The sequence below is a fragment of the Cyprinus carpio genome, unplaced genomic scaffold, assembly GCF_018340385.1.
Source record: "Cyprinus carpio isolate SPL01 unplaced genomic scaffold, ASM1834038v1 S000006646, whole genome shotgun sequence".
Lineage (NCBI taxonomy): Eukaryota > Metazoa > Chordata > Actinopteri > Cypriniformes > Cyprinidae > Cyprinus > Cyprinus carpio.
The window spans coordinates 925,551-997,639 of record NW_024879272.1 but is presented as its reverse complement, the minus strand read 5'-3'; the positions used below and the strand labels follow the sequence as shown (position 1 = coordinate 997,639).

Below are 72,089 nucleotides of genomic sequence, written 5' to 3'. Positions count from 1 at the left end.
ACCCAATGCAGTCGCTGTGATTTTGTTAATTTCTACCCTGGCCTTGGCTGTAAGAGTCCTGTCGTGTGTGTTATTCAAATCTCCTTGACGATTGGTTTGGGGAAGCCAGTAGCTGCTTTTCATTTGAGGCACTCGTGTCTTTTTACAGCTGCATTGCTTGTCCTGTTTCCAGAAACTATTTTTTTTTATTATTTTCTTTTTGTTCCCAAATAATACTTTGGGTTTCTAATATTATTTTCTTGTTTTCAAATATTCTTTTTTTCTCTTTCTTGTTTTTTTCAATATTGTTGCTTTGGTGGTTTTTCATTGATTTTGTCTACCTGCCTTAGTTGCATTCTCTGCTATTCTTTTTGATATTTGAATTGTTTTACAGCAAAGTCCTAATTGCGTGACTTCCTTTCTGTCTTCATATTCTTATATTTTGTTGAATTTGTCTGTTTCCATCTATTTGTTTATTTTTGTGGTAGGTTTTTATTGTTGTTTTGTTTCTTTTTGATTATTTTGTGATTTATTTTCTGGCCACATGCTCTTCTCCAGCGGCTGTGTTTATTCCATATATTTAGATATCTGTTAAATTTTGATTTTCTTTTGTATTCATTTATATATTGTATTCATTTATATATTGTATTCATTTATATTGTTACTGTGACCTCCCCGCGAGGTGACTGTAGATTTTATATTTGCAAAAGTATATATATAATATTTTTGTCTTGGCAGGGTCTGGGCACCAGGGCAGAGGACCAGCTTATTTTAGGTGGTGGCACCTCTGTCACAGTGTGCAGTGATTTCTCACAGTGTGTTGTGGTGTGTCTCCAAGTGTGTGTGTGTGTGTGTGTGCACACCGTGATTCACTTATAGGTGGTGTGGTCTGGTCAGTCGCTGTCCTGTGGTAAGCTCCAGCCCCTTTGACTTTTGGCATTGTATCAAATTTCTCTTGGTGGCCCATTGGGCTGAATAACCAAATGTTCCATTGCCTATTTTATAGTGGTTTTAAACTGTCAATAAAAAGATTATTTTTATATGGTTACCTCTGTCTCTGACTCGTATGTAATTGGTGATACGAACCTGTGTTTGCCCTTTTAAAAGGTGGGTTGATTAAAATCTTTGGGTGAAATTCCCATCGTGGCGTAGTCTGGTTATATTTATCATTGTAAGTCACTCCCCCGTGACGTAACATTTTCAGTCTCCACCGACCCTCACGCCACAGTGAGAAAGAAATCACTCCCGTAGCTAGTTCCACTGCCACTGAATCTAGATGGAGTTCCTGACTGGAGGCTGTTTATGTAATATATGAGGAGTTTAGGAGCTTGTTTTACAGCTGATTGTAACAGTTTCTCCTTGTTTGATGGATTTTATCGCTGGATTCTGAGTCACAGTCACTTGTCCCCAGATCTCTGAAATAAGACACTTTAGTCATTTAGTGGTTCATAGACTGTACATAAGATGTGATTGTTTATTTTGAAACATAATTAATTACAAAATATTTACCCTGAATGCAGAGCATCACAGTCCAGATTGTTGTTGTTATGTCTTGTGTGATGATGAAGATTGTGTTCTGTTCTGCTCTCAGTCATGAAGTGTCAAACTCACAGCACTATAAACACTCTCAGAGCACTGAAGCATGTGCTGACAATGCAAAGAAGTGGGCAGGATTTACAGCTTGTGCTGCTATCGTCGTGCTCCTAATCAAGCAACCAATAAATCAGTTTTAATTAATATATTTTTATAATAAGTGTAATATATGTAAAAACAAAAAAAACAAAAACAAAAAAAAACACAACAACAACAACAACAAAAACTTGATTGATAGATTTATTTTAGAAAATTTAGAATATTATGATATTTCGAATCTTATAACATTATCATCAACAGCAGCAACAACAACATCAAAATAGTTATGGTTCTTCAATGTTAGAATTAACAGACAAGATAAATATATAGATTCAATGATTCAATGTTAATTCCTACACTGAAACAAAGACATGTTGCTATCTGGGAAATCATTTCACATGGCCTTTTTATCATCACTATATGAAGATCAACAAAATCATTTCATATGAGTTCAGCGGCGAGGCCAGAAATCTCCAAGTGGATGAACATTGGTGAAATAGTGTGGACCTCTATCTGTGTCTCCTTTTAAGTGATGTTTCATAAACAAATTTCAGGAGGAGCATGCACGGATAATTAACACGGCCAGTTCATCATTAGTGATTACACCGTTTACCAATCAGCTCAAGAGGAAACACCTATAAATAATCAAGTACGTCTTACCTTTGTTATCTCTCGACTTTCAGCATTTGGTTCGCTCTGTTGCCATCTTATCACAGACCCAATTTTCCGTCCAACGAAGAGATCTATACTGGGGATTTTTTCCGCATTTGCCGGCCCCGTGATAACTCCTACCCCGCCAAACACGGCCGCCGAGCACCAGGCGTTATCACGACAGCTGCTCTTCTCGACCAGCCACACGCTGTGGCCAATAGACTGTGCAAAGCCCCGAGCTTGCCTCGCTCCACACCACCATTCTTCCGCTCAAAGACCCGGCTCTCCTCGAGCGCTGGATCGCGGCAGCAGCAGGCATTCAACGAGCCTGGGTAGCACCCCAGATCTCATGGCAGCAAAGCCTCACTCGCTTCCTGCCGTGGCTCAGCCTTTCACCGTGGCTTTTCCGGCTGCAGCACAGTTTGAGGCTGCCTCAACTAGCGGCGCAGACCGTGTGTTGCAATTTAATAAATTTTTAGAGTTGTCATCCACACTGAAATGTTTGAAGGCATTACATTTGCCTTACTGTGCATGTATAGACCTCACCGAAATGATACAGACATAAGTTTCATGCAATTCTTCTGGCAGGATCAATTTATTTATGAAAATATTTCACCATTTACTGGCGCGCTCACTCAGAATTGATCTAAAACGCAACTGCCCGAGTGTTTTCCACAGGACAGCAATTGTGATTACATTTTCTGTTGTCTTTTTAGGACTGCAATATGAAAAGAGTACAAAGTAAATATCTTTAGAAACAGCGTGAAAGTGAATAGCACATAACTGCAAATTAACGTTACTGCTATAAACATGTCTGTTGGTACAATGTGCAGTGTTTCCCACAGCCTTACACTCTATTTGTGGCGGCACTCCCCCGCCCCCATATATACATATATATGCAAATTCATTTACTGCCAGCAGGAGGTGCTTTAAGAGCGGGAGAGATACAGGATTCTCCGGTGACGGCTGCAAAACAGCGCTCACAAACGCTGCCTTATCAAGCATTACATGCAAAATGAAATCGAAAATGAAATCGAAAATTTCTTAAATACAGTCAGTTTCCTTCTGAAATACAGTGATATAAAAACACCTGCATCGGTTCATTGATTTTGAAACGTGCAGTGCTCATGTTTATTCAATGAAGTCAAAGCCTTTTGGAAAATCTATTTGTGGTGGTCAGTTTTGATATTGTGGCAGCCCGCCACAAATAAATCAATGTGTGGGAAACCCTGATGTGTTACAAAACTAAACATGCTTCATCGTTTGCAAAAGCCTCTTATTCCACAGTCCATACTACAACGTGAAAACAGCATTCTAAAATTTATCCGCTCTGGAGAGTGTTTAAAAAGGCTGGAAGGCCAAAACGAGAGGAAAAGATGCTTTTCAATAGGAACATATTAATGTGGACAAGGCTTGAGGAATTGTCAAATCAGGCAACCAATTGCTAAACCGGCAACACAGTAGGCTACCCAGACATTTTTAGCTTGCCCCGTCAAATGTTACTAACCCTTCTACTTTCCCACAGCCAACAACTACAGCAGCCGAAGCAAGTAGCAAATCTGCTTCTACTTGCATCACCGGCCCGCACATCCCAGTATTTCCATCCTGTTACTTCTAACCCCCTTTTTTCTTTTCAGTGTCCTCCGGCTCACGTCCTCTGCTAGCAGTGCAGGCTACACAAGTTCTTCAAGACATCACATACCCCAACCCTTCCCCAAGGCCTACAGCTACAACAGCTGAAGCAAACGTGAGGCTGCCTCCATTTGTAAACATGCCCACATCTCTTTTTCTGTTCAGTGGCCTCCAGCTCCCGTAGGAAATGCTAACGTGAGGCTGCCTCCGCTAGCAATGCAGGCTGCACACAGGGTCTTCAGGATTCTCTTCCTGTGGCCTACAGCACGTGAAGCAAGTGCGAAGCTGCTTCCACTTGCAACACAGACCCTCACATCTCAGACCTTCCTCCTTCTGCTGCTTACCCCTTTTTCCTTTTCAGTGGCCTCCAGCTCCCGTAGCAGACACTAGCGTGAGCATGCCTCCGATAGTGGTGCAGACCCATCCACACCCCTTTTCCGACAACCTCCCTCCCCTACTCATGGCCTGCAGCCCCACAGTCTAACCCCAGTGTGAGGCCGCCTCCATTAATGGCGCAGACCCCGATGTCCGACATTCACCCTCTTTCCCCCTCACTTCTTCCACTTCGGGAGTTGTCCCAAGCGTTAGCACGCCTCCGCAAATGTGAGCATGTCTCCGAAGGCAGCTCCAGCAGCTCCAGCAGCTATCTTTCCTCCTCCTCTCATGCTCCCCTTCCTTCTCTATGTTCTGCCCTACCCATCCCTCCGAACACCCTTGGCTAAGGCCCCGATGCCTGCCATTCCCCTCTCTTTTTTCCCTCTCTCTTCACCCTCTTTCCCCCTCTCAAGTGTGAGCATGCCTCCACTAATGGCGCAGGCCCCCGATGCCTGTCATTCCCCTCTCTTTTCCCCTCTTTCTTCCACTCCCGGAGCCATCCCAAGCATGAGCATGCCTCCACAAGTGTGAGCACATCTCCGCAGGTGGCTCCAGCAGTTATCTTTCCTCCTCCTCTCATGCTCCCCCCTCCCTCTTCGCTCCCACACCCCACCCATCCCTCTGAACTCTCCTGGCACAGCCCTGAAGCCCACCATCCCCCCCCCCCTCAGCGCTCCCTCCCTCAGCCGTCCCAAGCGTGAGCATGCCTCCACTAATGGTGTAGGTCCCGACGCCCGCCATTTCCCCCCTCTCCCTAGACACCCCCCGCCCTCGGAGCTGTCCCAAGCGCGAGCATGCCTCCGCTAATGGCGTAGGCCCCGATGCCCGCCATTCCCCCTCTCTTTCCTCCCCTTTCTTCCGCCCCTGGAGCCATCCCAAGCAGCGCTAAACTTGACAGGCATTTTTTGATTTAGTCTGTCTTTATCTTGGGTTGGAAATGTCAGTTAATGAATATTTTTCATCTTCGTTGACTAAATTAACACTGATCCCAAGCGTGAGCATGCCCCCGCAAGCAGCTCCGGCAGCTATCCTTCCTCCTCCCCCCTGCATGCTTGCCCCTCCTTCTCTCCATCCTCCACTACGCCCCTACCCATCCCTCCGAACACTCTCGCCTTGGAACCACCCTACGTAGCCAGCAACATCAGGAAACAGGTTTTGTCAAAAGGCAGAGGCCTTCAAGATCTACGTGCGGTCAGACCGATTCCATATCAGAAGCTCACCGAACCCTCATCAGCTGACCCCTTTAATGCCTGTCCATCCCTGTTCACTCAAACTCCTGAACAACCATAGCTAAGCCCCTTTAACATCACCTAATCCATCTATAATGGCCCATCCCCACTCCAGCTGTCCCAGCAGCTCCCAGCTCCCGCAGGAGCCTTACCAAATTCCCACACTGCCGCAGCAGTGCCCGCTCCAACAGGAGCTTTTCCTTATTTCCCCACTGCAGCAGCAGTCTCTGCTCCTGCAGGAACCTTTTCCCTATTTTTCCCACTGCCACAGCAATGCCCTCTCCCACAGGAGCCTTTCCGTTTTCCCCACTGCCACAGCAGTCCCCGCTCCTGCAGGAACCTTTTACCTATTTTTCCCACTGCCACAGCAATGCCCTCTCCCACAGGAGCCTTTCCGTTTTCCCCACTGCCACAGCAGTCCCCGCTCCTGCAGGAGCTTTTCCATATTTCTCCACTGCCGCAGCAGTTCCAGCTCCCACAGGAGCCTTACCTAATTCCCACACTGCTGCAGCAGTGCCCGCTCCAGCAGGAGATTTTCCAGATTTCCCCACTGCCAATGCTGCTCCTGCAGGAGCCTTACCTAATTCCCACACAGTTCCCGATCCTGAAGGAGCCTTACCTAATTCTCACACTGCCACAGCAGTTCCCACAGGAGTTTTCTTTTCAGATGCTGCAGCAATATCTGCTCCTGCAGGAGCTCTTCCTTATTTCCGCACTGCCGCAGCAGTCCCCGCTCCCGCATGAGCTATTTCATTATTTTCCCACTGCCGCAGCAGTTCCTGCTCCAGTAGGAGCCTTTGTCTGTATTTTAATCTGCTGCAGCAGTACTCGCTTCTGCAGAAGCTATTTTCTCTTCAGATGCCTTTTCTGTATTTCTCTGCTCCTTCAGGAGCCTTTTTCTGTTTCTCCCCACTACCGCAGCAGTGTCTGCTCCCACAGGAGCCTTCATCTCTCTCTCTCTCCCACTGCCGCAGCAGTCTCTGCTCCCGCAGGAGCCTCTATCTGTATTTCTCTATTGCCACAGCAGTGTCTGCTCCCGTTGGAGCCTTATTGGTTTCCCCCACTTCCGCAGCAGTGTCTGCTCCTGCAGGAGCCTTATCTGTTTTCCCCACTGCCGCAGCAGGAGCCACTCCCACAGGAGCCTCCATCCATATATCCCCACTGCCGCAGCAATGTCAGCTCCTGCAGGAGCCTTTTCTATCTTCCCTACTGCCGCAATAATCGCATCTTCAGCAGGAGTTGTCATCTCTCTCTTTCAAGTGGATGCTTCCACGGAAGTCAAATTCTCTTCCTAGACACTGCCACAACAATTATATACCAAAGGACGTCCAGCACCCATCTAACATTATGCCCAGCTTTTTGGGGAGTCGTGAATGTGCGTATCCGGCTGCTGTCCTGTTCTATTTGATTTTTGGGGAGCACTTTTGGCTGGGCCGGACTCCGAGCTCAGACCCCTCTCCCGGGATGGGTGGTGGGGGGGTTGGGGGGGTGCCCCGGGCTCGGGAGTCTTGCCGGGCTCGGAGCTCTCTCCCCGGACAGCACGCCAAATACGCATAACCTTTATTTAATTATAAGTAAATGTGAACTCGTGAAATACAGTTTATTTTAATGACCGTATGACATAATCTCTGGAAAATGTGTTACTTGAAGTCATTGTGTTGTTTGTGATCCTACCATCAGCAGCTGCAGAGTCTCTCAGCTGTATCAGTGCAATCACTGTGACTCTGACTGACGGAGGTTTTTGTACGACTCTTTATCACTGTGTGAACACACCACCACTGTGGTAACTCTGAGAGTAATAATCTCCTGTATCTTCAGTCTGGACAATCGGATCACAATAAAATCACAGTCGGATTTCCTTCACTCACATAAAACTGGACGTGTGCTTTTAAATATACATTGTTCTTTTATGAATTGGCTCTGCTCTCGCTCAGATATTGTGTGTACGCTCAAACATTGTCCTTGCATTACTGAATACCAGAAGAGCTTTTTTTTCTAATACGGATGAAGAGAAGGATTTTCTCACTAAATGGAAGCAAGATGATTATAGTCAGCCTTCTCTAGTCATTTATTTTGTTATTTAAAACTTATTTTAGTTAAGTGCTTAAATTGTAATTATGCATTTATTAAATTATTTTATTTAGTGTATTTGTATTTTGTAGTTTTTGTATATATAGTTATACAATAAAAGTGTATCAACCAGGTTCCAGAAATAATCACTGAGGGGAGGCCCATGATGTGTCAGTCTCTGTTTCAAAGAAGTATTTTCTCATCTTGCATGAGACTCAAATGCAGGAGAACAGCTTCATCATCTCCAGCAGGGACAGGACTAGCATTACGATCCATTGCCTTACACTCTTCCCCAATATCAGGACACCTTGGCATTGCACAGACTCTGTTTCACTTCTGCAGTTGCTAATTGTGGCCCCACAGGTGGTGGTTCCAAAAAAAATACATAAATAAATGTGGAAAATTAAGAAAAATGGTAAATAAATTATATTAGAGTAACACTGAACTTAAAACAAGTGAAAGTATTTTTTGAATGCCCTTTATAGTGTCTTATCAGGGACAATTATTATTCCCTGCTCAGCCTTGAATGATTCACTGATTGCTTGATTGTTTTTTCTTGGGAAGTGTTCACTTTTACTGTTCAATATTCAATTATAATCTTAATTAAACTGTCAGACTGATCAGTGACAGCATCAAAGTCCAGTGCTTATTAAAACATTCATGATCAACTGTAACTCATTCTAAAGCACTGAGGCAGGTGTCATTTATTGGAGATGATATCCCACTGTCCTGTGCATTCAATTCTGTGACAAATGAGCTGAAAAAATAAATGCCGAATGAAAGTTGTTTGTGTATAAATGTGTACATTTCATGTGTGTTTTGTTCAGAGAAATGCATTATTCTCTGCTGTTTTTTCTTGAAGTCTGATTAATCAATTTTGAATTTATTTGTTGATTATTTTCATTTTATACTAGGGGCCGTTGAATGCTTGAATCTGATTGGCTGACGAATGTTCTAAGGTGTGCAATTATTTTCTGGGAAATGCATGGCGAACGTAGTTCCATGCAGCTCTCCTGACTGCATTACAGTTCCATATCACTTCGCATAGTAAAGCTGTGATAACAGAAATTACAGGACTAACAGAAACAACAACATGACAGATGATTTTCCAAAAGTAAATACACATTACATTTCTCACTAGCGAAGTAATAACAGCGCTGTTTAGAGACGCTGCTGCAGAACACTGTTGAGGGACGCTCAGAGGTAGCCTAATTCACACAAGCTCTCTCTCTCTCTCTCTCTGTGCACATGCGTGAGTGTGTGGAGCGTGGCTGTGAGAGCGAGTGTGCAGGTGCGTTTGCAAACTTTTTCCTACTTTTGTTCTGTCTTTTACTTAAAATCACACAAGTTAGTTGGTTTTTGAGTGTAAGGACTGTTTGTGAGCGGAGCGCCGTGCCGCTTTCGTTTTCGCGAATGCATGGCGGGTGCCGGCTCGGTGGTTTTAGAGTCACTTACTAGGCGTCACGGTGTGAAAGTAGCAATTGCTACAAGTATAGAAGAATGTTGTTTAGCGGCAGGTAAAGTGGTGGGTTATGACTCTATTCTGTCGGCATCCACAATGAACAATGCCATTTTAATGTTTTTGAGTACAGTGGAAAAAGCTAATGATTTAGTGGAGCGTGGTTTAGTATTAAACGATGCGTTCACTCCCGTGCTTCCCCTTTCAATGCCGTCTAAGAAAGTGACTTTGTCAAATGTGCCACCCTTTGTAAAGGATGATTTCTTAGTAAATATGCTATCTCGTTATGGAAAATTGGTTTCACCAATTAAAAAGATACCACTTGGAAATGTTTCCCCCTTATTGAAACATGTGGTTTCATTTAGGAGATATGCTTTCATGATACTAAATGACAATGGTGAGCTTGATGTGTCTTTTAGTTTTCGTATGGATGATTTTGACTATTCGATCTATGCAACTACTGATAAGATGAGATGTTTTGGCTGTGGTAGGGCAGGTCATCTGGTGCGTTCATGCCCAGACAAAGTAGAAAATGCTGTGAATGATGAAACAGTCAGACCACAAACCTCATCAGAATTAATGCTAGAAACAGGTGTTGATATGCTTCATGTGAATGTTACAAAAGATGCAGAAGAAGAATCAGTTGTGAAGGTGAATGTTGATAAGAGTGTACCAGAGACTGTAAACAGGTCTAAATCCTCCAATTCTGTGGAACCAATGGACAGTCTGGTAGTACAGATGGAAAATGAAATACAAACCAGTAATGTTCAAGAGGGAAAGAAAGCCTCTGTTTTTGTTTCTGATGTGAATCTCACAGAAACAGGAAACTCACAGTCTTTTAACCCTTTAGCGCGTACGATCACACCGGTGTGATCAGTCTTGGCTGGTCCCTGAAGCGTACGATCACACCGGTGTGATTAGAACTTTCAGTGCGTAACGTCATCAACTGCTAAATTTAAATCCGCTTTCGCGCTTTGGCTGGCGCAGAGCCAGATCGGATGCGCTGAGCGCTGGACATATTATCACAAATATTCAGTGTTTTCAACCATATAATGCTATTTTTAGGTTTCAGATATTTAAAAAACACATAAGTACTTGCAAAAACCATACATTTACAGTTTGTAAAATACACGCTGATGTCTATGGAAACGGCAATAATGACCCTAACTAATATAATTTGACTACATGTTTTTTATTGATATCATATACAGATTGTGTAGGTAACTATAAAGTTTACTCTGCCCTTCTCCGAGTTTACCGGAGACCTACTTTAATGTGTTTCGGAAGGAAAGGATGAATTTGCGTGCTGTAAATCCCACAGCTCGGATTCAGCGCGAACTAACATGGCGGCGCCCATCACCCGGTATAGATTAACTAACACGGTCGATATAAAAGTGTTTAAACTACCAAATATATTTACTTGCATATATTTTAGAATCGAATATCAGATATACCATAATATAGTGAGCATGTTTGTGAATATTTTGAATAAAACAGGAAAAACGAAATAAAAGCGATCCATGTGTCATACAGATCTATTTTGGCTTTGTTGTGTCACATGACAAGCATGACGCGTCGCAATGGAAATGGTAAGGCGGCACACTCTAAATAGCAGTCGCCTGAAAAAGAACTCACGCCGGGGTCTCAGCTTGAATATTTTAAACTCACGTGCGAAAGGGTTAAGGTACCCCTGAAAAGGAAGATGACAAAAAATGAAGGGGCTGTGAAGATAGTGAAAAAAGTAGATGTGAGTGAGATGGCGGATGAAGAAGAAGATGAAAGTGATGAATATTCATCTGATTCTAGCAGTGTTTTGTCTCAATCTGAGTGTCATGTTCAGGGTTATGATGTTCAAAGCATTAAGCTCTTTTTGAGAATCACAAAAAATAAACGAAATGTAAATGTTGAGAATTTTTTCCAGAATACTATGTTGTTTGTGGAGAGATCACGGAATTTAAGGGTGAGGGATGTTTTACTGATAGAGAAGTGTACCGACTGAAGAAAATTGTTAGAAAGCTTAGTTTTGAAAATAGTAATAATGAAGAAGTCTAATTTTTTGGTCTCCATGGTCCCAGCTGCTATGCTTGTATTGGGCTTGTTTTTGTTTTTCTTTTCTTTTAATATGAGTAATATTAATATTGCATTCCTGAATGTCAATGGAGCAAGGGATAGCAAAAAAAGAGCGGAGATCTATGAGCTGGTTAAGCAAAAACATTTTGATGCGGTTTTATTGCAAGAGACACATAGTGATGCACAAAATGCAAGCAAATTGGGCAATGGAATGGGATGGGCTTTCTTTTTTGAGTCACAATAACTCACTTAGTGCAGGGGTTGCTGTTCTTTTTTCTAAATATTTTACCCCTGTTTCTTATGAAGTGGAAGAAATTCTAAAAGGCAGAATTTTAAAGATTAGGACTGTGTTTGAAAATGAAGTTCTTGTTTTTTTTTTTTTATATATGCACCAACTGCATCAGCTGAAAGAATTGTTTTTTTTTAGATATTTTATGTTTAGCTTTGCAAAAATGTAGCAGTGATGATTTCTTATTGCTTGGTGGTGATTTTAATTGTACTGAACAAAATCTTGACAGAAATCATCTTGAACCGCATATGCCATCACGTAAAAGGCTAATACAATTAATTAAAACTCATGAGCTTAATGATGTATGGAGGAATTTTCACGGGAATAGCAGACAGTATACATGGTCTCATTTTCGTGATAAAGTTGTGTCTTTGGCAAGATTGGATAAGATATATTGCTTTAGACATCAGATAAATGTTTTTAGAAGCTGTTGTATTATTCCGGTATCTTTTTCTGATCACTGTATGGTTCAGTGTTCATTGTTTTTGAATTCGGTAAAGTCAAAGAGTGCATATTGGCATTTTAACAATGCACTTTTAAGTGATAAAGGTTTTAAAGATGCTTTTGAGTTTTTTTTGGAAAAATTTTAGGAACACAAAATCAACTTTTAACTCAATACAACAGTGGTGGGACTATGGAAAAGTCCAAATTAAACAGTTTAGTCAGCGATATACGAAGAATGTCACTAGAAATATAGAGAGGTCAATGAAAGTTTTAGAGATGGACATTATTAATTTGGAAGAGCGGCTACAATCCACTGGAGATTGGACATTTACGAGGTGTATTTCTGAGAAAAAATCCAAACTAAATAAATTATTGGAGATGAAAGCACAGGGGTCTTTGGTTAGGTCTCGTTTTCAAAGCATTGAAGAAATGGATGTACCATCAAAATTTTTTTTTGGACTTGAGAAAAAGAATGGCCAAAAAAGATTTTTCCATTCATTAAGATCTGAGTCTGGGAGAATGTTAACAGATGCTAATGAAATTCGTAAAAGAATTGTTAGTTTTTATAAGGAGTTATATAAATGTGAGCTGAAAATAGAAGAAAACATTAATTCTTCTTTCTTAGAAAACTTACCTCAAGTCACTACTGAGTTAAATAAGGATCTTAGTGGTGAACTACGTCTAGAAGAGCTTAAAAAAGCACTTCAAAGTATGGAGCCTGGAAAGGCTCCGGGTATAGATGGCCTGCCAGTTGAGTTTTTTAAAACTTTTTGGTCAGTGGTGGGGGAGGATTTGCTTCAGGTTTTAAATGACAGTTTTAAAAATGGACTTTTGCCGTTAAGCTGTCGGAGAGCTATTCTTACCCTTTTACCAAAAAAAGGAGACCTAACAGAGATAAAATGCTGGAGACCAGTTTCATTATTGTGTAGTGACTATAAGGTACTCTCGAAAGCACTTGCTAACAGAATTGAAGGTGTTTTGGACCAGGTGATTCATTCTGATCAGACATATTGTATCCCTAAGAGATCAATTTTTGACAATATTTCACTCGTACGGGATATTTTTGATCTTGCACAAATGAAGGAGATTGATGTTGGCCTGATCTCTTTAGATCAAGAAAAGGCTTTTGATAGGGTTGAACACCGATATTTGTTAAAAACCCTGGAAGCCTATGGCTTCACAAAAGATTTTTATATAATAATATCGAGAGTATTATTAAGGTTAACGGTGGCTTATGTGCTCCTTTTGAGGTGAAAAGAGGAGTGAGACAGGGTTATCCTCTGTCAGGTATGTTATATTCTGTAGCCATTGAACCCCTTTTACACAAGTTAAGAGAAAGCATTAAAGGTTTGATTTTACCATATTCTGGTAAAAAGGTTTCCCTGTCAGCATATGCTGACGATGTAGTGATTTTTATTAGTAATCAAAAGATGTCGACACAGTGGTAAATATTTTAAATGATTTTAAAGAGATATCATCAGCTACAGTAAATTGGGCCAAGAGTGAAGCAATTTTGGTTGGACATTGGTCACAGGGTATTCCAATACTCCCAAATGGTTTACTTTGGTCTAAAGGAGGTTTTAAGTACCTGGGGGTTTTTCTTGGAGATGATTCCATTGTAAAGAAAAACTGGGACAATGTTCTTGAAAAATGTCAAAGGAAGATTAAATAAATGGAAGTGGTTGTTTACGAAAATGTCCTACAGGGGGCGTATTCTTATTATAAACAACCTTGTGGCCTCCTCTTTGTGGCATCGCTTAGCCTGCCTGGATCCTCCTTTAAATCTACTTGTAGAGATTCAGAAAGTCCTGGTAGGTTTCTTTTGGGAAAAATCACATTGGGTATCCCAAAGTGTGCTATTTTTATCCAAGGATGAAGGAGGTCAAGGTCTTATTAATGTGCATAGCAGAATTGCTACTTTTCGTATGCGTTTTATACACAGACTGTTGTATGGATCCTTTGACTCTAACTGGAAAGTTGTTTCATGTGAGATTTTAAAGAGTGTGGGAGGCCTAGGCTTTGATAAAACTCTCTTTTTAATGGATCCTCTGAAAGTAAACACATCAGATGCACCAATTTTTTACAAGAACATTTTTTAAAGTTTGGAATCTGTTTAATATTTTTGTTGAACAGAATCCAAGGACACTTTATTGGTTACTGCAAGAACCATTGATTAATGGGACTCGTTTTGACAATGCAGGAAACGTCTCTTTTCTTTCTGCAAGTGCTGGCAATTTAACCAAAGCTGGAGTAACGACACTTGGACATTTGATAAATACAGCTGGACCTAATCTTGAAGAGACTGCTGTAAAGCTGGGCATTAAATCCATTAGGTTGGTTCAGCAAATTCTAATAAAATGGAAGTCAGCATTGTTAGAGGAGGAATTAAAAATCCTCGCAGACTTTTGTCAAGGATTCTTGAAGCCTAATGAGGAGGACTCCTTTTATACTTTAATTTTGTCTCCTAAACTGGAAGAATGTGATGGCCCTTTTTTGATGAAGAGAGATATATGTTTTTGTGATGATTCTCTGAATGTTAAAGAGGTGTATAAAAGTTGTATGAAGGTTTTTAATAAAAAAGTCTTGAATAACAGATGTGATACTCCATGGCGTAATGTCCTTGGGCTAAGCAAAGAGTGTAAACCAGAATGGAGAGCACTATATAAGCCACCGTTAACCAAGGGGGGGGTGATTTTCAGTGGAGGATTTTACATGGAGTTATAGCTGTAAATGCTTTCATTTCGGTGTTGAATCCGGAAATAAGTCCTGATTGTCCTTTTTGTGGTCAAAGAGAAACCGTGTTTCACACTTTTATGTATTGTTGCAGATTGAAACCTTTATTCCATGTTTTGGAGAATCTTTTGACATCTTTTAATGAGGTATTTTCTATGCAAATGTTTATTTGTGGTTTTAAATATGTAAGAAGAAGGTCTTTTGAATGTCAATTGTTGAATTTTGTTTTGGGTCAGTCAAAAATGGCAATTTACGTAAGCAGGCAGAATAAGGTTGAAAATAAATCTGGACAGGATGTTCTGATGGTTCTTACCAATTTAATTAAGTCAAGAGTGGTCACAGATTTCAATTATTTTAAGGCAATGAATGACTTGTTATCTTTTGAAATGAAGTGGTGTTGTAAAGAAGCACTGTGTTCTGTATGTGAAGGCATGGTAGTCTTTGCATTTTTTTTGCAGTAAGGGTTTTTGTATTAGGAATATGCAGTTTTATATTTATGTACATGTTTTCATTTTTGTGAATATGTAATGTGAATGTTATTTTGTATGTTTTTTTGAAGAGATGTATGAGACTTAACATTTTTGTAATTAAATGGACTTTTCAAATTCAATTCTTTGTTTCTCTGTGTGTCTCTCTCTCTCTCTCTCTCTCTCTCTCTCTCTCTCTCTCTCTCTCTCTCTCTCTCTCTCTCTCTCTAATAGCTTCATTAATAACTGCATTAGAATGCTATCAACCAGCAAAAGAGGCATTGGATGAGATGCAGAAGAAACAATCCTACTCACAATAACTATTTAAGTACAAAAACCGGACAAATCCCTTTAAATATATCGTCTGATTGATGTCTTGAGGTGTGGCAACCGTAGTATAAGTGGAATAATAATAACTCTGCTTCGCACCGTGGCCACATCACCACCTCGGGTGTGCATTATTTTTCTAATAATTCAATGGTTCGTCAATTATTCCTTACTTCAGTTATCATTAATTTGATTAATTAGTTGTTGCTCCCCAAATAATAGCCAGTGTTTAAAAACAAACAACATAAATAACTTTTCAAGTAATAACAGCAACCTAAATTTATTCAGACACCTTAAACCTTTCTCACATTATCAGTTTATTCGCTATAGTTAACAAAATGGTAATAAACTATGGCAAGAACAAATTCATCTTAATAATGTCAGATAACTTTGATAGAAAGGTATGTAATGATTTTGGATGAATAGCTGTTAGCAGTCAACTGTTAAACTGAAGTACACAATAAGATAATACCAAATTAAGCCAACCAATTACTAAGCAATGCTTTTTTTTATTCTTTTTTTTTTCAGTCTATGGTGTAAAAAGCATTAGCAATTAAAAACAAACAAAACAACAAACAAACAAACAACAACAACAAAAACACTTAAGCAAAACATGGTCAGGTCAAAGTGTCTGATTTTTTGGTCTCAAATTTTTATCAGTTTTACTGATAGTCTGATAGTATGAAGACTTTTTGGGTATAATATGTCACAGTTTACTTTCTTTTATTGTTAGGATGATTCTAAGGGCTCATGTATTTGGTGAGTTAGGATGATTCTAAGGGCCCACACACAATTGGGGCCCCCAGAGATCTGTTTTATTAGCGGTAACAGTACAAAGAGTTACAAATTAAACAAAATTATGGCTTATTTCTGCATTTCTGGCAATAAACAAAATTATGGCTTATTTCTGAATTTATGGTTAAGTTTAATCCTACGCAGCTAACCTAGAGTCACTGAGTGAGATCAGATGGTAAACCGTAAAATTAGGGATGTCTTCGAGTTCAACAAAGATGTATAAATCCAGTCTTCAAAAGAGCTAAATATTTGTGGATTGGAAACAAATGGAAAATTGACAAGCTTTTGCTGCAATTCTATGGATGTTTTGCCCGCCAGGCCTTCGAGCCAGTCACGTGCCTGAAAACAATGAATTGTAGCCTCTAAATTTGATAATGCTCAACATCATGAAAGTGACATGACATGACATACAGCCAAGTATGGTGACCCATACTCAGAATTCTTGTGTAGCATTTAACCCATCCAAAGTGCACACACACAGCAGTGAACACACACACACACCATGAACACACACCCAGAGCAGTGGGCAGCCATTTATGCAGTGGGCAGCAGTTGGGGGTTCGGTGCCTTGCTCAAGGGCACCTCAGTCGTGGTATTGCCTGCCCGAGACTCGAACCCACAACCTTAGGGTTTGGAGTCAAACAAGCCCTAATTAGGCCATGACTTCACCCATTGGTTCGAAGTGCTGTCAATGCTTTGTAAAGCATTTTTATCATGCCAGTAAAGCTACTGGAATCTCAATTTACCAGTTGCTGATTGCGATGCAGAATTTTTCAAATAGGATACACATCTCAACCACAGAACATCTCTGTTCATGGTATGAAACACTCAATTCTATGTTTTAAAATATTACCCTGTTCACACTGAGCCAATATTTATTCTGATGACTTTCGTGTGACTGATCACGCTGTATTTTGTATGAATAGCCTAACAAAATGCTTCCCCTGTCCAGATTTAACAATAACTGACACTTCAAATCAACATTTCAATTTCAACTTTTACTAAATGTAGTCCTTAGTAATGTCTAAAAATATATCAGTGAATAACCTGATACAAGTAGCGTGCTTTATGTCTTAAGTTCTCACTGCAGCAAATGGTTTATATGTATTTATATGTATTTATATATACAGTAGGGCTATACAGCCATCTAGAGGATACACCCTGATATTGCAGAAGATAAATGGTGAATAATTTAGAGGTTAATATTTAGTAAAATCCACTTAAAATAATACAACTATAATATATATAAAATTATTGTGGTAATGTTTTGCTCTTTTGGAAAGTGTTGGTTTTGTTTTGTTTGTGTTTTTGAATATGATATGATACTAAGGTGTTTGGAAAACACAATATTTTTCACATATTTTACATCATTACAACACCTTTCTCCCCAGTCTGGCATGAACGGCTCGAATAGCTCCTGTATCAAATGAAGGCCCACCCTCTGAAATATGAAATATGCTGTGATTAGTTAGCTGGGCCAGTGTGTGTTGTGATTGGCAGCACTCGGAGCCTGGTCAGGAAATGTCATGACCCTTACCATAGCCACCTGCTACTATAAAAAAAATAGTCCCGCGCAGACCTCTACTACATGTAAACTAACTCTCATTAGACTAGAGTATTAGTAGACTGTCTGATTAATATCTGATAACTCTTTATTCTGATGGTCTCCCAACAGACATTATAATGACTATAAGTAATTTTGCAATACATGTGTAACTTATTCTAACCCTAACCCTACCAGTCTGCTAACACTCTACTAACACTATAATGAGAGTCAGTAGATCTGTAGGTGCAACGTTACTTAAATAGTCAACACAATGTGTTAGATGGAATATCAAAATAAAGTGAAATGTTCTGAATTAGCAAGCAATGGTGGATGATATAGATGTATCAAATTAACTGATGAAGAGAAAGTCAAGTCTGACCTCTCAAACACAGATATGGATTTGGATTTATTTTATTTTAAAATATAATAAAGGTCAAGTCAGTTTTTCACTGCAATGCTATGGACAGTGGATTATTCATTGATTTATTTTTATTTTATTTTCATTTTTCTATGATAAATGTCAAACTTTTTTTTCAGTCATCATAGTTGTTAAACCAACATTACAGATTTAAATACACAATTAATTAAATATAGGATAATTAATTCACCCCTTCAGAAACCAGTCATCAATTAGTACAGCAGCACTGATTAAGACTTTTACTCATTGCTAGTCTTGCAAATAAACAAGAGTTGAGTGAATTTTACTTTATGGGATTGTTTTGCTTATCCCATAACTTTAACCCTCATTTGGTGTTCAAAACCCTATAACACCTGTGGTGTTCCCGATTTCTCTGTTCAGATGCCGTAGCAGTTCCCACAGGAGTTTTCTTTTCAGATGCTGCAGCAATATCTGCTCCTGCAGGAACTCTTCCATATTTCCGCACTGCCGCAGCAGTCCCCTCTCCCGCATGAGCTATTTCATTATTTTCCCACTGCCGCAGCAGTTCCTGCTCCTGTATTTAAATCTGTCAAAAATGACCGGCCTATAAAAAAAAAGCTTATAAATCACTCATTATACCATATTTTCACCCAGTCTTGGATTCAATCTTTTTGTCAACATGCTCTCTTTCAATTAGGACTGGTTTTATATTTTGATTTGCATCTGAATAATCATAGGACTCATTTATTTGAGATTAGGCATTTCATTTTTTGAGTAATTTTTTTTTTTTTAATTTTTGAATAATTTTGGAAATATTAAATAAAATCTGAAGAAAATTGGTATTGTTGATCACACTAGTCTGCTCTAATGTTTCACCAGGAATTTTGTTTTGAAACTTTTGTTTTGTAAAAAATATGGCACATAGTCACACTTGTGGTGTTCCCGGTCAAAAATGACCGGCCTATAAAAAATAGCTTATAAATCACTCATTATACCATATTTTCACCCAATCTTGGATTCAATCTTTTTGTCAACTTGTTCTCTTTCAATTAGGACTGGTTTTATATTTCTGTTTGCATCTGATTAATCGTGGGCCTCATTTATCTGAGAGTAGGCATCTCATTTTTTGAGTAAAAAACAAATAATTTGTGAGTAAATCAAAAATGGTCACAATGGCCGACCACTGAAAGTGAATGGGAGAGACTGAAAATAACAGAACAATTTAGTTTTTCAGGAGCATGTTCATTATTTTCATGTACACATATGAGCATATGTGCTTGCAAACATTGAGCCCTTGGACCTGTGCATGTATCGATACATTTATACACACGCTACCCAGACACACACACGTTAAAACACACAAACTTTTTTGAGTATTACACACATTCTTTTCCACAGAGAGAAATTTGATCCTACCCTAACCTGCATCTAATATACATTTATCCATCTGACATTACCACACACACACACACACACACACACACACACTGAGTTTGCTGCCCAGGCCACCACAAACTCTCAGATCAACATTGACAATTACACCAACTCTGTCCTGGAGCACATCAACAGGTGTGTGGGCAGAGTGACCATACAAAAAAAAATTCCCCAATCAGAAGCCCTGGATGAACAGAGAGGTTCGCCTCCTGCTCAAAGCAAGAGATGCAGCCTTCAGGTCTGGAGACTGGAAGGCTTACAGCTCAGCCAGAGCCAACCTGAGGAAGGGTATCTGCCAGGCCAAACTCACACATAAACAGAGGATTGAAGAACACTTCAATTCTTCAGACCCCTGGGGTATGTGGCAAGGCATACAAACTATCACAGACTACAAACCACCCAGCACTGTGCCCCGCTCCAGCTCTGCCTCCCTCCCTGACGAGCTCAATCACTTTTATGCCCGTTTTGATCAAAATAATAAGGCGATCTCACTCAAAGCTGAGCATCAACCCAATGAACTGCCCCTCACACTCTCCACCTCAACTGTTTACTCCACTCTGCGTAAGGTGAATGCACCGAAGGCAGCTGGACCTCATGGAATACCTGGTCGTGTGCTTAAAGCCTGTGCGGAGCAACTGGCTGAGGTCTTTACGGACATTTTCAACCTGTCCCTGGCCCAGGCAACTGTCCCCACTAGTTTCAAAACCTCCACCATCATGCCAGTTCCGAAGCACTCCACTGCCTCGGCCCTTAACGACTTCCGTCCTGTCGCACTCACCCTCATCATTGCCAAGTGCTTTAAAAAGGCTAGTTGCATCCCATTTAAAATCCTGTCTCCCTGCTACACTAGACCCATACCAGTTTGCCTATCGCAGCAATAGGTCAACAGAGAACGCCATCTCTACGGCACTTCACTCTTCCCTCACCCACCTGGACAGTCAAAATACACATGTGAGAATGCTGTTCATTGATTTCAGTTCTGCATTTAATACTGCTCAGCCAGCTTGGAATCAACACATCCATCTGCAACTGGATTCTAGATTTTCTGACTAACAGACCTCAGTCTGTTAAGTTAGATAACCTCTCCTCCTCCATCATCATCACCCTGAACACTGGTGTTCCACATGGCTGCGTACTGAGCCCTCTCCTGTACTCCCTATTTACCCATGACTGCGTTCCTGTTTATGGCTCCAACACAATAATCAAATTCGCACATGACACCACGGTGGTAGGTCTGATCAAAGATAATGATGAGTCAGCCTACAGGGTGTGGCTGTGAGGTGTGCCACCAACAATCTGGAACTAAACACCCAGAAGACAAAGGAGATAATTTTGGACTTCAGGCTGACTAGGAGTCATGCACACACACCCATCTACATCAACAGAGCTTTGGTAGAGCATGTGTCGAGTTTCATATTACTTGGCATCCACATCTCTGATGAACTCATCTGGTCCCTAAACACCTCCACCCTGGTCAAAAAGGCTCAGCAGCGTCCCAGGATCCATCTCAGTATGGTACAGCAATTGCTCTACATCTGACCGCAAAGCACTCCAGCGGGTGGTGAAAACTGCTCAACGGATCACCGGCACCCAGTTAACTCCTATTGAGAACATTTATTATAAGCGCTGCCTGGGCAGGGCAAGGAACATCATCAAGGATGCCTCTCACCCTAACCATGGACTTTTCACCCTCATTCCATCCGGCAGGCATTACAGGAGCTTACGCTCTCGCACTAGTAGGCTCAGGAAGAGCTTCTTTCCCGAGGCTGTGACACTTCTGAACTCCACACCACCAATCTAACCTGCACCTGCTTTCTTACTGCACTGGCCACAGTACTTTACATACATGTATTTGCACTACTCATATTTTGCACAGACTACACATTGTTCAAGCTATCACACTGTAAATTATCTAACGTTGTTACTGTACATAGCACAGTAAACTATGTCTATAAAAATAATTATTGCACTACTGATTACTTGTTTTTAACAAAACTATTGCACACTCATCCAACTGTATTTATTACCACTGTTCTTACGTTGCTGCTGTTCATAATGTACATATAACCCTACATTGCTGTTGTTCATAATGTACATATAATCCCTACATTGCATTCCTAGTTATATTCTGTACATACTCTGATTAATACTGTATATAGCAACTCCTATATTCTTGCACTATAACACTATATTCTTGCACTTCTGGTTAGATGTTAACTGCATTTAATTAGCTCTGTACTTGTACTCTGCATAATGAAAATAAAGTTGAATCTAATCTAATCTAATCTAATCTAATCTAATCTAATCTATTAAGGGAACGTATGTGATAATAGAGGTGTTACCAAGATAAAGTGAGTAATATTTAGCTGGTCACGTTATTTCAACATAATGGTCTTCATAAGGAGGCACAGACATTATGAATAAAATAAGTTTTTTTTTTTTGTTTGTTTGTTTGTTTCTAGGTCACCAAAATTACTGGATTCTTTATATCATGAGGGTAGACCATTTTAAAAATATTTGCAAAAAGCACTATGTTCTATATTAGTAAAGTTATGTACTAATATTATCTATTCAGAGTAACCTAGAAAATATAGAAAAATAGAAGTTGATTTTATGCCCACTGTGGTCTTTTTAGCGTTGAATCAATGTTGACATCGCTACATGGGAAATAATTTTTCCCACTTGTAGCCTATAAAGGTCATCAGGACTCATTATTATGTCAAATGAGTCTAGACTTAAAAAAACATCAATGTAAAAAAAAAATCATAGTTACTGATTAATTTGTCATAAGCGGCAGGTTTTTGTGAATCTTGATGACTGGGCTTCATATTGTAACAAAGGAGGCACAGAAGGTGGAGGATCCACATGTAGCAGGTTTAATGATAAAGATAATTCAACATAGGGAAAAACACTAGGGGCAGAAAGCTGAAAACACAAAAACGAGGTACATCCAAAAATGACTGACAACAAAGGACTAAAACACAGGACTATTTATGCACTGAGTGGAACCAATGAACTAATGAGTAACTATGGAAAATAACAAGGGAATGGGTGTGGTCAAATTAGTGTCCATGGCAGCAAACAAGGGAGCGAGCAGCAGGGAACATAAGGGTAACAAGGCGACAACAGAGAAACGTCTTGGGTTACTTGACTGTAACCCTGTTCCCTGAAAAAGCGGGAACGAGATGCTGCGCCCATTAGCGCTATTTAGTGCAGCATCGAGTGTAGCTTTTGATAAGGGAACAGAACTACATATTAAGGGTTCTTGATCACAGACATCAGAAACGCAGACAGGCATCGTGACACATATGAAGAACAGAAGCATCACTATGGCTGCGTTCCAGTCCATTTTTTTATGCCCTTCACTCGCAAACTTCCCTCCATCTCGTTTAAGTACGTCACTGATTATGTTGCATGAGTGCCCACTACTGGCGGAACAAAGACTATAGACTTTGTGCAGGAACCCTTGGATTGGGCTGAATTGGAACATCTTAAGCCCATGATCACTTAGAATCTGCTATGTAGTTGGTTTATTGTTTACATTTTTCCCCTTACAAATTTGTGCAGCATTATATATGTATATAGGTATGATTAGGCTGTTATAAATGTAAAAAAAAAGAAAAAAAAATACATTATAGAGTTGTCTGGGGTGGGGATAAATTAAATGTGATCTGCGATGATGCCATAATCGCATTGCATTGTGGTCTATGGAGCTGAAGTGTACATACAAAGCAGACTTGCTCCCTCTGTCAAAATTGAGGGGTCGAGGGTCTGTCTATGTAAACTTCCCTCGTTCACTTCACGAAGTGGAACACACTTCAAAATGGCAGCGAGGACTCCCCCGAGGGGAAGTGCTTAGGGAAGTTTGCGATTGCGTGCCTTAAAGTGGAGTAGAACGCAGCCTATGAGAAACGCCACAACATCATCCATGATGAAAAGGTCAAAGGTCACCTTAGAGGTCACAGATCATCAAATATATTTCTTTACAAAGTGTTATATCAGCACACAACAAGAGAATGAATAAGACATATAGAGTACTGTAAAGTCAAACTGAATCATGTCTATTGTTTTTTTTTTGTTAACAACTGTTTATTGATTTTTTTTTTCTGTGAACAGTAGTATCAAGCAAAGAAGCAACTGTACAAATTTCGAACCCATCCCAACCCATCCCACCCCCTGGTAGACTTAAGGGTAGAGAAGAAAAAATAATAAATAAATACATAAAGTAAAATAGATAATAATAATAAAAATAAATTAAGTAATATTAATACATAAAATACAATAAAATAATATTTACAAAGATTTTAGAAAAGATGACACAACATTAAAAGATGAATGCCATAAATTAACAGTTTTCACATTAGACCCATGTATACGAAAAGTTGAGAGTTCCATCAAGATAATGTCCAACAAATATACCGCCCAGGTTCGTCTGTCCATTGTGTGAGGAGGATTCCAACGGTTGACTAGCAACGTTTTTTGCTGCAGTGAGAGCAGCTAACAGTAAACCTCTTTGTTGGACGGACAAGGTAAGGTCCCAAAAGTCATTCATGAAAAAATGGCGTGGAGTCAAACAAATCTCAGTACCCAACAAATAAGAAAGGTCCTGTGAGAGCTGAGACCAAAAAGGAGAGAGAGAGGGGCACTCCCAAAAAAAAATGCAAAAATGTGCCTAAAGATCCTTGTGAACAGAGATTGCACTTAGGAGAAGAAGACAGATTCATATGAAAACGTTTCATTGGAGTCAAGTAAACCCTATGCAGCAATTTCCAATGAATCATTTGGTGGTTAGGGTTTTTAGAAGACAGTTTAAACATTCCCCATATCTGATCCGAAAAATAAAACATGTACATCCTCATTAAGATCCTTAGCCCAGACAGTTGTAATAGATAAAGGTTTGTATGAATGCTCAAGAACGAAAAAGGTAGATGACTGAAGCAGAAGAGGGAAATTCCTCAGAGGGAAGGATTAGTTTGCGCAAAGGGTGAATAGGCAATTGAGAGTTCCAGGGCACCCCATATGCCCGTAGGGCCGATCTAATGCGCAAATACATAAAAAAGGAAGTGCCTGGCAGATTATACTGAGTTTTAAGATTCTGGAAGGATTGTAAGCCACTATCATCATAGATATCTCCCAGAGTGTTTACTTTATGATGAGTCCATTGCGGACAATGAAATGGAGTATTGCCTGATAAAAGATTATTGTTGTGGAAAATTGGTGAATGCTTATGCCATATTGTAACTAGTTGTAAACGTCTTTCAACATCCCTCCATGTGGATAGGAGATGGGTTACAATGGGACCAAACCTAGATTTACACTGGCCTAAGCGGAACCCCCGAAAAAACAAGATGCTTCAATTTATATGGATACACAATAGATTCCTCAATTGCTCTCCAAGATACAGAAGCATCTGGGTCAAACCAAACTGATAAAGGGTGGAGGGAAAAGGCTTGAGCATACAGTCTAAAATTAGGGAGAGAAAGACCTCCATGTAATCTATTTCGTTGTAAGGTAGTCAGTTTAATACGAGGACGTTTCCCATTAAACATATATACCGTGAAACACATGCATCAAGTTTGTTCCAGTAGCCAACTGGTGGAGGGAGAGGAATCATCGAAGAAAAGAAATTGATACGTGGGAGAACATTCATTTTAATCACCGATATACGAGCCTGAAGAGAAGTAGGAAGACGAGACCAATTTTCCAAATCTGAGGATATTTTGGATAGAATACTATTATAGTTTTTTGAAAGGATTTCTTGCAGAGAAGGAAAAAACATTTATCCCCAAGTACTTAAAGTTTTGAACCAATGGAATAGATGCCGAAAGGGAAGTGGGATCAAATTTAGAATTGAGGGGAAGTAGACATGACTTACTCCAATTAATTTTAAACCCAGAGAGAGATCCAAAATGGTCAAATAAATTCAATACATGAGGAATAGAATGTGACGGCTTCTCCAAAAACAATAAGATATCATCAGCAAATAAAGAAATATGATGCTGAGTATTCCTTATAATTATGGGAGAAATAGTTTGAGATCGTCGGACCGCTTGAGCTAAGGGTTCCAAGGATAATGCAAATAACAGAGGAGAAAGCGGGCAACCCTGACGAGTACCTCGATGTATAAAGAATGGGTTAGAGCAAACAGAACCTGTGAGAACAGAGGCTGCTGGATTGAAGTACAGAACTTTTATCATGTTTATGAAACTCGATCCTAGACCCAGATGCTGTAGAACCGCCCATAAATAGTTCCATTCTAGCTGGTCGAAAGCTTTCATTGCCTGATAATACTGCACAAGGGGAGGATGAACTATTAGTTGAGTTAATAATATGATATAACCTGTGTAAGTTGTCCGAAGCTGAGCGAGATTTAATGAACCCTGTTTGGTCATGATGAACTAGCCTGTTCATAAATTTCTCTAGACGACGAGATAGTACCTTAGCATACAATTTAACATCAGTCCCTATCAAAGAAAGTGGCCGGTAACTAGAACAAGAAGTCGGATCTTTATCTTTTTTTAACAAGAGAGAAATAACAGCTATATTAATAGATGGGTGAAATGAGCCTTGACTAACTGAAAAATTTATCATATCTAACATAAGGGGGCCTAAATCCGACCAAAAAGTAGAATACAATTCGACTGGAATACCATCTAAACCTGGGGATTTCCCCTTGTTCATAGACCGGATTGCTGACTCCAGCTCCTGAAGAGTAATCGGTTCAGCCAGGTAATCCGAATCCGAATCTGACAGCCTAGGTAGATCAAGATTGGACAAAAAAGATGTAAAAGAATCAGGGTCACCAACAGCAGAAGAAGTATAGAGGTTAGAGTAAAAAGAATGAAAAGAAATATTAATGTCTTTTGGGTCTGTCATAATGAGCCCGGATTGGGATTTCACTGCTGAAATATTAGCAAATTTTTCACTGTTGCGTATTCTTAGAGCTAAAAGGTGGCTTGGTCTACTTCCTTGAAAATAATAATTCTGCCTGCATCTTTGAATCAGGAATTCTGCCCTGGATCTCAGTAATGAATTAAGTTCGGGACCTAACCGCCATAATTTTGCTGAGTGTACTGTCTGAGAAACAACGTTGATTGTCTCTAGTCAGATTCTGGAGCTGTGATTCCAGTTCAGCTATCTTTTTATGTCGTTTTTTTTTCTGAAGGAAAGAGGCATATGAAATTGAGTTATTCCTTATAAATCCTTTAACTGCATTCCAAAGTGTTCGCGGATCATCCACTGAACCTTGGTTAATTTCAATAAACTCAGCAAATTTATTTCTGAATTGACTGCAAAAGTTTTCATCCTGTAACAATTTAGGGTTAAATCGCCATCTAGTTGCATGAGATGGCCGAGGGATCAAAGATAATCTGCACAAATTTCCATCATGATCCGACAAAGATAAGGAACAGATATCGGCATCACGAACAACTGAAGATAAAGAAGTAGAAATGAAAATATAGTCAATTCGCGAATAGGATTTATGAGTGGCAGAAAAGAAAGTGAAAGACTTGGCAGAAGGATTAATTAAACGCCAAACTATCCACCAATGAAGCTGAGGTTACACATTGCCTAAGTTTGTCAGAACAGAAGGCTTAAGAGGGTGATTCCTTTGGTCCAGATCTATCTAGGATATGCGACATTACAGAATTTGTGTCTGCACCCAATACAATTTCAAAATCTGAAAATTTTAAAAGATAGGTAGACAAAACAGAGAAAAAAGTAGGGTCAGGAGTACAAGGGGCATAAACTGAAATAAATACAATATTCCTATTCTCCACTATTGTTTTTATATGTGTTATTCTACCGTCTGTATCACAACCTTTATCTAAAATAGTAATATTTAAAGTCCTCCGCACCAATATTAGAACACCCTTGGTTTTAGTATCGGAAGATGAATGAGATACCACTTCATAAAACTTATTACACCTGTGTACATCCTCCTCTTTCAAATGAGATTCTTGAACTAGCACTATATCAATCTTTCTTGTTCGTCAAAAAATCCAGAAAACCTGTACGTTTGTGTGGTGCATTTAGGCCATTAATATTACAACTTCGAATATTAAGGTCAGTCATAGGTATCAAACAGAATTACTGCATAGTAAGACCAAATACAAATTTGAAAACAAAACCAGTTGAGTCTACCATCAAACCACCCCCCACCCCCATCCTTCCCATCAGCTTTCAAAAAAAACATAAACACATTTCCATGAACTATGGCAGATCAAACCAAGAACAAACCTTGATCTGCCAGCACCCCTTAATATGATCCGTGGCGTCAACAAAAACCTGCACGTTACTAAAGCGCCAACATTGGCCCCAAAGTCACATATTTACTAGATAGTATCTCTGTTGAAAATAACTAAATAAATAAATAAATAAATAAATAAATAAAATAAAAAATATAAAAGAAAACAATAAAGGAAAAAAATAAATAAAGAATGAAAAGAGAAGGAATACAACTAAAACAAAAATATTATACCACCATAATCAGTAAGCGATACTGTATGCTCAATGAGACCTTCTAGTAACTATGAGTTCAGAAGTAAACATTAGAGTGAACAGTGAAAGACACAGTCGCCTAACCATTTAGAGCATCTCCTCTCCAGTTAGATAACAAATGTCCAGCTGGAGTTCACTGAGAGCTGGTGGATGAATGGGATCTGAGAAAAATTCTCGCTTCTTCTGGGGAGTATAACATTTTAGGTTCACCTTGATTGAGGAATGACCTTCAGCGTTGCAGGATAGAGAAGAAAATTCTGGATGCCTGCTTCTCTCATTTCCTTCCCTAACTGGCGCGAATGCACTTCTTCTTTTTGCGGTAACTGGAGAAAAGTCTGGAAAGAAAGACAGCGTTGCTCCGTCGGATGTTTTCACCGGGGCGTGAAGTCTGGCGGCCCGCAAAATGAGCTCCCTGTCCGCGTAGCGCAACAGTTTAAAGATGAAAACCCGTGGTTTAGCGCGATCTGAGGAGAGCCTTGTGTACACGCGATGCGCTCGTTCCACTTCAATCTCTTTGCCCGCCTGAGACGGAAGCCACGTCGGTAGAGATCTTTTCAAAAAGCCCATAGGGTCGTCCTTTTTTCGGACCCTTCAGGCAATCCAACCAGACACAGATTACTGCTCCTATTGCGATCCTGTAAGTCCACCACCTGTTGCTCGTGCGCGGCTACTCGCCTATCATGATCTGCAACAACTTTCTTTTGTTCTCTCATCTCCCCTGTAAGAAGATCCAATTTGGAGCATAGCGACTGAACAACTGACATGTGAGAAGCGAATTCGTTCCGCATCGCTGACAACTCAGTTCTTAGAATGTCCTCAAAGTAGGTATGATGACAAAATTTTCAAACACCCCTAAGATCAAAATGGATCACATGACTAGACAGAGCTGAAAATTCCCTTTACGACGACACCTGGATTGTGAAGATCAGTTGAGGATTGCGAAAGTTATGATATTTTTAATAACGGGGAATATAGTAAAATAGTATACATTAATTACAATTGAAGTCGTGTGACCGAAAATGCTTACTATTCACATATTTTTTCTTGTAACTTCCTCATTTTATCAGATATTTGCATGAAATTTGAATAGAAGGTAGAATTTTGTTAGTTCTTTCAAATGAAATCATGAAAATTTACTATTTTAGCTGGAATGGGCATCAGACCCATGGTACCCTCACTGAAAACAAGTATAATTAATAAGAGTTCATTCATATTCATAAACATTTATTTTCAGAATACAAGAGAAAACAACAATACACATCACTATTAATTGTTAATTCATATTCATACAAGTACACAACAAATATTCATTGTCATTCACAAACAGACAATCAGTTTTTTTTTATTGTTTTTTATTTTATTTTTTTGAACGATGCCTGCAGTGCATCTGAAAGGGCGTTCGCTAATCTACCCGCCACAAATGTGACTACCCAATTTCCGCGATTTAGTTAAATACCTTCTCCTCTATGGATTTCAATGGAATTTCGTCAGTACCAAGATAAAAGCTATGTATTTATGTCCAACTACCTTTCAGTAGTGTCCAAAGCTTAGATGAAGCCCACCGACCGGTTGAAAGCCACGCAAATTTTCCGAAAGTCGGGGTGACCTGAAAACACCTCAGGGCTGAAATCCCGAAGTGTCCAACGCTGCAGGGGTTTGCACTCAACGTAGTTAACGTCGTATTCAGGAAAAACATACTCCCACCAGGCGGCCAGGAGTAGATATTGAATGACACACACATTAACAGTACCACGCAGTTTGGAACACATTTTTGAGGCAGAATGTTCGCCGCGAGTGGTTGCTATGTCATCATACCTACTCAAAGTGCGCAACAGTATTCGCCATCTTATCCACCATATCATCCGTGGTCGGTGGCTTGGATTTCTTCTTAATTGGAGAAGCCGACGGAGACATCTCCTGCTGTTTCCGGTTGAAAGCCATCAGAAATAATATTATTAAAGAAGTTAACTTAAATTAAAACAAAAAAATCGGCAAAAAGGGGCCAAACGTGCGGAGCTCTACTCAAGCGCGACTAGGTTCATGAGCACGTCACGTGACTCCTCCTGAATCATGTCTATTGTAAATAAGATGAATAAACTCTTCAACTGATTACATTGTTTAAATAATTACATTATTTTCAAGGAATAATAATTTTGAAAGGATTTTGTGTGAAATAGTTTTGTTCTTACTTTTTGAAAAGTATTTGTTGTCAACAGCTTGGGTGTTTCTACTATCAGATCTAAAATGTTGAAACATCTATAATAAATGTTTGAAATTATTGTCACCGTAAGAGCTCCAAAATAACTGAATTAGTCATATATTGAATAAACACTTTTTCATAATGTGTCTAATTATGAGTTTTATCAGTTTATCAGAGGTTTATTTTTCCTTCATTTATTTCCACACTGTGTTCATATAACCTCCATCAGCAGCTGCAGTGTCTCTCAGCTGTATCAGTGCAGTCACTGTGACTCTGACTGACGGAGGTTTTTGTACGACTCTTTATCACTGTGTGAACACATAGCTACTACTGATATAGTGTCTACTTTGACAGTAATAATATCCGGTATCTTCAGTCTGGACTCCACTGATGGTCAGAGTGAAATCTGTTCTGGATCCACTGCCACTGAATCTAGATGGAGTGTTTGTCTCTCTTTGGTTTGCATAACGAGTCAAGAGTTTAGGAGCTTCTCCAGGTTTCTGCTGATACCAGGCCATACAAGTATATGGACCTGGACAGCCGTCATACACTGCTGTGTTTGTTTTACAGTTTATAGTGACTGATTCACCAATCTGAACTGTTTTAACAGAGGGAGTCTGAGTCACAGTCACCTGTCCACTGAAACCTAAAAACATAGAGTTAGAAAGAGAAGGGTCTATGTGTAACATTCACTCTTGATAATAATAATATAATATTTTACTTTAAAATTTTCATGTAAACACTTTACCTTGTATGCATATACAGAGAGTCCAGATGAGGATGATGATGTTGTTCATTGTTGTTGTTGTGTCTTGTGTGATGATGAAGATTGTGTTCTGTTCTGCTCTCAGTCATGAAGTGTTAAACTCACAGCACTATAAACACTCTCATGCAAAGTGTCTCTGTATGTAAATGCTCTTCATACACAGCTGTCTCAGACCGCAGATGAATTTCTTTATTGCATGTCCATGTTGTACAAAACATTTCAAGCTTAACAGTTTTTTCAACTGCTTACACAAAATCTTTACTTGTCACACAATTTCTTAAAGCTGACACTCAAACAGCAGAAGCACACACCAAATCTGCAAAACCATAAACTAATTCTCAGCCTTTGACTCAGTTTTCAGTTTTATAAAACACATTTTGCAAAACAAAACATAATTCTAACAGGAAATATTATGGCAAAAGTGTTTGCAAATGTTTGCTTTTGAGATGTGTTTTTGATGTTTTGAATGCAGTGCTTCATTTTGCAAGAGATGCGAGGCATTTTGCATTTTGCATTAAAAAACTGTAATACCTTTTGATAAATATAAACCGCACAAACTGAAATACAGAAAATGTTTGCATTCATATTTTATCACAAATTATATGTTTATATATAGCTTTTTTTGTGATAAAGTACAGTACAGCTTGGTTCGATACAGTTTAATTTCTTCTGGAAAGATCTCTATGTCTTATATATCTAATAGAAGATATATTACAAACATGTATTAAATTCATTTTTAATTGAAAAATAATTTTAGAAATTCTTAAAATGAATGAAAACTGATATGAACTTAAAACATTTTTAAATATATTTTTCAAAGATATTAACACAAATATTGTAACTAATTGTTACAAAATAGCTGTTTCTTGCAGCACAAGTTTGGTAAGATTTTTGTGGTTTCACACTATCCAAAATTTTACCATGATGCTTTCAACAGCTGCAATAATTTTAATTATGTTTGAAATCTTGTGTTTACATCAGTATTTGTTTCCTAAGCTGCTTGTTGTGAGCAGAGAAGTAAAGGCCAGACACTATTAATGTGTTGAGTTGAGGTGTGTTCTCTGATTGTCAGGCTTCATCCCTCCTACAGAGTGCATGAAGAGAGTTCCACAAAGATCAGCAGAACTGATGTGAGAGACAAACAGGAGTTTCTCTTCAGACTGGAGCCGGAGCTGAAGGTGTTGGGGAGCATCAGGTCTCAGGACAGCAGTGCTGGAGTCCTGCAGAAGGACGGTCTGAACATCTGGAGCAGCAGCCTGACTCTCTCATGAGGAGAAGTGAGGAGAGATCAGTGTTCAGAGCAGATCCATTCACTCTCTCCTCTCACTTCTCACTGATGTCTCACATGGAGAACAACAGCACATGAGAGACTCCAATCATTCTCCACACTGAGCTTTACTCGCTCTATCATCTGCTCTGCTTTTTACCAACAGCATCAGAAAAGAGTGCATGTGTGCTTTTACACAGCTGATAAGCTTTAAACTGAGTATTCAAAGAAGTTGTCTCTTTATGTCTTGATTGTTCATCTGTGTGTATTACTGTATCATGAAGCTCCTGTGAGGACGCTGAACATCTGCTGATGGAGCTGCTCTATTCTGAGAGGAACACAATCACTCAAATATGAGTTTGACTGTTTGACTCTTTATTCTCTGAAATGAGTCTAATGGAGACTAATGGAGAGATGAGGTTTGTTCACACTGAGACTCTCAGCAGTCATACTGACCTTCTGAATGATTGAATCAACTGTTGATCTGTGATGAGACTCAGTCAATGATTCATTCTGATGTGTGTCCTTCAGTATCTGTGTCCTTCACAGCTGTTACTGAATCACTCTGACTGCTGTTTCTCTGCATGAACATCTGCAGATTTCTGGGAATATATAGATGGAGTTTTGAATGATAAACTACATTCATCCACGATAATGCTGCATTTGGACTAATTTTAAAAACACATAAAAGACCCAAAAATCAGTAAACAACATTATTGTATAAGTAATGTAAAAACTTTAATATTTTGTTAATTGTATATTTCATTATTTTTAATCTAAATTTAGACATTTAAAGTTTTGTTAACTTTGCCAAACCAAGTTGTATGTATAACATCCTCTTATCAGCAGCTGCAGTGTCTCTCAGCTGTATCAGTGCAGTCACTGTGACTCTGACTGACGGAGGTTTTTGTACGACTCTTTATCACTGTGTGAACACCTTTACTGTTGATCCAGTGTTCACTCATACAGTAATAATCTCCCGTATCTTCAGTCTGGACTCCACTGATGGTCAGAGTGAAATCTTTTCCATAGTTTGATCCACTGCCACTGAATCTAGATGGAGTTCCTGTATAAAGGCTTCTTATATCATAAATCAGAAGTTTAGGAGTTTCTCCAGGTTTCTGCTGATACCAGGCTAAGTTGTCATAGTCTATCCCCTCATCCGTACTGCACTCTGTTGTAACACTCTGACTCTGTTGGACAGTTTTAATTTTAGGCTGAGTCACAGTGAGTCCTCTGGATCCTGAAGAAGAGAAAATAAAGTCAATTATTTAGCATATCTTTTGAAGAATAATAAAAAGATGAACACAACTATAGCATATTATCAATATCCTACCATGAATAAAACGTGCAATGGTCCAGATGAGGATGATGATGTTGTTCATTGTTGTTGTTGTGTCTTGTGTGATGATGAAGATTGTGTTCTGTTCTGCTCTCAGTCATGAAGTGTTAAACTCACAGCACTATAAACACTCTCAGAGCACTGAAGCATGTGCTGACGATGCAAAGAAGTGGGCAGGATTTACAACAGCTTGAGCTGATACAAGACTAATATACTAGAATAGAGTTACAGAATATATTCCATTAGATGAGTTGCCACCGCTGTAATAAGAGCGAGAAACATGAGTCTGTTCATAAAGTATCAGGACTGACTGTACGTCTATCATGAATCCTCATGTGGGCCTGAAATTATAAAATGGACAGAAAACATTCTGTTAAAGATGGTGATAGATTACAGCTTGTTCATGTGAAGTTTTGTTGTTCTTGTGCTCCAATAAGAGCCTAGGATTCACAACCAGCCTTTACAGTATATATTTACAGTATATATGAACATTTGTGTCTTGATTCTTTTGTCTAAAGATGCAGGTTTGATATTATGATTGAGTTGCATATGAAAAACAGAAGCATCTTTATGAGAAAGTTCACAACATCATCATGATAAAAGAGGTCAAAGGTCACCTCAGAAGTCACAGTTCATCAATTACTGCATATTTCAAAGTTCAAAATCAGCACACAGCTAGAGATTGATTGAGATATATAGAATTTAAAGTCAAAGTGAATCATATCTATTTTAAATTATATAATAAACTCTGATTATGAAAATAACTAAAAAAAATTTTGATTTAATAACTAACATTTTGAAAATACTTTGTCTTTCTTCTTACTTTTTGAAAAGTATTTTTTTTAAACTAAATGACTGAGTGTTGAAGTGTTCCTCTCTCTGCTGGAGTTTGTGTTCACTCGAGTGGAATAGAGGTTTTTGTTGTGTGTTTCATTTGATTGTATCACTGTGGTGGACTTTCGGTGGAGGAACTAAACTGGTGTTTGGTAAGTCTGTCTCTTTTAACTGTCTTGTACAACAATATTAAAATGTATAGATTTTAATGTTTAATTTATTTTATTGTCACATTTAGAGCTTTAAAAGAACTGAATTACTCAGCAAACAAATATTGTCCAAACACATTTCCATATTTTTTTACATTTTGAAAAGTGTACAAACTATATTTAATAGTGTAAGAAGATTTTAAGTTCAAGTAAGACAATGTAAGATCTTTATGGTAAGATTTGAGACTATACTGGAATTAAAGCATTCAGTGTCTTTGTACAGTGTCAGCATTCATGTACATCGTTTCATTTTATGAGGTTTCATTTTAATGTATATAGTGATTGTATTTAGTTTGTATATTGTGTATATATCAGCTGTGGTGATGTTGAATAAGATGAATGATGAGATGGTTCTGATTTTGACTGCACTTCTCATGTCTGCTGCTGAAAGTCCTGTTGAAATGCTGTGAATGCTGCAGGGCAGAAGAGTGCTGGAGCTGCAGTGTGTTTTCTCTGTGTTTGCGAATGTGTTGTGTTTGTCTCCTGCAGCTGGTCCCACAGTGAAGCCCTCAGTGTCTCTGCTGCCGCCCTCTTCTCTGCAGATATCTGGAGACTCAGCCGCACTGCTCTGCCTGCTCAGCTCTTACTCTCCACAGGGGGCGCTGGTGAGCTGGACACTGGACGGCTCAGATGTCACTGAGGGGGTTGTGACCAGGGCAGAGAGCGAGCAGGACGGCCGCTACAGCCACAGGAGCGTCCTGACCCTCAGCAAAGCACGCTGGGAAGAGGGAGAGCTGTACGTCTGCAGAGTAACACATGATGGAGCTCCTCATGAGGCCTCGTTCCACAAGAGTCGCTGTTAGTCGCTCGCAGTGCTGCTGTTTCTCCAGTGAGCGCTGCTCTCTCCCGAAGATGAGTGTATCTGAGTGTCCTGTGTCAGGCAGGATTCACATGAGTCTAGTGCTGCAACTGTAGTCATTTACAACTTAATACTGAAAGAGAGCTCTAGTGTCAAAGCACTGGCTGATCTTTCAGTCTGCTGTGTTTGCTGCAACATTCAATAAAGCTTCTCAACAAACTCCATTTGTGTCTGACAACTAACAGATGAAGATGCATGTAGTGTTTATCCAGGTGGTTTTCAGAAGCTCGATCAGTAGCAGTAAATCTAGTCAAATAAAACTCTTAGGGTTTGAACATGGTCTCTGGAGACAGAGATGCTCTATTCTGAGAGGATCACAATCACTTGTTTGAAAAAATTATTTGTGTAATTTATGCATTCAGTTCTTTAATCACACTTGGATAAAAACTGTTCTTAAGCCTGGAAGTCAAGTCAAGTCACCTTTATTTGTATAGCGCTTTAAAAAAAAAAGATTGTGACAAAGCAACTGAACAACATTAATTAGGAAAAGAGTGTGTCAATAATGCATAATGACAGTTAAAGGCAGTTCATCACTGAATTCAGTGATGTCATCATCTCAGTTCAGTTTAAATATTATCTGTGCAATCATTTGCAATCAAGTCAACGATAATTCTGTAAATGAAGTGTCTCCAACTAAGCAAGCCAGAGGCGACAGCGGCAAGGAACCCAATCTCCATCGGTGACAGAATGGAAAAAAAAAAACCTTGGGAGAAACCAGGCTCAGTAGGGGGGCCAGTTCTCCTCTGATCAGACGAAACCAGCAGTTAAATTCCAGGCTGCAGCAAAGTCAGATTGTGCAGAGAAACATCTGTTTCCTGTGGTCTTGTCCCGGTGGTCGCCTGAGACAAGGTCTTTACAGGGGATCTGTATCTGGGGCTCTAGTTGTCCTGGTCTCCACTGTCTTTCAGGGCTGTAGAGGTCCTTTCTAGGTGCTCATCCACCATCTGGGCTGGATATGTACTGGATCAGGGTGACTGCAGTGACCCTCTGATCTGGATACAGACTGGATCTGGTGGCTACGGTGACCTCGGAATAAGAGAGAAACAGACTAATATTAGCGTAGATGCCATTCTTATAATGATGTAGTAAGTACATTGGGTGTTATGGGAAGTGTTCCCGGTTCCGGTTTACCTAATTAATGCAGCCTAAAAATCCTTTCACGGATTTGGATATTAGAGGCATTTTAGTTTGTTATGTGTAAGCCAGGTTAAAGAGATGGGTCTTTAATCTAGATTTAAACTGCAAGAGTGTGTCTGCCTCCCGAACAATGTTAGGTAGGTTATTCCAGAGTATAGGAGCTGAATAGGAAAAGGATCTTGATTTTGATATTCTAGGTATTATCAAATCGCCTGAGTTTTGAGAACGCAGCAGACGTGGAGGATTATAATGTAACAAGAGCTCGTTCAAATACTATTTTGCTAAACCATTCAGGGCTTTATAAGTAATAAGCAAGATTTTAAAATCTATACGATGTTTGATAGGGAGCCAGTGCAGAGTTGACAGAACTGGGCTAATATGGTCATACTTCCTGGTTCTAGTAAGAACTCTAGCTGCTGCATTTGGACTAACTGGAGTTTGTTTATTAAGCGTGCAGAACAACCACCCAATAAAGCATTACAATAATCTAACCTTGAGGTCATAAATGCATGGATCAACATTTCTGCATTTGACATTGAGAGCATAGGCCGTTATTTAGATATATTTTTGAGATGGAAAAATGCAGTTTTTACAAATGCTAGAAACGTGACTTTCTAAGGAAAGATTGCTATCAAATAGCACACCTAGGTTCCTAACGGATGACGAAGAATTGACAGAACAGCCATCAATTTTTATTGACTATGCATTCTGTAAATTTTTCAAATTGGTATGTTTCGCCGGGCCGCGAAGAAATATAGAGCGGAGTATCATCAGCATAACAGTGAAAGCTAACACCGTGTTTCCTGATGATATCTCCAAAGGGTAACATGTAAGGCGTGAAGAGTAACGGCCCTAGTACTGAGCCTTAGGTACTCCATACTGCACTTGTGATCAATATGATACCTCTTCATTCACTGCTACGAACTGATGTCGGTCATATAAGTATGATTTAAACCATGCTAATGCACTTCCATTAATGCCAACAAAGTGTTCTAGTCTATGCAAAAGAATGTTGTGGTCAATAGTGTCAAACGCAGCGCTAAGATCCAATAGCACTTATAGAGAGATACAACCACGATCAGATGATAAGAGAAGGTGGTTTTTTGTATCTATGGGGAGAGGTGTCTGTGTTATGTTATGGTGTATATATTGTGTGTGGATATTCTCAGAGTTGTGAGGATACTACCTTTTCTAGTATCTTGGACAGAAAAGGGAGATTCGAGATCGGTCTATAATTAACTAGTTCATTGGGCCAAGTTGTGTTTTTTTGATGAGAGGCTTAATAACAGCCAGTTTGAAGGTTTTGGGGACATATCCTTATGACAATGAGGAATTAATAATATTCAGAAGAGGATCTATGACTTCTGGAAGCTCCTCTTTTAGGAGCTTAGGTGGAATAGGGTCTAACATACATGTTGTTGGTTTAGATGATTTAACAAGTTCCTCTCCTATAGTAGAGAATGAGTGGAACTGTTCCTCAGGGGATGGACTGTCTGATGTAATACGGTAGCTGACGGCTGAATGGTTGCAATTTTATCTCTAATAGTATCGATTTTAGAAGTAAAGTAGTTCATAAAGTCATTACTGCTGTGATGTTGGGAAATGTCAACACTTGTTGATGCTTTATTTTTTGTTAATTTAGTCACTGTATTGAATAAATACCTGTGGGTATGTTTGTTTTCTTCTAAAATAGATGAAAAGTAATCAGATCTAGCAGTTTTTAAAGCTTTTCTGTAGGATAGGTTACTTTCCCGCCAAGCAATACGAAATACCTCTAGTTTTGTTTTCCTCCAGCTGCGCTCCATTTTCCGGGGTACTCTCTTTAGGGTGCGAGTATGCTCGTTATACCAGACTGTTTTCCTTAACCTTCCTTAAGCATAATGGAGCAACTGTATTTAAAATGCTAGAAAAGAGAGAGTCCATAGTTTCTGTTACATCAGCAAGTTGTTCTGAGGTTTTGGATGTGCTAAGGAATTCAGATACATCAGGAAAATTACTTACAAAGCAGTCTTTTGTGGTAGAAGTGATGGTTCTACCATACTTGTAATAAGAAGTAGAATTTACAGTTTTAGCTATAAGAAGTTTGCACAAAAGTAAATAATGATCTGAGATATCATCGCTTGGCTGCACAATTTCAACACTATCAACATAAATTCCATGTGACGGTATTAAATCTAGAGTATGATTTCGACAATGAGTAGGTCCTGAGACGTGTTGTCTAACCCCAATAGAGTTCAGAATGTCTATAAATGCTGATCCCAATGCATCTTTTTCATTATCAACATGGATATTAAATCATCAACAATTAAAACTTTATCTGCAGCCAGCACTAACTCGGATGTAAAATCAGCAAACTCTTTAATAAAGTCTGTATGGTGCCCTGGTGGCCTGTATAAAGTAGCCAGTACAAACATCACAGGGGATTTATCATTTACATTTGTTTCTGTGGATAATGTTATATGAAGCACCATTACTTCAAATGAGTTATACTTGAAGCCTGCCCTCTGAGAAATCCTGAAGACATTGTTATAAATTGAAGCAACGCCTCCCCCTTTACATTTTGGACACGGCTCATGTTTATAACAGTAATCTTGGGGGGTAGACTCATTTAAAATAATGTAATCATCAGGTTTTAGCCAGGTTTCTGTCAAACAGAGCACATCTAGATTTTTAATTTTTGGTCATATTATTTACAAAAAGTGCTTACGTAGAAAGGGACCTGATATTCAATAAGCCAAGCTTTTTCATTTGTTTATCTGTATTGCATCTGTTTTTTATTTGTTGAACCTCAATTAAATTGTTACCCTTATAATGGTTTGGACGTTTTTTGTATTTTCTAGTTTGGGGAACACACACAGTCTCTATAGTGTGATATCTAGGTGAAAGAGTCTCTATGTGCTGAGAATTAACTGACTTCTGTGACATAAGTCGGCTAGCAGATGGTCCGTTTAGCCAGTCTGTCTGCTTCCTGACCTGGGCCCCAGTTAGTCAAGTACAAACTCTAAGACTATGTGCCATATTTCTAGAGAGAAGGGCAGCACCACCCCAGGAGGGATGGAGACCATCTCTTTTCAACAGATCAGGTCTGCCCCAAAAGCTTGTCCAATTGTCTATGAAACCTATGTTATTCTGTGGGAACCACTTAGACATCCAGCAATTGAGTGATGACTATCTGCTATGCATCTCATCACCATGGTAAGCAGGGAGGGGACCAGAGCATATTACAGTGTCTGACATCATGCTTGCAAGTTCACACACCTCTTTAATGTTATTTTTAGTGATCTCTGACTGGCGAAGTTGAACATCATTAGGGCCGGCATGAATAACAATCTTACTGTATTTAAGTTTAGCATTAGCCAACACTTTTAAATTTGCCAAGATGTCAGGTGCTCTGGCCCCCTTTACACATTGGACTATGGTGGCTGGTGTCTCTATATTCATGTTTCGTACAATAGAATCACCAATAACTAGAGCACTTTCATCAGGTTTCTCAGTGGGTGCATCACTGAGTGGGGAGAACCTGTTTAATGTTTTGATCGGAACAGAAGAGTGATGGTTTGACCCGCGACTATGCCGCCTCACTGTCACCCAGTTGCCATGCTGCAGAGGCACTGTTACCGGAACCGAACAATGTACGGGACTCCCTGAACTAGATGCATCCAAAGCCGTATTTAGAGCCCTCAAATTCTTACTGTCCTCAATTAAAGTTTGAAGGCGTGTCTCTAATTCTGAAATCTTCTCTGTCAGCCTAACTATTTCCCTGCATTCATCACATGTGAATCCCTTGTCACCGACAGAGATAGATAAATTATACATGTGGCAAGCAGTGCAAATAACAGTAGCAGGAGAAGCCATTACTCACCTTGCTTGATGAAAGATTCTTACCACAGTTGTTTGATGAACTTGTGAAAAATGGGAGTGAGAGAGAGGAGAGGCAAAAGAAAGTAAAAAACAGCGATAGGCACGAATGGAAGCGCTAATGACAAGCTAACGAATGCTAACGCGATGCAGGTGCACTGCACTCACGGATTTAGAATAAAAGTGAATGATCAAATTAATCAGATTAGACTGATAGATAATAGCAGTAATATGGTGGGAATTAAGTTATATTTCATCACTTTAAACAACAGAGAGTGATAGTAAGATAAAGATTCTACATAAAAACAAAGCTACACGGAGCTACAAACACAAAACAGCAACAAGGCAAGCAGGACCCTTACCAAAAAGTAGTATACTTCAAGTTTATTTTATTAAGTATACTTAAGTAAAGTTCAAGTATATTTTGACTTTTTGTAAGTATAAGTCAAGTATACTTAATTGGCATTATAAGTATATATCTTAGAAGTACATAAAGCCCATTTCTTAGAAGTACATAAAAAGTAAACTAAAAGTATACTTTCCTATTTTTAGTTTAAAATAAGTATACTAATAGCACACTTGAATAAACTTCTTTTTCGTAAGGGGAAGCAGGAAGTGCGAGCCTGAATAACCCCGTAACGCCTCCCAGAAGGTAGCAATGTGAACAGGGTGTTTCCTGGATGCCTTGAATTCCTTGAATTATGCATGCCACGCGACACAAGCTTCTTGTTCTATATATGTCGGTCAGTGAGGGAAGCTGTGTTTTTATAATGTTCTGTGCTGACTTCCTCACTCTCTCCAGAGCACTCTTATCAGTCATAGTGCAGCTTTTAAACCTCACCAGGATGTTGTAATTGATAATACTCTCCACAGAGCATATGTAAAAAGACAGCAGCAAGTCCTGTGGCAAGTAGACTCTCCTCAGTGACAGAAGTACAGTGTCTGCTGGTTTTTTTTTTTTTTTTTTTTACAAGGGCATTGATGTTGGCAAACCATGTGGGTCCCGAGAGATGTATGTTTGCAAGAATTTAAAATCACTGACCTTCTCCACAGTTTTCCCTTTGATATAAATAGGAGCATGCTCTTCCCCTTTCCTTCTAAAATCTATCACCAACTATTTTGTTTTTGAGGAGTTGAGTATCATGTTGTTATTCGAGCACCAGGCAGTGAGTTTTTGGATCTCATCTCTGTAAGCAGACTCATCGTTGTTATATATCAGTCCCACCACAGTGGTATTATCTGCAAACTTAATAATAATGTTCTGTCATGAATTGGTGTGAAGTCATGGGTGTATAAGGTTGTACATCAGGGGGCTTAAACCGCAGTCCTGGGGAACCCCAGTGCTAAGTGCCAGTTCTGAGGATTGATGGAACAGAATGGGGGCACTCTTTTAAGATGTCCTTGATCCATCTGCATGTAGAGTAACTGACAACCAGACTGTGAAGTTTAGTCACCTTTCTGCCAGGGATGATGGTATTGAATGCAGAACTAAAATCCAAAAACAGCATTCTTGCATAAGATTTGGTTGCTCCAGATGTGTTAACACCAAATGGAGGGCTGTGTTTATTGCATCTCCTGTTGTCCTGTTGACTCTATATGCAAACTGGTGCTGGTCCAGACTGAGAAGGAGCGAACACTTAATGCGAATTATGGAAATATTTAAAACATATTGCAGTGGGCCTACACATTGTTATAAAATACTTATACAATACATTAAACCCTATAAAACCTGAATCATTTTGCTATGTTCTTACACAAAGTACAAATAAAATGTACTTTAAGTAAGAGTTAAATAAAAATGAGTTATACACTAAAACTTCACTTAAAATATGCTTGTGTTAAGATTATGACTTAAAAGCTCAACTAAGCATGGGCACTTTACCCTTGATTTTTATTAAATTAATTGTCTGTAAAAATTTGCAATAATCTTTTTCGAGAACATCTGTGCATTGAAAAAGAAAGAGATTGATGAAGAAGCAGATCATGTGTAGTTGTCTGTTTACAACATTCAGATGACTTCATAAAGATACTTAAGTCTACTGTTTGATGACTGACTCAACAATGAGGTTGAAACTGTAATCAACTGTAAAAATATTCAATCAAACAAAAGCATCAGTTGTTCAGTTATCAGTTAAATAGCATCAGTGGATGTAAACAATGCTGATTACGTTGATTACATTCTGGGGTTCTCTCCGAAATGGCAGAAGACAGTAACTTGTCCTTACTGTGTTTCTGGACCTGGAAACATTTCAGTTGTGTTGCCGTCTATGGAGGATCAGAGAGCTCTCAGATTTCATCAAAAATATCTTAATTTGTGTCCGAAGATGAATGGACACAACGGACACTTTAAACTGGCTATATTTCTATTTGCTCTATTTTTTCCTTTATTTTATGTGGATGTGTACAACTTAAGGGAAATAATGTGCTTGTTTGTGTTTATGATTAAATGTATTAAACATTATCTAATAATAAAAATGTATTGTAAATGAAAATGCTTACAAATGTCACTAAACTTCTAATTCATATGATTATGCAGATCTTGAAAATCTACAATCGATCTGAACAGATATTACACAATGATTAAAAGCTTGTGTTAATGCACAACACTTTTTCTGTTATTGAGGTGTGATACGGATAGAGTTAGGATCAGGTTTAAGGGTTGGGAAGAGGTCAGCAGTGTACAGTGTGTTACTTGAAGTCATTGTGTTGTTTGTGGTTGTGTATTCAGTTGATGTAGTGTTTATATGTTTTGTTAGTTAATTAATTGTGTGTTTGATTAAAATTAAAACTTTTTTACGACTCTTTATCACTGTGTGAACACCCGGATACCACTAAGACAGTGAAAACTCTGACAGTAATAATCTCCTTTATCTTCAGTCTGGACTCTACTGATGGTCAGAGTGAAATCACTGTTCGATCCACTGCCACTGAATCTAGATGGAGTTCCAGTGTAATGGATTGATGTCTGATATATGAGGAGTTTAGGAGCTTCTCCAGGTTTCTGTAAGTACCAGTGTAACTCATTACCATTACACACTTTACTGCTGATTTTACAGTTTATTCTGACGTCTTGCCCTTGAGCTGCTGTTATTAATGATGGACTCTGAGTTACAGTGTACTGTCCTCTACACTCTGAAAGAAAGAACAACAATGAAAATTAATGAAAAACTGGAAATGTTAAATATTTTACACTTCAAAGTATGTATAATCTTTGTTAAAATTTTACTACACAAACCTTGAGCAAACAGTGTGAGTGTCCAGATGAGGATGATGATGTTGTTCATTGTAGCTGTTGTGTCTTGTGTGATGATGAAGATTGTGTTCTGTTCTGCTCTCAGTCATGAAGTGTTAAACTCACAGCACTATAAACACTCTCAGAGCACCAGGGGTGTGTCTATGTGGTGGGCAGGGATGGCACCTGCCCCCCTTGAAGTCTGCCCTCCCCCACCAGATATATTGTGATAGGCTTGTTTTTAGTAAATGTCTAACTGCATCTGGAAGTGGCGGTGTCACGATCTCTAGCTGGAGTGCCTGTGAGCTTCAGTAGAGGACACTCAACTCAGGACTCATTCAGAACTCCATTTCCCATCCTGCCTCATTCCTGGGACTGATTGCAGACACACACACCTGCACCTAATTACACACACACACCTGCAGCTAATACACACACACACATTTAAGCAGCACAATCACTCTCAGTCTTTGCGTAGTCTTGTTTAATCTTGTTTCCAAGCGGTTTCCCTGTGTTTGTTCTTCCGTGTCTGACCTTTGGATTGAGTATTCCGACTCTGATTCTCTCCTGCCTGCCCCGATCTCTGCTTGTTTTTGTTTTCGATTCTGGTTATCCCTGACATTCCTGACGCCATTCCTGATTACTGACTGTCCGACCATTCTCTTAATAAAGCTCTGCAATTGGATCCGAACGTCTCTGACTCCGCGTAACAGAAGACTTCGCCAAACCAGGATCCAGCAGCCTTAATGAGTACATCCAGGTCAGTCATGAACCCAGTAGCCCACCTTATGTGTTTACGTCACGGAGATCGGCCCATCGAGGACTATGTGACAGACTTTGAGTTGGCGCATTTAACCAACATGTATGAGGTATGCCTCATGATCTTTTTCAGAGGAGGGCTGTCTGAGTCACTCAGTTTGATCATGCCAGTGCACAAACTTCACGGGACACTAGAAAGTTATATAGATCTGGCACTTCAACTAAGTGGCTCTGCATTTACTGTGAGTGATGTGGATGAGGAGATGGCGAAGATGGCCGCCAGCCCAGCGCCGCTGCACAAGAAGGTCCCCGTCGACTTCCCAGAGTCAAGTCAGGTCCCCGTCGACTTCCCAGAGTCAAGGTCCAGTCAAGTCACCGCTGACCATACAGAGTAAGGTCAAGTCACCGCTGACCGTCCAGAGTCAGGTCCAGTCACCATTAAACTTCATGAGTCAAGTCAAGCCACAGTTGATCTTTATGAGCCCAGTCAAATCACTACCGAGCTTCATCATACCACAACTGATCATCCAGAGCCTCATCTCGTCACAGCTGACCATCCAGAGCCTCGCCTCATCCTGTCTGATGCACCCAGATATTTAAGGTCAGTCCTTCGGTATCCCAGTCTGGGTTCCAGTGTGAGGGATACACCGCTGGTATCTGCACGCGCAGTTGGTATCTCCAAACCCAATAACTCTAACCCTTCTGTTCCTGAACTAACTCTCCTGTCTGAAGCTCTTCCCAGGATGGGAAGGACTGAAACCCTAGAAGTGGTGGCACCCAGCAATGTTCTTTCAGCCTGTTGTGTTGCTGTCAGGGAGACTGTTACTGCTGTGGAACCTCCAGAGGTGGCGGCAACTGCTGCAGAACCTTCGGAGGTGTCAGTAGTATCCATCCATGAACTCTCGTTGTGTCCTGTCACGGTTACGGAGGCCGTCTATGAACTCACCGCCTGTCCTGTTACAGCCACGGACGCCACTCAGGAACTCACTGCCTGTCCTGTCACGGCCATGGAGACCGGCTGTGAACTCTCTGCCGGCCTTGTCAGGGCTATGGAGGCCGTTTGGAAACTCTCTAACCACCTCATCACGGCCACGGAGGCCACCATTAACCTGTTTGTTCTCTGTTTCAGTCCCACCTGACCAGACTTGCTCTCCTGTGCCGTTGACTCCACTGTGATGGTCTTCTGCTCCACCCTGGTGGGCTTCTGTCTCGTCTGCTCGGCTGTGGTGGTCCTCTGCTCCGCCCTGGTGGGCTTCTGTCCCATCTGCTCAGCTGTGGTGGTCCTCTGCTCCGCCCTGGTGGGCTTCTGTCCCATCTGCTCAGCTGTGGTGGTCCTCTGCTCTGCCCTGGTGGGCTTCTGTCCCATCTTCTCGGCTGTGGTGGTCCTCTGCTCCGCCCTGGTGGGCTTCTGTCCCGTCTTCTCGGCTGTGGTAGTCCTCTGCTCTGCCCTGGTGGGCCTCTGTCCCATCTGCTCGGCTGTGGTGGTCCTCTGTGCCGCCCCGGTGGGCTCCAGTTCCGCCTGCGCCGCCCCGGTGGGCTCCAGTTCCACCTGCTCCACCCTGGATTCCTGCCCTGTCAGCACTGCCTCAGTCCGCGGTCAATCCACTTCCACATGGACCTGGCCCTCCGTCCCTCCCCCTGTTCCGCCTCCACTCCGTCCGCCCTCCGAAACTGTATAGAGCGTCTGGAATTCGCTCCTTGTGGGGGTGGGGGGGGGCTATGTCACGATCTCTAGCTGGAGTGCCTGTGAGCTTCAGTAGAGGGCACTCCACTCAGGACTCACTCAGAACTCCATTTCCCATCCTGCCTCATTCCTGGGACTGATTGCACACACACCTGCAGCTAATACACACTCACACACATTTAAGCAGCACAATCACTCTCAGTCTTTGCGAAGTCTTGTTTACCCCCGTCTAGCATTTTCCCTGTGCTTGTTCTTCCGTGTCTGACCTTTGGATTGTGTATTCCAACTCTGATTCTCTGCTGCCTGCCCCAATCTCTGCTTGTTTCTATTTTCGATTCTAGTTATCCCTGACATTCCTGACGCCGTTCCTGATTACTGCCTGTCCGACCATTCTCTTAATAAAGCTCTGCAATTGGATCTGCACGTCTCTGACTCCGCATAACAGGCGGATCCTCACATGTGTAGGCAGCTCCCTAGGGACACTTTTTTTTTTTCTTCTTTACACTTAATTGTAGGCTGTTTCTATAGCGTGATCTTAATGACAAATGTTGAGAGTGCATAATGTTACGTGAGCCATGTAATGCACGAGCACAAATCTCTCCACTTTCAAGTGGATTTCTTTCACTCTCACAAAAGTGGACGTGTGCTTTTAAATATACATTGTTCTTTTATGAATTGGCTCTGCTCTCGCTCAGATATTGTGTGTACGCTCAAACATTGTCCTCACATCACTGAAGACCAGAAATTCAGGTGAAGAGACAGCTTTTCTCACTAAATGGAAGCAAGCTGATTATAGTCAGCCTTCTCTAGTAATTTATTTAGTTATTTAATACTTATTTTAGTAAAGTGCTTAAACTGTAAATATGCACTTATTTTATTTAGTGCATTTGTATTTTGGTATGTGTGTGTGTATGTGTGTATATATATATATATATATATATATATATATATATATATATATATATATATATATATATATACACATACACACACTGATGGGCAGTAATCCGATTACTTTTTTTCAAGTAACGAGTAAAGTAAGGGATTACAATTGCAAAAACAGTAATTAGATTACTGTTACTCCCCCGTAAGCAGGCTGCGTTACTGCGTTATTTAACCTTGATTTTGTTTCGTGAGACTGTCTCGTGTCGTGACGTGAGTCGTGAGTGACAATGAAGTATGAGTGCCGCGCCCGCGCCATCAGTCAGTGTAGTGTTGAACAAGAAGAGACAACATGGAGCGCGGAAGAGAGCAAGACCATGCAGCGTTTAATGCTTGGAAGTACCGACATTACTTTGAGTTTAACTCGGTTAAAGGTGACAAAAACATCAGCGTCCGCTGTACACTCTGCGTGGGAAGAAAACTTTTATCTACAGCGAAAAATTCCACCTCAAATCTGAGCAAACACCTAGCAAGCCGGCACAGGAATGTGAAACCTACTGAAAAAACCCTGAACCCCCCCAGCTGACATGACCGCTGCGGCTACATCCAATTCCACCGGGCGAACCTCCGTGGGCCCCTCTCCTGCTAAACAGGTGAAAACAGACTTAAAAGCGAGTGCGAGAGCACTTAGTAAGCTCGTAGTAAGCTAACTGAATAAGCTCGTCGCTGGCTATATTGTCGATGACTTGCTGCCAATTTCCAATGTTGACTCTGAATCGTTCCAACACATCGTAGAAAAAATACCGACCAAACACGGTGTCAAGCTGCCGCAGAGAAAGTCATTTGCAGGATACCTTGAGAGAGAATATGGCATAATGGACGCTAATTTGAAGGCTGCACTCGGAGATGTAGACTTTGTTTTAACCACTGCTGACATCTTGACGGTGAATAACAAAAGTTTTATGGGTGTAACAGTTCACTGGATTAATTCCACTTTACAGCGCAACAAGGCCGCCCTAGCATGTAAGAGAATTAGAGGCAGGCACACCTATGATGTAATTGGAGCAGAGATTGAAGAAATCCATACATCATATGGACTGCATGGCAAAGTTGTTGCCACTGTAACTGATAATGCATCTAATTTTGCCAAAGCAGTGTCAGCCCTGTAATTTGGAGTCTGAATCTGAAAATGAAGAAGAATGTGATGATGAGGAACCGACTTTTACAGATGTCATAGAAGCTCTTTCAACTGCATCTGGTGATGGAAAGTTTAGCCTCCCTCCACACTACAGGTGTGCATCACACACAATTAACTTAATTTCAACAAGCGATGTTGACAAGCATCTAAATTCCTGTGCAGAGACCAAGGCTGTATATAGGAGTAGTATTGCAAAATGCTCTGCTCTTTGGACTAAAGCAAGTCGATCAACATTAGCCTCTGAACAGGTGGAGGAAGTCAGCTGCAGGAAACTAATGGTACCCACATCCACAAGGTGGAATTCCCTGTATGAGGCCATTTCCAGAATCATCACAATTCCGATGAATGAGCTGAATCCCCTGTGTGTAAAACTGGGAATCAAGTGCCTTAATGAAAGGGAGTACCTATTCTTACAAGAGTACTGCACCATGATGAAGCCCCTGACCGTAGCACTAGACATCTTACAAGGGGGATGAGTGCACCTATGGGGCTTTACTACCAACACTTACAAGCCTAATGTCCAGAGTCGGCGTCAGAGCAGATCTACTGGAGGGGCATTGGATCATCGGCGGGGGGGCACTGTCGTTTGATAAATATTTTTTTGACGCATTGGCAACATCATAGTAGCATGGAAATCCAGACCTAAATCTGAAAGATCTATATAGAATGACAATGAAAGATTTAAGGCCCGTTCACACAAAGAACGATGACTATAAAGATAACGATATTAGCGTCCACACCAGCGAACGATATCTTCTGTTTATTCTAAGCGCACGCTCGTCTGGCGCTTTAAATTCTCGAGCGCGTTACAACAGGATGGATTCTGATTGGCTGTCAATTTTTTTATCGTTCATCAGCTGGAAAAAAATCGTTTTGAAAGTGATTCCAACGATATCGTTTTTCTTTGTCTTTATCGTTATAGTTGTGGTGTGGACGCTGCTGTTCTTTAATACTGAAAACGATTTTTAGAACTATATCTTTATCGTTATCTTTATAGTTATCGTCCTTGGTGTGAACGGGCCTTTAGACTTGGGGTTTTATCTAAAAGAGGAACAGAAGACAGCGCTGAAATTTGCTGTTTTGCCGACCGGATACGGTTCCAATGATCTATATAGAATGACATTCTACCCTATAATGTTAGCTCCAATGATCTATCTATATAGAATGTCATTTATATAATTTTTTTTTTTTTTTTTTTTTTTTTTTTTTTTTTTTTTTTATACCTGTCTTGATTCCTAACACACAACAGATGACGATTGTTAGGTTAAACGTTCAGAATACGATTCAATATAAGGTTAGTATAGCCTAGTTCAGCACGTCAGCGAATGGACAGCGACTCATTCTCGCGTTCTATGAGTTCAGTAGCCTACATTTTTGGGAAAATGTACATTTTTGGGAAACGCGCGAGGAATTGCGGCTAACGTTTATAACCTTGCACGTAGAGAGCGCTTTTAAGAGCTAATAGGCTAGGCTACATCGAGGGAAACCCGGCCCAGAACAGATAGCCTAAACAACAGAACAGGACAGAAAATAATAATATAAATATAATATAGGCTAAATAAAAAAACATAAAATTGGCCTACAATGAATAGCTATATATTTTTTATACTTAAATAATTTACAAATTACGACGACAAAAATAAAACACTGAATCAGTTTGAAGCTTTGAAAAACCGGCAAAAAAAAAATGTACCCATCGGACAAAGTGTTTTCGTATAGATGTTTCTGAAAACTTAAGGCTTTTTTTCTTAATAAAACGAGTTGGACATCATCACACAAATGTCTGCGTATGGACCAACAGAAGACTAAAATTCGCCTGCAGAGAATAAGGATGTCACAACAATAATGAGCCACTCACACAGGGTATAAGGTTTAACTGATTTTGTAGTTTTTGATTTGCGTAGAATGCAAATTCTGTAGAACTTGAGAAATAGATAAAAGATAAAATAAAATACAGGAAATGGAAAAAATAAAATACAGAAAATACAAAGTGTGCTTCAACAAATAAAATAATTTCTTTAAACACCGTTTTTTCTTAGGGTTTCAAGGACTTTAAATACTCTAAAGGACTCATTTTCTAAACAAAATAAATAAAGGACAAAAATAAATGTATTTTCTGCTATTACTTTATGCTAATACTTGGTTTTAACCTGGGTTACACACCTCCCAACAGTTTATGCACGCACCAAGCAGAAATGACATAAGCCCGTATATCTTTACAGACAGCCAAGTATAAAACACAAATGCAGTTAGAACCCACAAACATTCATCAACAATTCACCGGTTTTTTTTTTTTTTTTTTTTTTTTTAATTAGCTGCTAACAACTGTCTATAATATAGACGGACAAACTGTTCTTCAACTTGAAATGGATTTTGCGCGCGCGCTGCAAATCAAATGTAACAAGTTTACTCGGCGACCAATAAGCATTCACCATGACGAAGCCTAGTAACGTGCCATGAGCAACCAAAATTATGCATTTTCACCATTCTTTTTATTTTATTTACTTTAAGTTACAGTTTGAACATTTAATATTAAAATAATAACTAAAAGGGATTTTTTTTTTGGGCCACGCCATGGCCTGTAGGAGGGGCATCAATGACCGCTAGGGGGGGCACGGCCCTCGAATGCCCCACCACAGCGCCGGCACTGCTTGGGGGTTTAGTACTTGGAATGAAAGATGAGCTCTCTAGAATGACAGGCCAGCCTTCCAGATGTTATTGTAAAGGTAAGATTATTATTTGATAATTGATTTGGGTGGATTTGTTGAATTTATTATACCATTCATGGTGGGCAGATCTTACTCTTTGTTTGTTTCCCATAGCAAAGCAATATTGAAGATGAGATCTCCTTTAAGTCACATTTACATCTCCTAGATATAAATGAGCACTAATTGAGACCAAAGTGGTTTTCTCATTCTTCTCAAATGTCTCTCCTGAGAATTAAGTCTCACATTGAGCACAGTGCAAGTTCTCTAAATTCTCTCACAGCTGTCTCTTTTCCTGATCTCAACTAAGAGAAAAATGAGACATACTGTGCCGCTTTCAAATATGTCTCAATTTGATCTCAGTTATATCTCAGTGAGAAATGTCTCGTACTGCTCACTATTTGAGTTCTCAGATTCTCTTACAGTTGTCTCTTTCTAGTGTTTCAGCAAAAAGAAAAAATAGAGTAGTGCAAGCTCTCAAATTAGTCTCAATAGGAGACATTATTTAATATTATAGCTCAATCATATCTCAATTTATCTCAGCGCAAAATTTAAGAAAAGAAGTAATCAATTCAGGCAAATAATTTAAGATGGTTTACATAATGTTCAACTTACAAAATGTGTTGATTTCTGACACAAGCCATACAATTCATTAATTACAATTTTGAGTTCCAAAACGTAACCCATCAAAACATAAGCCATGATGTGCTCAAAAGACACCTTTGTGAACTTTCCTTTACAGAGAGCTTTGCTGTTTCTTCCAAACTCGAGCCATTTCTGCCCCACACTCCACAGCGGGCAGTGCAGTAACCGCCGAAAAAAGAAGCTGAACGTTGCACGCGCGGGAGACGTGACCGGTAGCGCCAAGACCCGCCCTACGAAGCAGCTCATTGCATGGCTCACGATTGATTAGACTTTTCACCTCGAGTGGTTAAGGTTAGGATAGCGGATTGGTCAGGGGATAGGACCTGAACAAATAAAATTTTTATCTTTTTTAAAGAATACAGGGCTTTTAAAAAGAATTTAATAGTATAAAGGAAATATAATCTGTGGGTATACTGCAGTCCAGCGGTGGCGGTAATACAACAACAAGTTGTCAACCGCCAGATAAAAATAGAAGAAGAAGATTGGAGGGCGGGTCTTGGCGCCAATTCGTAATTTCGCTGGGATGAGAGAAGTGCGTTGGTCACTGCTGCTGCACCTGTTGGCTTTTGCCCCTGCCACGCCGAAGAGGTAAGAATGAAATTCTTTTGACATTATCATAATAATGGAAGGTGGGGATTAGGTAATTAGGTGTCTGTCCAACAAGTAATTGACAAAGAAACTCCGAACTGTATTCAGCCCGTCGAAAAAGGGATGGTTGGCTAAGTTAGCTAATGTTAACGCTAGCTAACGGCTAATGTTAGGTTCTACGTTGCATATCAAACTGGGGGTCCTTGAAATGAAAACAGTTTGAGAACTGGCGATCGGTGGATCTTAACTGGGGAAGCTGAGCTCATATTAATGACCGGACTGGGAGAAACAGGATGGTGTCGCACACTGAGTTGGTGGCTGAGTTGTGTTACGCTCAGGACTGGAGCTTATGGAACGGGCCGCAACGCACAAAACCCAGTATGTAGGGCTGGAACAACGCGTCGAGGTCATTAGATTAGTGGAGCTGTGCGTAGAGCCCATTACTGTATTTCAGTAAATAGTATGTGAATGACTCATGGGCCCTGATGAAAATTATTTGCTATTATTTTTGCTTAATGATCAGAATCGTTAACGTTCATCTTTTTACGAGCTCACATGTCACAACATATTGTGATCTTGTTGATCAGCTATTTCCAGTATTGAAATGTTTTATGTTTTTAAAGTATAAAATGATTATAAATATGGCAGATTTTGGTCATAGTACATTTATTTTCATTATTGGTACTGGCCATCATATACATTTATGTTTTTTAGGTATAAAAAGTTGTCAAGGCAGCATCTACCCTTCATTTATGTCTATGCCAGTCAGTTCTTTGTAGTTATTGGTCAAATCTCTTCTGGGTAATTTGTGTTTACAGAAATGTCATCTCTGGTTCCATGTAATTTTATTATAGCTCTGCCAAAGGGGGGACCATTGGTCCATCACCCTACAGAGGCCATACACCCAGCCCATCACCGTACAGCCTCAACACCTCTGGTCCATCACCTGGCAGAGGCCATGCAGCAAGCCCGCAAGAAAATGCATGGACACCATATCAGGATTGTAAGGGGGAGTTTGAAAGAATCCTACAGGAAAAGAGAAGGATCGATGAAGTCATCTCGAGAATAGGCAAGTAATTTCTAATTGCTAATTCATTCGTGATGTAATTGTTCTGTACCTATAATAGTGATTGGGCCTTGAACACATAACACTGTTTGAACTATCCTAGAAAAAAGGCAGAAAAGTGGGTTGTGGCGTTAAAAAGTATAAATGGTATGGGAAGGTTTATAAACTAATCTTATTTATTGCACATAATCCTTGATATTGTTAGCAAATTAGAAATAACACAACAATTAAATTATAGCAATAATAAATTATAGTATGAACATAATTTAACAGCACAACAATTCATTATGTTAATTGGTTTATTGCACTTTATGTTTTAGTGCGTGTATGGGTTATTGATGATATATTTAATCTGAACTGGTACAATTAAGTAAAATCCATTTTCACTCCTTTTTCCTCAATATTAATTTAAATTAAGTGCAGCAGTATTAGTTTTGAGTTCTTGTTTCATCTTCTTGGGCGGGCCACCCATGTAAAGCCTTTGTAGGGGACACACTAGTTAATGGTGGGCTACTTAAGTATTGGGACATATTAAAACATGCCTATATGTTTGGCCTTACATAGGCATTCTTCAGGCCATGTAGAAAGACATGACACCACACGAACAAGCTACTGTATATGCATCAATTGGTCCCATAAGTGCAATAACCATCAGCTGTGGAATAGGGGAATACTCGGGTATACATCATTGGAAGATAGATGTTTAGAATTAAAACAGGACATCAGCTGTAATCAATATAATCAAGGCTTGACAAAAAATGACAAGAAAAAAAAAATGAAATGGAAATGTTTTCTTGTGACAAGAATTAAGATTTTTTTTTTTTTTTTATTATGGTTTGTTTGTCAAGCCTTGGTTTTATTAATGATCCCTCAAGTGTTCATTCTATATACCTCCCACAGACATATTCCAAAGTGTCTCTCTCTGAATATTTTTTTTTCTTGTGGTGTTGTAGCCTATGCAAGGTTATCTAGGCATGTTTTAATTATGTTCAAAAATAAACTTGCCTGCCATTAAAGCCTTTTAACCATTTTAAAGAGTAGCTTGGTATTTTCTCACTCCTGTATTGTTTGTACTATTTTTCCCTTTCAGATCCAGGCCAGGTCAGAGAGCTTCAGACTCTCTGCGACTTAATTGGAGAGAGATATTGTGGCAGCCCAGCTTCACCATCAGGCCAGCAGGAGCTGTTTCCTGGGAGCGGCATATTCATCTCATCATTCTGCCTGGCTGCCATGAATCACGCATCAAAACCAAATTGTATGCGTCTGTTTCATGCACTTTTTGATCATTTCTTCACTGTTGAGTAGGGATGCAGTCAAAATGTTGGTTGGTATTTCTGGATTTTTTTAGCTTAGGGATGGGTGTTTTTCGAATATTTGTTTTTTTAATTTTTGTTTAATGAGACAGACGTTATTTTTCAGTAACATTTATTGTTTCCGTCATTTTTGAACAAGCTTATACACAATAAGCTTAAACATTAAGCTACATCGTGTTTTGTAGCTGAAAACCTTTAACAATGTGTGCAAACAAACAAAAAAGTACAGAGCAAAAGCAAAAAAAAAAAAAGTGAACAAAAAAACTTAAATAAAGCCGCCTGCAGCAATTAGGCTATTGTACAGAACGTAGCCTAGGCTACATTTAACTTTGAACCTTTTAAACTGTCAGCAAATCTTTTTTGCTTTCTTTCTATTGTTTTACATGTTCTTGTTAAGGAACACAAGCATGTCAACATGATCGGGGGAAAGTCGGCTCCTTAGTCTGTTAACAATGAGGCCGGGTGCGGAGAAAACGCGTTCTGACGGCACAGAAGTTGCCGGGACACACAAGTAACGGTGTGCTAAGCAACTAAGTTTTGTGAAGCGCTTCGTGTTTTCGTTCCACCACTGAATTGGATCCTCATCTGGTGGAATACATGGCTCCAGCAAGAACTGTTCCCACTCGTCTCGGCTGGATTCTCTGTAATCATCGCCGAAGAACTGGCTCAGCCTTTTCCGACGAGCGGGCATTGCCGCATCCTCTTCATCGTTGGTGGCGGCGGCTGCATCCGCGCCACTCGCATCAAGGAAAATGCTCTGATAATGTTCAAAAAGTTTTTTTCTTACTTCTCTCATGTTTTCGTCGAGGAACCTTAGATGTTTGTGTCGAGGGTCTAGGGCGGATGCGAGAAGAGGAGTTCCCTTTCAAGGGAACTTCGAACTGCGTCCTCTAGGGGTCGCTATGGGGAACACCTCGTCGTGACCCGTGTCTGAAGCATACAAATGAAAAAACACCAACGAGTTGGCCGGCGACAGCCTCTGACGTCACTACCACGGTGCGACTATAAAACAGGCACTGGGAAAACACGTCATTCTCTTCTTCGTCTTCACTGACTGTTTTGTTTGAAGCGTGCATCTGAAAGAACCGGTAAGAGCGCTCTTTCTCTGTCTATCATGGCGACTACTAGCAAGCGTTTAGACAATGTATGCATCCGTGTCGGCATTATTTGACACCCGATGACACACACGATCTTTACATGATTTGTTTGGGTAAAGAGCACGCACGCGATGTCTTTGAGGAGGCAATCTGCGTGCATTGCGAGCGTTTTTTCAAGGAAAAAGCTCCGCTCTCGTTTGTCTCTCTTTCCGAAAAAAAAAAAAAAAAAAAAAAGGCAGCCATCTGCTTCCCGCGGTTCAGGAACCGCCGCTGCTGAGGCACGGAGGAGAATGAGCTCGTGAGAATTTCAGGTGGATCTGTCTGAATGGTTTAAAGAGGGACTTTCCCTTTCGCGCTCATAATGGCGTCGGACGAGAGAGAGCCTCGGGAGGATGATGTTATATCTTTAACACTTTCTGATACTGAGGTTAGTGCTCTGCTGGGTTTTTTACCCAGGAAAAGCAGGAGATATTTGAGGATGGTGAAGAAGCTGAGGCTGAGCCTTCTCAATTCTCCTGCTCTGCGTATATAGAGCTGTTGGAGTTTATGGATTGCGCCTCGATGAGGGTTATCTTTCCGACCATAGCCCTCCAGCTCAGGTGAGCCTTCCATTTCTGCCTGATCTCCATACAGAGATCGAAAGGAAATGAAAGAGGCCGTTTTCTTCTCGCATCCATCGGTTTCAGCATAAGAGTTTTGCCGACATCGAGGCGATGCGCGAAAACGGCTATGAGAGGATGCCCCCTGCAGAAAGAGCTTTCATTCTGCGGGGGAGACATCCTCTCTTAATCTCCCTCCTTGCCATCTAAGCCTCTTCAAGCAATGCATCTTGCTTAAATGGCAGGGCATACGCAGCAGCAGGTCAGGCTGTGGCTTTATTACAAAATAAATGCTTCAAGCATATCAGACTGATCTGCTAAGAGACCTGAATAAAGGCGAAAGCCTTTTTCCTGATCAGGTAGCCGAGCTGCGCTGCACCACAGGCCTCTCTCCGGGCTACCAAGCAGGCCACCTCTGCCAAGCGCAGTACTATGGCGGCCATGGTGGTGGCAGAGAGACATCTGTGGATGAACCTGGCAGACATCGGGAAGAAAGAAAAGGCTTTCTTCTCGATGCTCAGGTTTCGCCTTCTGAACTTTTCGGTATTTCCGTTGAGACGGTGATCGAGAAGTTCGGGGAGACGAAGGCGCACTCTGCTGCTTTCAGATCCTTCGTTCCACGAAGGTCCAGGTCTGAGCCCGAACAACATAGGGGTCCTGGCCTGTCTCGATCTGAGGATCAAAGACGGGCACAGAAGGCTAGTGTTGCGACTCACGCTCCTCCCCCACCTGCGGGCAGGGTTAAGAGGAATGGTGGGTCATAAGGGGGTAAGCAGAACCTAAGGGATGTGATCCAGACGAGGCAGCGTTCTCGTCTGAGTCAGAGTGATACTGAGGTATCTACTCGTTCCCTTTAGGGTGGTTCAACTTGTGGTTATGTGTCTACTAATAAACTCTGTGAGTTTCCTTTGCAGTGCTCAGTTACAGTGTTTACTAAACACTCGTCAGCACCAGCCATCCGGCTTCATGTTCCGGTATTAGGCGGCTGAGATCACAGGTTTCTGCGGGAGCCTCCTTGATCATCAGGCCTGGCACAGCACTGCAGGGAATTTCATGGATGTCCGGCCAGGTCACCCTGAGGGGTCTCCTGGCCGCTTAGGTGCTGTCGCATCCAGCGGGAAGTGAAGGTGGCAGTTACAGAAGTCTTCTTGTGTATGCTGCCTCAGGTGATGCTCCCCTCGCTAGAGGTTTATAAAATTTGAGCTTGCCTCTCCCGTGCGGTTCAGCGCCTCTGCGATGCTTAGGAACCTTTAGGTACACACACTTAGCTCTGTGTACTTTCTGAAAACCACATGGTGGTCAGTGTGCACGTGAACACTTTGCGCACTTTCTAAAAATCCACATATTGGTAAGTGTGCACGCAAGACTCTGCGCACTTTCTGAAATCCTGTATGGTAAGGGTTATGCGCTCTGCCTCGTTCCCTTTCTTGAGATGATTAGACCTTGGTTCCTTGGGCTCCATTCAGCCAGTGTGTATTTGTTTATACACTTCAAGCATGGCTTCCCTCAACATGAGGGGCTATTTGGGAGATTCTCGTGGTAGTTTAGCAGCGCTCCCCTTTTCCAAGAAGGGTCGTCTATGAGCGTGCTACTCTGGATTCAGGAGTTCTCCTCTCATATGAGACTGAGTTCACTGTTTTTCCCAGAGCGCTCCAGCATTATTTCCACAGATCGAGTTGATGACTCTCAAACATACTTTTTTGAGATGCACCATTCCATCTATGAGCTGCTCTATCAGAGTGCCACGAGAGCCCTTCCTTAGAACAGTATTTGAAAATCCATGATATGGTAAGTGTGCACGTGAAGTCTTTGCACACTTTCTGAAATCCACACTGTGGTAAGTTCGCACGCTAGTACTCTGCATTCTTTCTAAAATCCTATATGGTAAGGGCTTCCTTTCTTGAGTTGGTAAAAGCCCCGTTCATCTTGGGCGCCACTCCACCCATGTATCCTCGGATACCTATCTAAACAGGGTGTTGCTACTGGAGATCTGTTGAGACAGCTCCTTCAGCAAGCTTTTGCGGAAGCAAGCTGTAGCCCCTGTGTGACAGGCAAGACTTAGTATAAAATGCTAGGTTCCTAGCCGTATCCCTTTAAAGGAATCTTTCCTGATTCCAAGCCTTTAGCTCTACCACCGGGCCGAGGCCCTAACAATTAAGTTGGGTATGTAGCTTAGGCCTTTGGCCGTAAGGGGTATTGTCACAGACAGCCGTCTAAACGTCCCAGGGGCAACTCCCATTGAAATGGTAGAGTTGGTACTTAGTGTTCGCCATGATTCTGGCCTGCACTCCCCTCAGCATGGCGGCGTGGGTATACTGTTCCCCATAGCGACCCCCTAGAGGACGCAGTTCGAAGTTCCCTTGAAAGGTGACGAGATGTAGGGAAATGTAGGGAACGAGACACTGCGTCCTCTAGCTCCCTGCCATGCTTTGGACGCAAGCTTCAGACGAAGAAGTGAATGACGTGTTTTCCCAGTGCCTGTTTTATAGTCGCACCGGTAGTGACGTCAGAGGCTGTCGCCGGCCAACTCGTTGGTGTTTTTTCATTTGTATGCTTCAAACACGGGTCACGACGAGGTTTTATCTATGGGGTGCGCTATAGGACGCAGTGTCTCGTTCCCTACTCAGGGAACCATGGTTACATTCGTAACCTGAGACGTTTTCCCTGCATTCTCCAAGTTAGCGGGGTTTATTCGTTGCTTGAGAGATGCAGCAACAATGTTCTTGAATTCGGTCACTTTCTGTGATTCTCCATGGCATATTTGAAGATGTCTGTAGACAAAAATGAATGAATGAATGAATGAATGAATATGAACTGCGGTCTTCTTCAGTATATAATTTATTTTGTAAGTGATTTTTTTTAAAATAAATCCTGACTAGAGTCACTTATCAAATTAGTGTAGCTACATGTTATTCGTTTGAATTTATTTGCTTATATAAAAAAAGAGAGAGAGAGAGGAAAAAAAAAGATAAAATAATTTAGAAAAAAAAAAACAGTAATCAACATCAAAGGAATCTGAACAAATTATTAACTTATATTCATTCATTCGTTAGAACTAGACGAACCTGCATAGAAGGCTTTGCACAAGTGGATACACCATGGAGACAGACATGTAGTTTTCGCCACCCAGTGCTTCACTTGCCGTTTTGAGAGACTGGAGGACAGGTAACATCTCCTCAATTGTCTGCCAGTGATCATCGATTAACTCCAGGGTTTTAGCATCCTCCAGTTTGGTTACAGTCCTGTCAGAGAGCACGGCGGTGATGGCCCAGCGCTGTTCATGTAAACGCGCGAGCATATCAGCAGCCGAATTCCAGCGTGTTTTGCATTATTGCACAAGTTTGTGCAAAGGCAGTTCTAACTGTCTTTGTTTTTGCTTGAGTGCATTTGAGGCGATTGTGCTGTGATGGAAATGTCCTACAAGTCTGCTACATGCACCAATTAGTCTATTCATGCTTCCAGCTTTAAATCCATCCTTGATGGCCAATTGAAGTGTGTGCGTGAAACAAGGTACAGACTCCCAGTTCACGTCTCTGTCTGCGGCTATCATATTACTTGCGTTATCGTGCACGCATGCGACCACTTTGCCGTCCAGGCCCCATTGCTCTACAGATGTCTTCAAATAGTCTGCCAGGTTGGCAGCCGAGTGTCGCTCTTCCATTGCTCGGGTTTGCGGGACATAACTATTCACCTTAGTGTCAGCAATAAAATGGCACGTTATAGTGACATAGGACTCTGTGGTTAATGCTGTCCAACTGTCAGATGTAATGGCCACGAAGTCTACTGTTGCCAAAGTAGATTTGAGTTTGGAAACCGAACTCTCATGTTGAAGCTCTGTTCTCGCTGTTATGGTTCTCCGTGAAGGAATGTCATAATCTGGTTCAAGAAACTGCAAGACTTCCTTAAAACCTTCCCCCTCGACAAAACTTAAAGGAAGCATATCTCTTGAGATCATTTTTGCTATGAGCTGAGTAGTCTTCTCGGCTCGCTCGGGGGTACATCTCAGCCTACTTGAAGTCGCGAACATGGTGATGGGCAGCTGTGTGTCTTCATTACTAGGTTTGTCAATTATTATATTTCGGTGTTTGCACTTAAGATGATTCCGCATTGTAGAGGTGCTGTTGTGGTAACTCAGTTTCGCTTGACATATTTTGCACACTACGTGATGATCATTTTGATCAAAGTATTTCCAAACTTCGCTACGCTTAGATGCAGAGGACGCCATTTTGTCATCAAACACAATCAACTGGTTTCCCTTGCACGCTCCACAGCGCCACCCAATGCATATAGGCCTAAGGGTTATTGTTAGTTGTAGTTTGCGTGCTCAGGTTTTATTGTGGATTTTTTTTTTTTTTACGGCAAGCAAAAATATAGCGAAATTCGAATAGCATTTTTATTTATCGAATAATTACAGCAGACCGAATATTCGAATGTTCGACTATCTGTGCACACCCCTACTGTTGAGGAGTGTCAAAATGCAATGCCCTTTGGTCACCCTGGCAACAACCCCTCAGGAAAGGAAGGAAAGCAGGTCCTTGACCATAAAAAAAGTTGATGGAATCCTAAGTAAGTTTTTTCAAAATTAGGCTCCGTGTGTTTTTAGGCCAGGATAGTGGGAATGATTATATCCAATCATGACAATGTAGCAATGATTGATGCAAAGTCTGCGAAACTACTTCTGGCAGACAACTCAAGCTGCGCCCATGCTGATCAGTCACATGCCCTCCTCATCCAAATAGGGCGGGCTATTTAAACCCCCCCCCCCAATGTGACGTGACATTCAGCCAAGTATGGTGACCCATACTCAGAATTCGTGCTCTGCATTTAACCCATCCGAAGTGCACACACACAGAGCAGTGAACACACACACACTGTGAACACACACCCGGAGCAGTGGGCAGCCATTTTTTTTTTTTTTTTTATGCTGCGGCGCACGGGGAGCAGTTGGGGGTTCGATGCCTTGCTCAAGGGCACCTAAGTCATGGTATTGAAGGTGGAGAGAGAACTGTACGTGCACTCCCCCCACCTACAATTCCTGCCGGCCCGAGACTCGAACTCACAACCCTTCGATTGGGAGTCCGACTCTCTAACCATTAGGCCACGACTTCCCCAAGCTTACCTTCTCATCCCTGGCTATGCTTCTGCTGCCGTTGCTACTTCCTGCTCTGCTGCCTTGCTGCTGCATACATCTTGCTGCTGCTGTCACCCATTAGCCCTCCAGGATTTTGCGGGATTTTTTTGTGATTGTTGCGGGCTAAAATGCCTAATATTGCGGCAGGTTTTCTAAAAAGTTGTGATGAAAGTTGCATTTTTTTTTTTTATAGGTTAAAACTGCAAAGGTAGATAGATTTTTACCTAAAGTGCTCATATTATGCTTTTTGTATTTTTCACTTTCCTTTATTGTGATATACAGGTGCTGGTCATATAATTAGAATATCATCCAAAATTTGATTTATATCAGTAATTCCATTCAAAAAGTTAAACTTGTATAATGTATACATTCATTCCACACAGACTGATATATATCAAGTGTTTTATTTCTTTTAATTTTGATGATTATAACTGACAACTAATGAATTCTCCGCGTATAATTAGTCGTGGCAAAGTGTTTTTTAATTGTCGATTTCTGTATATGTTTGACAACTATATTGCACATCTTTCAAAACCGTTTACCCCCGCTTTCGTAAAGAACACCTGGGGGGTATTGCACAAAACTAGGATAAGTGATTAAGCTGGGATTTTCCAGTTATCCTGGATTAATTTAGTCGACTTGTTTGCACAAAAGTAGAGGCACCTTAGGCCCCGTCCACACGGAGACGGAGCTTACCCCAATCCAATCTTTTTTTCCTCGTCTCAAGAAATATCCGCGTCCACACAAAACCGCAAAATGATGTAGTAAACATGCCAGACCAGTATGTGGCGCTGTAATTCTGCCACAGAGATACACTAAAAACGAAGAAGACTTGGACTATGCTCATAAACCTTGTGCGTGGTACACAAGCGAACATGGAACAATACATTTATTAATCTGGGTTAATGTTAGTTAATAAAAAGACAATCGTTCAGTGGTTGTTCATGTTTTTGTTGCTGTTACGTGACGTAGAGGTGTCTGACTGAGGGGAGACGTGGGCTGATGACGTCATCATTTCAGAAAATATACGGATTAGCCGTCCAGATGAAAATGCTAAGGCGGCGCTTTCAGATTTATCCACTTTGGGACCCGGTTTCAAAAAATAGCTTTTTCACCTTACGAAAATGCCGGATCCGTGTGGACGAAATGCCTATCCGATAAAAAATTTGTGCGTATTCACAGAAATGCGTCTCCTTGTGGACGGGGCCTTAGTTACCATGGAGATTTATTCTGTGCAGCTAGCCTGCTCCAGACCAGGCTAACAGCCAGGATTTAATAATCCTGGGCCCTTTTCTGTTCACTCAGCAGTAGTTTTATCTTATTGTTATCAGCCTGTATTAAAATATAATAGGTGCATAATTGATGTTCAGTTAAGCACTACTACTATTTAAAGTTGTGACCAAGCCAAAATGCACATACTAGACTTGGTCAAGCCTCGCTTTTTCAGTTATCCTGGATTTTTAAATTCTACTTTTGTGCAATAGCCCACTGGATACTGTTTTTCACCGCCTTTTGCTGTTATTTTTGTAGGCAAATGTGAGACATTGGTAGCACACATACATGTCTGCGGCGTCTTCTGAACAAAACAAGGAAGTGAGTTTGCTGACGTATGACAACGCCCTTTGCAGGAGACCGCAATGATTGGTCGAAATTGCAAATCGCACTGAATTCACAGGGATTTGTTGAATTTGCGTTAATAGTTGCGATCGCGAAATCCTGGAGGGACTGATTAGGTTTTGCAAACCCACCTCCTCCCCAGCATCCACCTTTGAGCTCTGTCTTCATGATCCCCTGCAGGGGGTCTGCTTCATTCCCTGTAATGTCTTGCAAAGCAGATCATTCAGGGAACAAATTACTGAGTCAGAGCCTGATGCCAAACCTGCTGCATCCATGCTCAAGGATGCTGTGCTTCAGCTTGCAATGCTTATAAATTATTTGTTCTAATTTCAGAGTTGTCTGACTAAACTGTCAGAATAGAAGTTTAAAACCAGAAATGAAGTTTTATCCAGTATCACTTTATAGCACCTTTAAGGATAACACTGTTGTTTTATTTATATTCATGATTGGCCAAAAAAATCTTACTTGCTGATTTGCAATTCTCTGAACTGAAATGGACGTCTCACGGTGTTATTTCCTTTAACCTGAAGTGCAGTTGTATATGGTCTATGTGGTAATTTATTTTTTTTTTTGTCAAATTACTCATGACAGATTTTAATGCTCTTGTCTTACAGCTTATGTCCTGAGATGTGCAACTCTACCGGACTGGGAACCAATTGAGGAGGCCAAGCTCAAGAGAGCCTTTGTGAACAAATGTAGGGCCAGAGCAGGCTCCAAGGAGTAGGCCACTGATATAGCCTGTCCTATGTGGACCGCTATCTCTCTCTCTCTCTACCCCTTCTTTTATTTTTCTTATTCATTTTCTTGGTAATATGTTAATATAGTTAGTAGTAGGCAACGGGACCGCCAGACCGGTAATGACCATGGCAAATTCACATACGGTAGTCTACTGCCGGGAACGGCACCGATCGGGTCAGAATGAACACCATCAACGACAACAACTCCTATTGGCTGCTCCCATTCACCTCCGGTTCAACCTTGGAGTTGGTACATTCCCGTTGTTGATATTTGTAAATTTGTCTTGGTGTTTGTAAAAGTGTGTTCTTGGTAATTTGTTTTCTGAAATTTAAATTTGTTTCGGGACTTGTAAATGTGTCATGGTAATGTAATTTGTTTTGATATGTAAAAATGTTTTCAAAAATTTAAATTGGTCTCAAGCTCTGTAAAAGTGTTTCAGATTTTGTAATGTTAGTTTGCACCTCCAGGCCACCGTACTTTTCATGTGTGTGTGAGCCAAACATTATTGTTCCATGTGCTAGTCAGTGTTTTATTTTTACAATCTGGAAGTGTTGTACTGTACTAGTGATGTCCCCACACTCTAGCACCTACATCTGAGGAGTGAGCTGAGTTGGTACAAGTGTGCCTTACTATAGTTAGCATTCTAACCAAACCCTGCAATCTTTTCATGTTGGTTTGCACCTCCAGGCCACCATACTTTTCATGTGTGAGCCTAACATTGTTGTTCCACGTATCCCACGTTCCACTTGCTGGTCAGTGTTTTTTGTCTTGAAGTGTTGTACTGGTGTTACACAAATACAGTTTTCAACTTTTCGATATTGAGTATTGTTTTTACAGTTATTTCTAATTAATAAAGATAATTAATCTTTAAATTGCATTCTCAATTTGTTCTTGTATTTCTCAAATATACCTCAGATATTCTCATATATAGCTTCAGTAAGACATTAAAGAGAAATAATCAAGAGATGGAAGAGACGTTGGACACACAATAATAAGATCTCTTTTAAGGCTCATAATTCTCAGATTTGTCTCATGTTATTCTCTTTAATTCTCCTTCAAATAACCAAGACATAATTGAGATCAGGGGTATACAATCATGAGATCTCCGCTGTTTATCCCACTTCTCAAGTATTGCTCAAATGGTTTTCTCAATTTAACCTCCTTTGTCTTACTGGTGTCTTGTCTCTTTTTAGCTTATGTCTTGCTCCTAATGGACCCTTAGGAGAAGTAACTCAGAAACAAATGATCACAGAATGATATGAATATGAGAAGCTCAAATTGATCTCAAGAGAGGAGATTGAACAACAGATGAGCAACACACATTTTTCCTATGGTGTCTTGCTGTGAGTACAATTATTAAAATGATAGAATATTATAAAAGATCAATTATGCATGCCCTGTTCAATATCAGGGATATTGATCATCATTAATTATGAATATTAATCTTAACATCAACAGAAGATTGAAATAAAGAGGTCAAAACAGCCTCAACCAAAATTAAATCTCAAACAGTATTGATAGCACATGAGATGGTTTAGGTCAGTAGAGCCCACAAAATAACTAAAATAGCCAATTTATATAGTAAAATAAATATATTCTTTGTTATATCATATTGTATTTTACAGGCCATCAAGATTTGTTTTGATGCTGTACTGGATAGCCAAGAAGGACTTCTTGCAGCGGCCACTTGTCCCAAATTCAAACTTCGATGGCTGAAAGATGAGCGTAGCAGAGAGCATTTGAAGGTGCTTCTGACAACAGAGCGTCGTAAAAATGCTCCTGCAGCTGACAGTGCTAATGTGTCCCAACTGGCAGCCAGCCCGGCTGAAATTGACTTTTTTGATTTTGAGAACCAGCCTACAGAAAGCTTTTCAGCAGAAAATTAAGTAACTGACTATTTAAAGTCGGGGTATGAGCTTGAAATTCTGAATCAGTTCCCAAACCTCAAAAAGATGTAAATGAAATACAATGCTCCAACTCCATCCAGTGCACCAGTGGAACGGTTGTTCAATTTAGGTGGATTGGTGCTTTCCCCGAAAAGGAACAGACTGTGTGATAGGAGGTTTGAGAAGCTTCTGCTGATGCGATATAACCACTGTTTCACTCCGAAAGAAAACAAAAAAACATAGGGCCTTGTCAGGGCAGCCATAAAATGAGACTGGACTAACAGCCTAAATGTGGCATGCAACAGCATTTTCTGTTTTGGTAAACTCATTTTTACTCCTCTCTGCACTTTACTGTTAAAAGACGTAAATGTTAATAATTTGGAATACAGTCAGGAGAGACTTTCATTTTAATTATTTTATTGCTGTATTTTATTTACATCTATTCAAATGAAGGATTTTGCAAAAAAAAAAAATATTTTATATGCTGGAATATGCAGAAATATAAGTTAACAGAAGAAGGACTTTCTGTATTTCATTAAAATATGGTGGAATGTGCAGAAAATAGGTTTAAATGTTCAACAATTTTCTTCAAGTCTTTGACTGTTGCATTTAATTTAATTTTTGCTTGATGCAATGTGCATAAAGTTAATATATTGAAACTAATAAAACACGTTTTAAAAAAAGAGATTGTTTCATTTCATTCAATTTTAGATGAAGGAATATGCAGAAAGAATAGAATTAGGCTGAAAGGTCTGTTGCTTTATAACGTATTCAGGTTGTGCATAATGTTTTTGAAAAGTAATTTAGTAAAGTAACTAGTAAAGTAACTAATTACTTTTGAAAATAAGTAATCAGGAGAATTAATCAGTAATCAGTAACTAATTACTATTTCCAAGTAACTTGACCAACACTGTGTGTGTATATGTCACAAGGTGACGATCTTTAGGGGCGGAACCAAAATTCGGGAAGTTTGGTTCCGCCCGGAAGTGTTTCCGCCCGGACCGGAAAAACAGAACACCGGAACTTCCGGTAGCGCCGTAAGAAGGAAAATCAGGGAATTCGATGCACCTGTGCCTAGTTAGGGACAGCGGTTGGTGATTGGAGGATACGCTGGACAAGGCAGTACTTAAGGCCAAGTTATTTCACAGTCTGGGAGCTCTTTCTGGTGTGTGTGTGAAGCACTGTGTTGTGCCCGTCTTGGTGCGCTGCTGGTGGCTGTCTAACTCTCTCTCTCTCTCTCCCTCAGGCTGGAATTGTATGATTGTGAAGACCATCGCGAACCTTAAAGGTTGAGAAGTGAACGGATTATACGGCGAACTGAGACGACGCGAAAAAGGGGATTGGAAGCGGCATTGTTGTGAGTACTAAGAGCCAGTCGAAAGTGCCCTGTATATTGACCTGGCGTTGTGTAGATCTCTCCAGGAGGAGGAGGGCGGCCCTACCCCTAATATAGCGTGGTGGGAGAGCCGAAGGAATACTTATTGAAGTAGTCACAATGACGACATCACTAGCTAGGCCGCATATTCCATCGCCAGATCCGAACCAAGCGAAGTGAAGGAAGACGGGTGTCCTTTTCGTACACTGAGTGTGGTGGGTGAGTCTTCGTGCTGTGAAAAAGCTATAATTTTGACGTGGTGTTGTATATTGCTGTGGGCTGCTGTGTATTGCCGTGTGTCCTGTCAGATAAACTCCCGCCTTCACGCACTTCGTCGCGGGAGGACAAGGAGACTGCTGGTCCTAGCCTAGTTCAGTACAGTATATGTTGTGAGCGTGCTTCAGATCTCCGGAGATAGCACGGTACGCTGTGTCCAGCCCAGAGGTGAAAGCCATCCAAAGCAGAGTAACTGTGCTTTGTGTCCAAGTTGATACCTGTGGAGAGGAAAGGAAAGAGAGAGTGAGTAACACAAGGAGAACCAGAGGGAACCTGTACTTACAGTACGCTGTGTTCAGCCCAGAGGTGAGAGCCATTCAAAGCAAACTAACTGTGCTATTGTGCCTAAGTTGATACCTGTGGAGAGAAAAGGAGAGAGAGGGGATAACACGAGGAGGAATAGAGCGAACCCTGTACTTACAGTACGCTGTGTCCAGCCCAGAGGTGAGAGCCATTCAAAGCAAACTAACTGTGCTATTGTGCCCAAGTTGATACCTGTGGAGAGAAAAGGAGAGAGAGTGAATAACACGAGGAGGAATAGAGCGAACCCTGTACTTACAGTACGCTGTGTCCAGCCCAGAGGTGAGAGCCATTCAAAGCAAACTAACTGTGCTATTGTGCCCAAGTTGATACCTGTGGAGAGAAAAGGAGAGAGTGAATAACACGAGGAGGAATAGAGCGAACCCTGTACTTACAGTACGCTGTGTCCAGCCCAGAGGTGAGAGCCATTCAAAGCAAACTAACTGTGCTATTGTGCCTAAGTTGATACCTGTGGAGAGAAAAGGAGAGAGAGTGGGTAACACGAGGAGAGACCGAGGAAACCTGTACTTACGCCGCTGCTTGTGGAGAAAGAGAAAGCGAGTGAGCACCCAAGGAACGAACTGTGTGAACCAGTACTTACTGTGAGCTGTAATCAGCGAAGAGGTGAGAGCAAAACCAAGCTGAACTAACTGTGCCTGTGTGTCCCAGCCGTTGCCTGTGGAGAAAGAGGAAAGAGAGTGAGCACCCAGAGAACGAACTGTGTGAACCAGTACTTACTGTGAGCTGCAATCAGCGAAGAGGTGAGAGCAAAACTAAGCCGAATTAACTGTGCTTTTGTGTCCCAGCCGTTGCCTGTGGAGGAAGAGAAAGAGAGTGAGCACCTCGAGAACGAACTGTGTGAACCAGTACTTACCGTGAGCTGTATTCAGCGAAGAGGAGGAAGAAGGAGGGCGCTACGGATACCTAAGACTCAGGCCGGGGCCCGAGTCCCACGCCCCGGATCCCCGTGGCCCCCTTGCTCCCTGACCTCTTCCCGGCCATAGCCCATCTGGAGGGCCGAGTCAGAGTTTAGTTTTTAATTGCCCTTTCCCTATTCCCCAAGCTATTTTTAAATATTTAAATAAAGATTGTTTTATCACTTACTTGTTCTCGTGTTGTTTGGCCATTGGGTTGGCTTTGGGGACCTCCTCGAGGTGGAAGTTGAGAAGGGGTGTGGCTTAGTCAAAGCATAGCCAGCCCCTGGGTGTGACATATTTACAGAGGTGGAAGTTTAGTATGGTTGTGGTTTTGTCAAAGAGTTGATTTATTTTGGTTGTTCAATTCAAAAAGTGAAACTTGTATATTATATTCATTCATTACACAGAGACTGATATATTTCAAATGTTTATTTCTTTTAATTTTGATGATTATAACTGACAACTAAGGAAAATCCCAAATTCAGTATCTCAGATAATTAGAATATTGTGAAAAGTTTCAATATTGAAGACACCTGGTGCCACACTCTAATCAGCTAATTAACTCAAAACACCTGCAAAAGGCCTTTAAATGGTCTCTCAGTCTAGTTCTGTAGACTACACAATCATGGGGATGACTGCTGAGCTGACAGTTGTCCAAAAGACGACCATTGACACCTTGGACAAGGAGGGTAAGACACAAAAGGTCATTGCAAAAGAGGCTGGCTGTTCACAGAACTCTGTGTCCAAGCACATTAATAGAGAGGCGAAGGGAAGGAAAATATGTGGTAGAAAAAGTGTACAAGCAATGGGGATAACCGCACCCTGGAGAGGATTGTGAAACAAAACCCATTCAAAAATGTGGGGGAGATTCACAAAGAGTGGACTGCAGCTGGAGTCAGTGCTTCAAGAACCACTATGCACAGACGTATACAAGACATGGGTTTCAGCTGTCGCATTCCTTGTGTCAAGCCACTCTTGAACAACAAACAGCGTCAGAAGTGTCTCAAGACAAAAAAGGACTGGACTGCTGCTGAGTGGTCCAAAGTTATGTTCTCTGATGAAAGTAAATTTTGCATTTCCTTTGGAAATCAGGGTCCCAGAGTCTGGAGGAAGAGAGGAGAGGCACACAATCCACGTTGTTTGAGTGTAAAGTGTAAAGTTTCCACAGTCAGTGGTGGCTTGGGGTGCCATGTCATCTGCTGGTGTTGGTCCACTGTGTTTTCTGAGGACCAAGGTCAACGCAGCCATATACCAGGAAGTTTTAGAGCACTTCATGCTTCCTGCTGCTGACCAAATTTATGAAGATGTAGATTTCATTTTCCAACAGGACTTGGCACCTGCACACAGTGGCAAAGCTACCAGTACCTGGTTTAAGGATCATGGTATCCCTGTTCTTAATTGGCCAGCAAACTCGCCTGACCTTAACCCCGTAGAAAATCTATGGTGTATTGTGAAGAGGAAGATGGGATATGCCAGACCCAAGAATGCAGAAGAGCTGAAGGCCACTATCAGAGCAACCTGGGCTCTCATAACACCTGAGCAGTGCCACAGACTGATCGACTCCATGCCATGCCACATTGCTGCAGTAATTCAGGCAAAAGAAGCCCAAACTAAGTATTGAGTGCTGTACATGCTCATACTTTTCATGTTCATACTTTTCAGTTGGCCAAGATTTCTAAAAATCCTTTCTTTGTATTGGTCTTAAGTAATATTCTATTTTTCTAAGATACTGAATTTGGGATTTTCCTTAGTTGTCAGTTATAATCATCAAAATTAAAATAAATAAACATTTGAAATACATCAGTATGTGTGTAATGAATGAATATAATATACAAGTTTCACTTTTTGAATGGAATTAGTGAAATAAATCAACTTTTTGATGATATTCTAATTATATGACCAGCACCTGTATAGTTATACAATAAAAGTGTATCAACCAGGTTCCAGAAACAATTACTGAGGGAAGGTCAACTTACATACATGATGTGTCTCTATTTCAATACTTTCTATTTCAAGTATCTTCTCGTCCTGCTTGAGACTCAAATGCAGGAGAACAGCTTCATCATCTCCAGCAGGGGCAGGACTAGGATTAAGATTCATTGCCTTACACTCTTTTTATACTTTGTAAAAGCTTGTCCTGACTGTACCATCGTCATTGACATCATCAAGCTGCAATATCCTCGTCTGCTTTTCTACATGATGTATCTGCCTCCTTCTAAGTCTTTTGCGTGCGTCCTGGCCCCTCGTCACCTGTCACCTGCTCCTCTGAATACTGTCTGCACCAGCAAACAATCAAGACAGCTCATTATATAAGCTCACCATTCCCACACAAGTCTCAAGTCATTTCATCGGACTTTGCTGATACTGCAAGTCACTGAATTTGGCTTAATCTTAATTAAACTGTCAGACTGATCAGTGACAGCATCAAAGTCCTCAGCAGTGTTTATTAAAACATTCATGATCAATTATAACTCATTCTAAAGCAGAGGCAGGAGTCATTTATTGAAGATGATATCCCATTGTCCTGTGCATTCGATTCTGTGACAGATGAGCTGAAAAAAATAATTCTGTCTGAAAGTTGTTTGCAGGGCCGCTGCTGGCCAAATGGGTGCCCTAAGCAGAATTGTTTTGTTCTGCCCCCTCCCCAAATTATTATGGAAGTAAAAAAAAAACAACAACAAACAAACAACAAAAAAAACTACTATAAGGGGGTCAGAATAGAACTTTAATAAAATATAAAAGTAAATAACTAAATTGTCCCACTCCTTGGGGGAGGGGGGGGGCTAAAACTCCAGCAGAGGGCACTCCACTCTGGACTTTTGTATTTGGTGTCCCGTTCTTAGGGCTAATCACAGCCAGGTGTTCCCTATTACCACTTGCCTATATAAACTGTGTCTTGACTCTCAAGTCTTTGCGAAGTCTTTTTTTTTTAGTCTAGTCTGACATTTCCGAGCAGTTTCCCTGTGTTTGTTTCTTCCGTGTCTGATTTTGGATTGTTTACACATACTGTGATCTTCTGCTGCCTGCCCCGACCTCCGCTTGTTACTGTTTCTGATTTTGGATATCCCCTGACATACCTGACGCTGTTTTCTAAACTCTGCCTGTCTGACCATTCTCGATAATAAACTACTGCATATGGATCCAAACGTCTCTGACTCCATGTTACAATTGTAATTAAATTTTATTTACAAATTACAATTGTAGCTAGACAGTCACCTATGGCTATGATTTTACTAATACAGTTGTCTGATTGATTTTATAGTCTCAAACATTCAGAAATGACACAATTAATTTTTATTTCAATAAAACCAAGGATTAGATTTGTAAGGGTTGTGATGTCCACATGTTTTTGTTGAAGAAATTATAGAGGCTAGAATTTCTATTGTAAAAGGTGGCAAAAAATGAAAGATTAAGTGGATATTTGAATTAAATGTTTGGTCAATATTAAACAAGGATTTGATTATCCTGTTACAGGCCTTTGCCACTCTTTGCAGACATTTGCAATAATAGCCTATGTAATGTACATAAATTGTTTATTGTATTACATTATGTATTTTACCATTGTTATTCAATGAAACCATACGTTTATTATTAAT

The 72,089-nt window shown here is 40.5% G+C and overlaps 1 long non-coding RNA gene and 1 gene segment (V, D, J or C); one reads left to right on the top strand and one right to left on the bottom strand.

Annotated features, from left to right (window-relative positions):
• Window positions 1-30,504: 30,504 nt before the first annotated feature.
• LOC109076600 lies at window positions 30,505-31,160 on the bottom strand. The segment is given in 2 exon segments: window positions 30,505-30,859; window positions 30,962-31,160. Coding segments are annotated over 2 exon segments (390 nt in total).
• A 3,371-nt stretch (window positions 31,161-34,531) lies between these two features.
• LOC122144341 lies at window positions 34,532-35,650 on the top strand. Its single transcript, XR_006159663.1, has 2 exons — window positions 34,532-34,574; window positions 35,121-35,650. It is a non-coding gene; the product is annotated as an uncharacterized LOC122144341 (long non-coding RNA).
• Window positions 35,651-72,089: the final 36,439 nt, after the last annotated feature.